This window comes from Erigeron canadensis, chromosome 3, assembly GCF_010389155.1.
Source record: "Erigeron canadensis isolate Cc75 chromosome 3, C_canadensis_v1, whole genome shotgun sequence".
In the NCBI taxonomy this organism is placed as follows: Eukaryota; Viridiplantae; Streptophyta; class Magnoliopsida; order Asterales; family Asteraceae; genus Erigeron; species Erigeron canadensis.
This window is the reverse complement of record NC_057763.1, coordinates 3690741-3762829: the sequence shown is the minus strand read 5'-3', so window position 1 is coordinate 3762829 and position 72089 is coordinate 3690741. Positions and strand designations below refer to the sequence as shown.

Genomic DNA, 72089 nt, shown 5'->3' with positions numbered 1-72089 from the left:
TGAAAATATCAAACGACACACATTATTTAAATTAAAAATGAAACGACATGCAAATCCGTACTTTCTAATACTCGTAAATAATGAAACGGGCACGTAAATCCGTACTTTTAGTTTTATCGGGGATAGAGATTATGTAGTTGTTAGAAGCATAAATTGGTATATACTAACTCTATCACATTTTAATATTTTAATCCTTAAACAAAATATCATTTATTTATTACAAAAGTAGTATGTGATGAATTTTACACCCAAACATTTAGGGCGCTTTTGATTCGCGGAATGTTTTTACAAGGAATGGAATCTGACGGAATGGAATAGAATTTGAAGGAATGGAATTTAATTCTGTGGCATGTTTGGTTGTCAGGAAACTGAATGTAATACAATTCCTTTTGTCTGTTTGGTTTGTAAATCTGTCAATGGAATTGGAATGGAATTCTAATAAAAGACCAAAATACCCTTAATCCACAAATTTTTTAAATTATTATACATTTATAGAAAAACATAATAAAAATGTCAAATGCAAAATATAAAATACATACAAGTAATATTGTGGATATTTTTTGATGATCTGACCATTGAACTAACATGGAAAAATTGTGTAGAATTTACATAATGCAAAATATCATTTCGATAGATATATATAAATTCATATAGATACAGCAGCCACAAATATTATCATAAATTCAATAGATATATATAAATTCATGGACACCATCATAATAAACCATTTTCCATCTAATTTACTACACCATCATTGGAAAGCATTTTAGTACAGTAGCCACAAGTATTATGATAACTAGTAGTGATCCAAATTTTAGTACAGCAGCTACAAGTTTCATCTTAAGTAGTAATCCAAAATAAATACAGCAGCCACAAGTTTCATCTTAAGTAGTGCAGCCACACGTATATCATTATCAAAAGCTTCACAAAAACAAGTACTGCAGCCACCACCAGATACCCATATTACTCTTCAAACATGAACTTCACAAAAGTCACTCGATCATCTCCTTCCAAATTCCAAAAGTTTAACACCGCTTCTGGCTCACGCATGATCTTTCGACTAGCCTTGAACTTGTCCATAAGAGATATTGATGGAATTTTGGAAATTTCGGCACTCACCATGGATGTTTTATCTTGCAATTCTACTTCAGCTTTCAACAAATTAGCCAATGCTTCACGGAATTCTTTACCAAGTAAAGCAGCTGCATTGCTGATTTCCTTAAAAGGATCAAGTCTACTTTTCCTTTTTCTAGTACGAGCACTTGAAACTTCTTCACTTTGCACATTTGTAGTAGTAGGTGTAGCATGGCTAACTTCAGTGGGCTCATCAAGGTTGTCTTCCGTGTGTTGCGATTGTTCTTCCAAGTTTGCATCATTTTCCATCTCAATGAAATCTCTAACTCTGTCACCTTGAGCTCTATCTTTCCCAAACACACTACACAGATCTTGATAATGAGGAAAAGGCTTATTCCTCCATTTAACAGCCCCTTTGTGTGTCTAGAAACATAAAAAAAAAAAAAAAAAAAAAAAAAAAAAAAAACAAGTAACTATTTTACTAAAACAAAATCTAATTTAGATCAGCCATGTTATTTATATTTATAAAAGCCCCTCAAAATCTAATTTTACAAACACAAGTAACTATCTTTCCCTTTGTGTGGGAATCTTTCATCCCACACTGCTGGTTCAGACAGTTCCACACTTGTTGACGTTATCATAACCAAATCCACTTGTGTTTGTACCAGTCACCATATCATAAACGACCTGCCAATCCTTTTTCATTGTTTTTATCCTTGACTATATGAGGTTTACCCGTTATACCCGCATCAGGGAGTGATACTTTTAAAGCTTGCTCTAAGTGAAGCAAATACCCAGACTTAAAACCATTGTCAGCTTTGTATAGCCCGACATTTACCATACTGACAAGTGCTTCGACAAGTTTGGCATCTTCAAATGGAGACCAGTTCCTGTAGTTTCTTCCTCTTTCTCCCATACCTGTTCAAAACAAACACAAGAAAGTAATACATCATACCTGATCACATACATATACATAATCTTTAATTAAATACAACCAATGAAACACAAAGCACAAAGTATCATTAAATATGACAAAGATACAATCAGTTTGTCGACAATACAAAATCTAGATAAAGATAACTTTTATCATCAACTTAATACAAGTTTTCAGTGTGTAGAATTCCAGGATTCAAACATAGTTTAAGCTAAATTATCTCTAAATGTTGTCCACTCATTAGATGTCCCAATAGAAGTGATATTTTCGTCATTGTCATCTCCATCTCCATTGTCACCCGTCCCCTGATCTGGTTCTTCGTTTTCAAATGGATCTACAACCATTTCTTGCCTTATAAAGTTGTGGAGAAGACAACATGCCATTATGATTCTATTCTTTAAATCAATCGGATAAAATGAATTGTCTCTTAAAATTGCCCATCTTCCCTTCAAAATACCAAAACATCTCTCAATAACATTTCTTGCAGAAGAGTGTCTCATATTGTATAATTTTTTTGGCATAGTTGGTTGGTGTCCCCAATCATTTAAATGATACCTTTGACCTCTATAAGGGGCAAGAAAACCTTCTCCATTTGTATAACCGGCATCTACCAAGTAATAACCTATAAACATCATAGTTAATACCTCACTAGATAACAAGGTCACCCAAAACCTAGATAACATTATATTTAACTTGCTTGTACATACCCGGTCTTGGAACTTTTAATCCATGTGGTCTAACAAGGGCATCTCGAAGCATTCTACCATCAGCCGCTGATCCCTCCCATCCCGGTAATACATAAATAAATTGCATATCTTGGGAGCAAACCCCTAAGACATTTATAGCAATATCATTCTTTCTTGTTCTATATCTAGGTTTCTCTTCGAGGGGTACCCTACAAGTTATGTGGGTTCCATCTAAAGCCCCTAGACAATTCTACACACGATAAAAAAAAAAAAAGAAACCGTCAATATACCATATCAAGCTAATTGCTAAAAAGCTTAAATATAACTATTATACCTTAAACCACTTCCATCTTTGATCAGTTGAATCTTCAAGAACAGGTTCTGGTTTCTTAAGTAAATGTGAATGCAATCTTATCACCGCGTTACAAACTCGAGTAAAAAGTCTACTAATTGTTTCACCCAAACGATAAAAATTGCAAATAATGACCCGATTCTTAATATTATGGGCAAGCATGTGAAGAAAGATAGCAACTTGTTCATCAACACTCATGTTTCTACTTGCTTTCAATCCACCTATACTCATGAGCATGCCACACAACTTTCTAAAACACCATCAATTCATCCTAAGGTTTGAGATACACAAAGTGTCACTCTGGTAAACATACCTCTCTAATATCGAAGATCGACTAAAACTTAATGAAATGCTTCGAATACATGATTTATTATGTCTATATTTGACCATCAACATACAGACTGTAGTAAAATACCATACAAGTATGCTCATAACTTGGTTCCAAAATGCAACAACTATTTGTTTTCTCCTTTGTCTACGTCGACGTGTTACTAAACTAAGACGTGACATCTCCTGTTCATCACCCAATACATACGAAAACTATCATTTATATATATAATAACATGAAGGAACTAAAAAACTCAAAATATATGATGCCTTGATATAATTTGAAGCATGAGCAATATTAATCAAAACTTCAATTAGTTCATCCAACAATGTCACGGCACAAATTCACAATTAGTATAAATAAATAACAACTAAAAAATTAAATCACCTAGAATATAAAAAAAATGAATAATATGAATTAATATCTATTTGTGTGTGTATACTATATATATATATATATATTATAAAAATTCTCTTTTATTTAAAGAATACCTGATGAAGAGATAAATAGAAAATGAGATGGATAGAGGATGAAGAAGATAGATATGGAATGAAGTCACAAAAAAGAGATGGAGGCATATTATGTTTAGGTGGAAGGATATTTTTTGGGGTATTTTTGTCTTTTGGACATTCAACTAAATAATGGAATCAAATTCCATCACTTATCCCGAAGGATTGTACATTTCTTCAAATGGGGTAATCTTTGCATTCCATAGTAATGACATTCCTTCAATATTTACCAACCAAACACACTATGAGATAGAATTTAATTCCAATTCCATCAAATTCCATCACATTCCGCGAACCAAACACGCCCTTAGATATTCTCAGGATCCTTTCTGTTTCACCCATTAGCCACCACTCCAACAGCACACCACCAAGCCCATTCTTTTATGTCATTGCACTGCCATTTTTTTGTTACCTGGACCGAACCGGGTAACCCAAGGCCCACTTCCATTTTATATTGTATTGTTCTTGAGGCACATGAGGCATGAAAAAAACCCTCATATCTACCGCTTCATAATTCATATCACACATCCTCACACCATTTCTACCCGATCTACCTACATTTAGAAAACCATTTTTCATCCACAATTAACCATTATCGTCCATCCTTATTTCACCATCCTCACCCAATTTCTATCATCATATCCATCATAAATCTAGAACTAAAAAATATAAAAAATTCTCTTAAAATTACTAGTAACACTTTGAAAATACTGGAAATAATTACTTCAACACAACCTGATTCAATTTTTGTTGTTTTTCAGATACTTGTTGCATGTCAGTTCATAAGCTAAATGATAGAAGTTGAAATAGTAGAAATCCAAACTATATGTTGAAATTGTGTTACGTAGATTATTGTCTAGAAGTTTGACTGTAAAAGCAAAGTATCTCACTGATAAAACTTGATTGTAAAAATAATTGCATCTGAGTTCATGTCCTAACTACTTCAAATTAACTAATATGACTGGAAAACACAGTCGATAATGGCATCTATTGTTCCTATGAATCTTTATCGGGCTACTATTGTTAGGATATGAAGTCCTTTTTTTTCCCTTTGCCTTCAAAGCTTGTAATAGTTAATTAAACTCACGACACAGAACTCTATTACAGAACTTTGTCAGATTTTTATCAATCGTTTAGTTTTCTTCACTATATGCAAGCATTGGCTAGCCTTATGTATGTGTTTTTGATTTTGACTTAAGTTTTAATGCTAATTATTGTATTTAGTTAGGGTGAACATGTGGATTGAAATAACTAAGAGTGAAATCTCTATGATCATATAATTTAGTAAGTGTTATTTTATTACAAAATATGTTGTTGTAAGTATTTCTAATGGGTATGAATGGATGTTACTTTTTGTTTATAATCTAGGTGAATGTTATCTTTATGCAAAATCATGTGTTGTAGGTTCTTTTTAATGATAGTAAGATAAGATTTAGTGTATATTGATGACAAAGATTTCAGGTTATTTTTCAATAAGTCAAATATATTGGTTTTCTTCTTGCAAAACACACCTGATTTGATAAAGGCTACAGAAGTGTCCGAGCTCGTCTAGTCAACTCAAACAGAAAGACCCGTTTAAGGTGTTGGCGTGACCACTATCATCGCTTCTGCTAAGTGATATGTTTCAATAACAAACTAAAAAGTGATGAAAGTGTTGGTTATTCACGTTTGTTAACATTTGGTGTTAAATAATGTCATTAATTATTCAATTTCAACACCAATACCAAATGTCAAAACGGACACTTTTATCACTATTTAGTTTTAGTTTGTTGTTGAAAAATGTCACTTAAGTTGAATTGCTACCCCGATGATTGTTGCACTCCATTACCATACGCGGGGCTCTTTGTCTGAGTCGATTAGACCTGCTGAGACACTTTTGTAGCCGCTATGAAGAGTTGATTAGACCGGCTGAGACACTTATGTAGTCGCTTATGTAGCCGCTATGAATACAGGCGTATTTCGTGTAAGGTACCCTATTGTTGTGTGGATCGTAATAAGACGTGATTCGTTATGTCAAGAGTGCGGAATCCTCTTGAGATAACTAGATTGCTATTGTCTTCCGTCGATTAATGAGCAATTAACCAACCCAAGGAGATGCACAAGGCTTATGGTTCGTGTAGGAGATCACACGAAGGAACAATTAACCTTAATTCGTAATTTCGTGAATATCTTCTAAGATTTACCAAACGATTCCAACGATTAATCTAATTCCATAGATTAGGTCTTGTATTTATACTAGTTATGTATTGGATCGTGTGGGCTTAGGCCTTAATCGAAGATTAGGCCCGAAACAATAAACCAATCGACTTGCCTCGTGCTGACGTCAACACGAGGTTGTTCCTTCATACTGATAACGTCAGCACGAGGGACGACCCTTTGGCTCTTTGTTTAGCTTCGTTTGGCTCGTACATAACATCCAATCATCGTTCAAGTGTTCTACGACACTTATAAACCTTGATTCTATGTTCTTGTACCTGCAAAACAATATATAACACACAAACACAATACAAAACATAAACAGATATAATATTGAAGTTCAACTGTAATCATTAAATATCAACACAAGTTCTTATTTAAATGATTACAAACATAGTTTCTAAAACATAGACGATAATCAAATCTATGTTGCGATTGTCACAACGAATCTGCATCTACATTTCGCCGGTAAAAAAGAAGTCAATATTTATTTGACTTGTTGCGAAATAACTTGACTAGAATTTTTATGATCAATATACATTAAAACTTACATCACTCTTAATACCATTATAATAGCTACAACACGTATTTGCAATTAGATAATATTCACTGGGTTATTTACTAAAAGTTACTTCATTCTTACTATCATTATAAATACCTACAACATATTTTGCAAATAAATAACATTTACTAAATTTATATCAAGTTATTGCAATCCACATGTAACGTGTTCAATCAACCTAATAAAAAACTAACAATACTAATCATTAGTAGTAAAACTTAAATCAAAAAACACATTCATAAACACATTGATATAACTTACAAGAACAATTTTTATTTTTTTTAAGAGTTAATTTCACTATATGCCCTTAGGGTATAGTATACCATATCATGTAAGCTTCATATTCACACACATGTCATTATTCATCATCATTTTGTATGAGTGGTCTATCTTTTTTAATGTTCCATTTTTAGTCACTCAATAGATTTCATGTTAACACGGTCTAGTAACAACATGTATTCTGTTTGATAACTTCATTCCATGGCTGCAAAATCCGTATGTATAGATTAGATTAAAGTGAGTGTTATTCTAATCTTTCATGGCGGTATATTTCTTTTCTTACGCTAAAGTCAAAAAATTTTGTCGTCAATTAAGCATCAAACACAACCAATACACCATGTGATGAGTGTCGTTGTATACATCTTGGTTAAAAACACTTTAAAATCATTTTAAGACTTTTGTAAGAATTGTTATTTTTCTTTTCAATTGCTTTTTAGTTATCATCTCATTTATATTAGATTAAGAGAAAATCATGACAATAGCCAAATTTCATTACAATTGTACGAAAATAGCCAAGTTTTTTTGAATTATCGCAAAATAGCCATATAAATCGCAATAATTGAAGAGAATCGCAATACGAGACACAAAATCGCAATAAGAACTTGCCAGAATCGCAAGATCGCTATGCGATTCTGCAAGATCGCTATGCGATTATTGCGATTCTGTTTTTCTTTTTTTTAACATACTAGTTTATTACATGGTCTATAAATAAAAAGCTTCAAATACATAAGAAAACATACTAGAAACATAATACTAAAAATCCCCTAAGTTAACAATCCTGAAAGGAGATGAGTGTGAAGTCGATGTTGATTTCCCTTTGGATTTTGATCTTGATAAAGAACCATACTCTCTCGATGGAGGAAAAGATTTTTGTGATGGCATGGGTGCACTACAAGTTAGTCTTGTATGACCACGTTCCTTACAACGACTGCATTGAACAATTTTCCTCTCTTCACCCTTAGACGGTATACGATCAAGGGTTTTTGTGTCGGCCAGGTAGCCTTCTGTCCATGACTGGTGGCATAACTACTTGTAAGTCATCTGGTATCTCCCATTCAGAAGGATGTGGTATGGGATAGACAATCTCGGCATAAGTCTGTCGATATACTTCTGATGTGTAGCAGTCCATAGCATATATAGTTGAATCATCTTGGTTTAGATGAAGAGCAACTTTTATAATATGGCCACATGGAAAACCAGAAATTTGCCATTTCCCACAAGTACACGTCTTTGCATCAAGATCGACAAGCCCATTCAGCTTATGATCTATAACTTGAAACAATGTATTTTATGATGTTGACTTCACAACACGTTTTGTAATTTATTTTTCAGTCCATGGTGTAACGCGATGTTCCAATGTTTTTATACATTTAAAGAATTAATTTAGTTAGAATATATCACCATTTATAAACGCTTAAAGTAAATAAATATTTTGAAAACATAATTTGATTTACTCACCACTGCACCAATGGCGATAAACAACAACTCAAAACGTCCATCTCTATCTGTTTTGATATGAGTTATTGACCCGGGGTTTTTCAGCTTTAAATTGTGACAATATGCTGGCAGTTGGGCAAACGAATCTTCTGGTGACCCCCTCAACAATTCCAAGGCATAACACTTGGCTCTCCAAGCTTGAGAATATGAGATATTAATCTTGAACCGCACATTCATGTCGGTCATAATCTCATGACCCCTATATATCCTTCTTTTCACAAACATCAACCCAGACGAAAATCCACCCAACACCTTTTTGTTTGTCAGTCTATGGTAAGGGTAAAGTTGGGTTCTTGAACAATTATGTTGATCAATGAAAGTCCTTACTTTGAACATTTCACAACCTGATACCCTCTTCGCAATCATGCACCATGTACAATTCTTATCCTGTCTACACTTTGTTTCAAAACGATCTTTGGTTGATCTATTAACAACTAACTAATAGCCATCTTCCACACACTTCGTATACAAAGCTATCTTCAAATCCTCCTTTCTATCAAAACAATCATCCTTATTTACACAAAGAAATTTTGTGTAACAATCAACATGTATCTTTACCAACTCTTCTTCTTCTGGTATTGGAAGTAATTATGGCATATTCCAGTTATACTCTCGAGGCTCTTTCTTCTTCTTCTTCTTGTCACGTACAATTCCTCTTCTCGTTCTTTTTCGTCTACTACTTCTTCTTCTTCTTCATCATTATATGAATTAAAGAATGGATGTTCAACAGTTTCTTTCACCATCTCCTCTCCTTCATCTTCCTCTCTTTCATTTTTTCCCCCTTCTTCTTCCTCTTCTTCTTCATATTCTATTTTACTTTTACCCCAAACTACATTTGAGTTATCTTCAAAATCAAGGTATTCACTAATATCAAAAGTATTAAAATGACTAGCAACCTCTTCTGTTTTACTTTCACCCTAAACTTAATTCGAGTTCTTCAAAATCAGAGTATTGTGTAACATCAAAGGTTTGATCATCTAAGGGTTATATTCGAAAACTTGCGTTTGGGTCTATATATTGGTTGACATTTGGATTATAAGGGAAATATTGTGGGTTTTGAGAGTATTGGATATATTGTGGGTTTTGATGATAATATGGTGGAATAAAACTTTGTTGATGATGAAACTGTGTTGAAACAGGGGTTGAAACATTTAATTGATTAGGTTGAACAACATACAATGCAACATTGTCTGTTGAAACACTAATATAAGTCATGAATCCATCAACATCTTCATTATCATTTAACAAATAAACTTTTTCCTCTTTCAAATAAGAAAGTTTAAACCCACTTTCGGGCTCTATACTCAATTTTTTTGCAACACGTAACACTAACCCTGTATAAGTTAACTTTTTAAATGAGAGTTTTAGTGAAACAATCATAGGTAATGGTAAATACTGTAAACAACCATTTACATTCTCCCATGATCCTCTAAAACATAAATCTACCCAAACAGTGACCACATTGGATGATGCCATAAGAAAGACTAGACTAAAAACAGTCATGATTTACTCTAAATAACAAATTAATTACTTGTACAAACTAAATAAATAAAAAGCATACCTTTAAATTGGAATTGGGAATTAAATTGGGGAGAGAAATGTGGAATATATTTAGCTAATAATGTTAGAGATAATAACAGATTCAATCAAGTCATATACTGGGTACATTTTATACCAAAATGTTCAAAAAATCTTGGAAAATCTTATCTTCTGATGGATAAAATCGCATAAAATCATATCTTTTCTATGGATAAAATCGCAATAAAACACACAAAATCGCAAAAAGAAAAATATATATATATATATATATAGAATCGCAATAATCGCATTGCGATCTTGCAATCGCATTGCGATTCTGCAAGATCGCATTGCGATTTTGCGATTCTGGCATGTTCTTATTGCGATTTTGTGCCTCGTATTGCGATTCTCTTGAACTATTGCGCTTTATATGGCTATTTTGCGATAATTCAAAAAGACTTGGCTATTTTCGTACAATCGCAATGAAATTTGACTATTGTCGCGATTTTCTCTTAGATTAAAGATCTTTAGACATGCTTAATTAACAAATAGCTACCAAATAACATAAACAAGCAGCGTGGTTTGGATCAGTGGTAAACATCATGACCTCTAAAATCAAAGGTCATAGGTTCGATCCTCATCCCATGCAAAGGTTGGAAGGTTTTTTCTACCATTTAGGTACTTAGGTAGAAGTAAGGTCCGCCTACATCATATCCTCCCCATACAGCATCGAAGTATTGGGGCTCAAAACCCGCGAAAGTCGGCACTAAGCAATTTCTTTTACTCAAGTAGTAGATTAGTTATTGGTTTGCCTTCGGCTGAGTTAAGGGAAATTTTACTTTCCAAAGTTTGGCATGGTTGGCTAGGTTTTTCTCCTCAAGGGTTTATATAGGAATCCATTTGTCGAGTAAAACTCTTAGGGTGAGCCTAATGTAAATAATGTATGTTATATTTTTTGACACATAGGGAGGATTTATGATGTGCATCTTGTAAAACTCGGAAGACATGTTGTGTTATTATATGTTAAAAATATAAATGATTACTCATTATTAGTGCCTGTAGTTTAATACTATATAAAATTTGAAACTACATTTTTATTTTATATTAATTACATTTCTGCCCTTGTATTTTTATGTTATTTATTGTTTATAAAAATTTTTATTCATATATATGTTTTGATTTATATAGTTTTTTATTTATATAGTTTCTTACCGCATGCAACATTAATTCTTATGAGCTATCATACTTATCTGATCCAATATACATTGTAACTTACTGTAGCTTTTAGATGATATTGATTTTATTGCTGAGTACGATGGCGACATTACTAAGCTATTTGATTATTTACATATACTACAACAAAATGGTTAATTATTCACATATTTTTAATGCATATATTCACATTTGTCAAAATAAAATTTTTTTCACATTTGAAATGAGTGTGAAAAAAATAAGTGTTACAAAACAAGATTAAGTCCTCACACTTGAAAGTGTGAACATATTGTTTTAATTTTTCACACTTGAAAGTGTGAATATATAGTCATAATTTTTCACATGTAAAAATGTGAACATTTTACTATAATACTTCACACTTGAAAGTGTGAACATGTTTCTCATAATTCTTCACACCTTTAAGTGTGAAATATCTAATACTATATTATAAAGGAGGACCTCTTTTTTTGAAATTCTCAAAAGATGAATTGAAATACCTATATTGCCTATCTTTTTTATTCATTAATTTAAACATCTCTACCTAATATAACTATAATACCCTTAAATCTCAACTATTCATTTTTCTCTCTTCTCAAATCTCAATCACTCATTTTTTCTCTCTTCTCCATAAATCATTTTATCCCTCTAATTTATTCAAGATCTTTTATCTCAAAAACCGTATATCGATAAACTATAAAAATTGTATAGGTGTTCTTAAAATTTCGTGTTCTTTCATTAGAAATGTCATTCGATATACCTTCAACGAATTTTCAAATTCAAAGGCGTACGGCTAAAGCATTTGGCTATCACACTCTATGCCTTATCACCTCCTATTACCTACCATCCCACCATCTCACCGCTGCAACACGCATGCGCTATCTCTCGTTATGATAAAATGCTTACCATCATACTTCACACTTGAAAATGTGAACATGTTTGTCATAATTCTTTCACACTTTTAAGTGTGAAGTATTATGATAACATGTAGCATTTTTATGTTCACGCTTTTGAAGTGTGAAGATATTTGACTCGACTTTTACAGCACATTTGCCATCAATTTGCCTTCAAGCATCAATATAACTTCCTGTAGCAGTGTAACAACACAATGGGGTTCATGTTCAAACAAGGATATATTATAATATTATTTGCAATGAAAATTTTAAAATATTGAAACAGTGAAATTCTAAATTATAAATTCCCTAGTCGATTCAATGAGAATTCATCCTAAACACCTTAATGTTTGACAACCTTTTTTTTTACAAGTACAGTCCATTTTCTACAATTTGCAGTTGCCTCAAACATTCTAGTAACTTGCTCATCAATGTCGGAATCATCATACTATACAACCTGAAATAACAAGTTTATTTTTATCAATTCCAACTGTAAAAAAGCTACTTAACTAAATCACAATAGTTGGTACAACATAGAAATAAAAATATATATAATTGAAAAGATACGAACACACCTAACGTGTCTTCGATCACCGACCATAAGCATCATTATCAGTCACAAACTCTACATTCAACTCTTCTTTAATCTGTACAAAACCACAATGAACCCTCAACATTTGATCTCCACAAAATTCCCATAATAAATATTCAAACTTTACAGTAAGAAATTAACATATACATCTACATGCCTACATATACTAAAAGATGCTCCAAAACTTGACAGATTGTCAAAATAGTAATAGTCCAGGTATGTTGTTGGTTAACAATACTAGAGTTGAATCTTCAACTTGTCAATTCGATTATGACCATGGATCCGTGATTCATTTCCCATTGATGGGACTCGCTTAGGATCATGGGCCATCTTTTGATATCATTTTTGTAAAACTCTTGATGGTTGTATGCTCCTTGTGCTTTTGTAACTTGTAAACTAAATGTTGGGTTCACGGAATCCTTTTATTTTCATATAGTCTCGTTCTACGATAATTCCATCTTGTGTCATGCTTTTCGGTGCATTTTGAGCCTAGCTCGGGGTGTTACACCTATACACACACAAATCTATACATACATACAAATATATCTGTATCCAGGGACGAAGCCAGAAACTTTACCATAAGGGGGCAAATTTAATTCATTATATAGGTAAAAAAAATTTTGAATATAACGATCAAATTCCGATAAATTTTTATACCGGAAAATAAATAACCATCTAATTACAACCAATATGCAAACCTAAAAGAAGACATAACGAACCAACTACAACTTCGTCGTATAACCAAAAGCACGAAGTATTCACTAAACTTAGACGACCCATATAATGCTATACTGTATCGACTCATCTTCATATTAAATCAATGCAAGATAACAATAATATGTTGTCTAGTGTGAGATTCCACAAAACAAAACCCCCTTTCGGCCCTTCCAATCTATCATCACACTTTCATCTTTCAATCCAAACCAAAAGAAAATAAGAAACTCTAATAATTAGGGAAAATATATATGGATATTTTTATTTAGATCAATAAAATGAAAGTATTACCCGTTGAAGAAGAAAAGATGTATGGAGAAAGAGAATGGAGATTATCTGCTCATAGCTACTATCATATAAAAATTGACATTTGAAATGTGCGATTGAAATTGTATGTCACTGATTAGCGATTGCATATGTATTTTCTTTTTTCTTTTCTTTTTTTGGTGTTGGCAAATTTCCAAATATAGTTTTAAATAAAAAATATTACATTGTGAAAAAATTAGGATGGGGACAATTGCCCCCATGTTGGAGTCGTGCCTGTCTGTATCTATATCTAAATCTATATATACACACAAGTCATAGATACACATATACACACAAATCTATGCATACATATATAAATATATATACACAAATCACAAAGACAGTCAAATTGCGCAAATGGATACACAAATCCATAGTCACAGGAAACGGGTACGAAGCTGAGTTTTTCGTACAGTACACCTCGTACCGAAACGTGGTACGAAATTGTCCCGGACGAAGGCGAAACGCGATCCAGAACGTAAGTATAAGCATACCAGATTTAACGTATCAAAGGCTGAAATTCGCGTTCCAGGAGCTTCGGTTCGCCGTACCGAGTTGATAGAAATTGCGATCCAAACATATTTGTTTGTTTTTCCCGTCAAAACAAAGAGGGGAGAGAGAAAAAGATAATATAGCGGTTGTACGCCTGTAGGTGACTTATTATTTGTCAACTGGGAAAAGTGTTTTAGGTTTGAAAAGTAAGTGGGCTTTTGTTGGGCTGTTACAAGTATTCGGAGGGAAAACCCCCAAGACTCTTCATCTTTGATAATTGAACTCAAAACCTAAGGTAACACAAAGAGTTTTTCTTGATGTCTTGAGAAAAACCTCAATACCTTGGCCGTTACAAGTATTCAGAGAAAAAATCTACAAGACACGTCATCCTTGAGAATCAAACTCAACATCTTAGGTAAACCAGGAGTTTTTCCGTATGTTTTGAGAAAACCCCAAGGCTTTGATTGTTATAATTAAGAATTCGGATGGAAAAACACCAAGATCATAGGCGTTAGCAATTTTAACTTATTTATTTTATCAAATTAACTTTTTAATTGTAGATAGATTCAATTTCCTTATTACACTTAGAATTAAACTCTAACCTTTTGCTTATTATTATAAAATACATTATAACCTTATTTGATTGATTGTTTGTCATTAATAAATTGTCTATTTTTCTTTCTCAATTCTTCAACTCATGTTACTTATAATAAATTATTAACATGAAGACTTCAAAATTTTGAGTTTTTTATCCGAAATCACAAGGTTATTTACCATCATCCACTATGTTTACAACTTCCAATTTTGATGTGATTCTAAAAATTTAAGATAAATTCAAAACTGTAACTAAACGTATATTATATTTATCATTATTGTTTATTATTATTTAGCTTCGATCATCGATTTATATTAACCGCAATTTATTTATACTCACGAATCATGTATGAGCCACATTTGAATTTCTTTATTTATATAGCTATTATACATCGTACGAGTATTAGGATTAATAATAACTATATAAGAAAATTAAATATTAATTTATTATAGTTTTATGGACATCAATCTAAATCTTAACAGACACTCGTACATTGTCTAAATATGTGTTAGGCCGAATATGCAATTGCGGATTGTTAAATTTCAATAAAAGGATAACATTAGGAAATAAATTTCAATCTCTATCTTTACTTTCTAATAAAGCAAATCCCCCTATTAAATATTTCTGTCTTTGAAATACCTTATTTGTCTTTGGACTTTTTTATATATTTTTTTTACGTAACTACCCAAAATCCTTAATAAAGCAGACCGTCTTCCCACTACTGCCACTGCATTGTGCGGGTATCATGCTCGTATAGTATAATTCATATCGTATTTTATGATTTTAAAAGAATTTTTAAACTACTCTTTAAAAAGATATACGTATCATTTCTCGGATATACAACTTTGTACGTGAAATTAAAACTAAGGTAGTCTATAAAAGCACAAATCACAATACTACAATAGAGCCCATGTTTATCATCAAAGGCTAGAATGAGTTTGTTTGTTAAGGCCAATTGCACTATTTTAAGGAAACGTTTGGCTGCATTTAGCACCTATTTCGATTGAGTGTAGTGGGTGAGGGTATTAATTAATAGATATATAGCAATAGCAATATTAAAATTTAAAATGCTTAAAAATTTTCTCGTTTCTTTGTTGGCATAATATTGATGATAGTTTAGTTGACCATCGTTCGTTAGGTACAAATTCACGAGCCATGAATCATCGTTAGCTCATAAGTGGTTAAAGTGTTTGAGTAATTGAGTTATTGCATGCCATTATATATTTATTCTGATTCGTAATTTCACCGAATAATAAATTGTTGCTATTATATATTTCACTCTTATTACTAGAAGCTTTTATACACTATCATTCTGTTAACGTTAGACCTTCCATACTCGATTACCCCAAACACAACAATACGAGAGGTATATCGAAGTAAATGAGCAGTCAAAACTATACAAAATCATCAATCACTAGAATTGAACACCTTTGGTAGAAGCTTTTTTACGGTATTGTTGACAAGTTTTCAATTCAAAAGTACCGAAACACAAATATGGTATCAACCAATACCGAGTACTATAAGTTCGGTATTTGGTATCGATACGATTGCAGCTTTGCTTTTTTTTTATTTGTTTACTTTTTAATTTTCGGTATTACCACCAAACGACAACAAAAACGCTCCTCTCTGTTAGTTTTACTGCCGTTAAAAGCCAGACCCAACCCCAACCATCATCACGCGTGGAAACTTTATGAACCAAATTTCCCCTTACTTTCCTCCATCTCATCAATTCCCATTTCCTTTTTCTTTTCTATACCCCTTCCCCCGCGGGCGCCCTTTCTATATCTATCTATTTCTATCTATACACACACACAATACTCACATCTTCTATATCTATATATCCATATAATAAAATAATTTCACAGATCTCACATTTCATCCTCTATTGGTCAACGCGCTTAAAAAACAATGTCCAGAACGGCGTCGTATTGGTGTCACCGATGCACACGTGTCGTCAGGCTAATTACCGGCCATGCCGTTATCTGTCCATATTGTGAAGGTGAATTCATCGAAGCGGTTGACTCTCACGCGCCTTCTTCACCACCGGAATCTCACCGTTCAGATCTGAGGTTACGCCGTCGTAACGACAGATCTCCGTTTAATCCGGTAATCGTTCTTCGCGGCGGAGAAGACGATATCGCCGCCGGAGATAGAGGTTTTGAGCTGTATTACGACGACGGATCTGGCTCCGGCTTACAACCGTTGCCGGAAACTATGTCGGAGTTTCTGATGGGATCAGGTTTTGATCGGTTACTCGATCAGTTATCTCAGATAAACGGATTTGGCCGGTCGGAAAATCCGCCGGCGTCTAAATCCGCCGTGGAATCGATGCCGGTGATCGAAATCACCGGCAAGGAAATTGAGAGTGAGTTACACTGTGCGGTTTGTAAAGAAGAGTTTGTTATAGGTACAGAAGGACGTGAAATGCCTTGTAAACATATATATCATTCTGAATGTATAATTCCTTGGCTAAATTTACGGAATTCTTGTCCTGTTTGCCGTTACGAATTAGAAACTGATTTAACGGATTCAACTAACAATCTAGAACGTTCCGGAGAAGTTTCTGGACTGACTATATGGCGATTACCTGGTGGCGGATTCGCCGTTGGGCGGTTTTCGCAAGACGTAAGAGGCCGAGTTGTTGGAAATGAGAGAGAGGTCCCTGTAGTATATACCGAAATGGACGGAGGGTTTAGTAACGGATTAGGGACGCCTAGAAGGGTAATGTGGGAAGGAAGAAGGGATAGAGGGAGAGGGGAAGGCGGATTCGGGAGGGCGATTCGGAATGTGGTTTCGTTTTTTGGGAGATTGAGGACGGGGTCGAGGACACGGACGAATTCGGATACGAATGGGGTGTCGATGAATAGAAGTCGGAGTGTATCGAGTTCGGTTTTTCGTAGGATGACTAGTAGAAGAAGAGATAGGACTTGGATTTTTGATGAACAACATGGTTTGTCTAGATGGTAGGATTGAATTCAATTGTATTTTTAATGATTATTGTAAGTTATAATTAACCACAAGTTTTGTACATAAGTTTTGATTAATTATTTATGTTCAACTAAATATGTTGTGAATTTGTTTTTTTTTTTTTTTCCTAATATTTATGTAAGTTCATTCCTTTTAATGTCAGAACATAATCATCTTTACACTTACTAGTCTGGTTTTTGTTGAGGTTTTTTAGCTAAATACAAATGAAATGTTGCCTTAAAGTTGAAAGTTAGATAAAGTCACAAGATTGGCTAGGGTGAGTGTAAGATAAAGTCACAAAAATGGCTACTGTAGTGTGGGGTGGTAATGACTGTGAACACGACAATAAATAAGAGGGTTCATGTTGGGTCTAAACGGATCGTGACTCGTGGACTCGTGGTGACCCTGTGATTTGTATAATCAGTTTGTTAAATGGGTGGTGTTTGTTTGGGTTTTGGCTTTGATAAATGCCTTGACACGTATGTTTAAGTATATGAGGCTTCAGAAATGCAATATACACAAACCATAACTCGCGCATAAGTTACTGGTTAGAGCACTCATAATGGGTTTTTCTTAACGTTACATTAGCGTTACATCATCGTAAAGTTAGAGCACGCTTATTTTAAAGGTTGGGTTTCGATTGGTTGATTCAAGCCGGTCAACCTATCATCGTTCCGAACCCAAACACAGCATAATTATCTTCTGATCAGTATTCAATAAAAGATGCCATAAGCCATAAATTTGGTAAACTTTGCCATTGATAGTAGGTTCTTATTCAATTTAGAATAGTAGTGACAGTTTTTAAATTTTATGCTATAATTATTGATACAAACAGGCAAATCTTTTATTGGATTTACAGTGGAAAGGTTGAAGATGATTGGCAGTTGGTAACACTTTCCAGAAAGTAGAAATGTGCAGGAAGGAATACAGGAAAAAAGCTTGTCTTTGTGTATCTGTTTCTTTCTTCTGCTTCTCAGCTTTACTTTATTTAATGTTTGTTTTTAGGTTTGGTATATAAAGTTTTTTCCCTTTGTTACTTTTGCAAGCACAAATCTATACTTTTCAAATGATATTAATTTGAAAAGATATGTAACCATAGAAAATTAAAAATGCTTTGTTATAGAAGGATTCGGGAAAGAGAAAATAGTCTAAATAACCAAAAACCATATTCAATATATGAAAATACACAATTTTTTTCTAATTCACCAAAAATACCCATAAAATCGCAAGACCGCAAGGAGGAGATGCGGATCACAAGGACACTTTGCGATTCTCAAGCAAGGCTTGCGATCCGCAAGCAGTTCTTGCGATCCGCAAGCAATGCTTGCGATTTTGACTTTTTTTGACTTATGGATAAGATTTTTTGTGAGATTTTCTTGACAATTTTACTTATGGATTAGTAAAAAAAAAAATAAAATCGCAAGCCTTCCTTGCGGATCGCAAGGAGTCCTTGCGATCCGCATCTCCTCCTTGCGGTCTTGCGATTTTATGAGTATTTTTGTATATTGAAGAATGTTTTTTGTTAGTTAGGCTATTTTCTCAAAATATATTCAAATGTGATTTTTTTTCAAAATTATATTTTTATTAAAAACAAAAAATCGTGTTTTTCAACTTAAAACTAAATGCTGAAAAACTCATTTTGCAATTTTTAAAATATTTTCAACTTTAGATTGAAACACTTGTATTTTTTTTAAAATGAAACTAAACAAGTGAACATGTTTTCAGAATTTTTAAAGGGCTTATTTACATGGAAAATGAAAACGGAAAAGTTAATTTATATATATGTATATATAATCTATATAAAACAGTAGGAATCCAAGCTATCTAAACCATCCTCTTTAACTTATAGCTATTTTTAATATATATATACCCAAAATAAAATAAAAGTCAAATTTTTTTCATATTTATCAAATCAAATCTTATCAAAAAACAGATAGTTATTTTTAAACGTTGTCACATAGGATTTATCCTATGTGGCATCTCCATGTATTTTTTCAATATATATATATACCCAAAATAAAATAAAAGTCAAATTTCTTTCATATTTATCGAATCAAATCTTATCAAAAAACAGATGGCTAATTAAATATATTAATATTTTGATCTGGACGTGTATCTCATAACAATAATAACTTTATAGATTTCATTGCATATTGGATATTTTTTCTCTCTATAAACTTTATGGTAAAATACGTATAACAAATAGTGCATCTTTCAAATAAAATTAGATCTATATAATGTTGTTGTAATTATTGAGTTATTTATTAGTCAAACACAATATTAATTCTTATAATTTATAATTTGTCAAATATAATAATATACAATCAAAAACTCACTTTCTTAAACATCTATTTGAAATAGCCGCACATGGTGCGAGTAAAAAAAACGCTCGTATATATATATATATAATCGATGACTAAACGCACCATAAAATTTTATTAAAGATTATTTTCAATTGTACTTTTGTTTTAATTCTACTTATTCAAAAACTATTGTTAATAAAACAAAAAATCTACTGGTTTAGAGCTAGCACGCTTGTTTCTTTGTTTGTTAGGTCTTGCTTTGGATACGTATATATTCTATTTTGTGGGTCTCATTATAACGACAGGATGAGGAAAATATAATTCGATAATGCATTTCTTACACTTGATGTCTAAACAATTTGAGAGGAGAATTATAAAAACGATCAAAATTTGATAAGTTTATCCTTTTTACCATATAGTTAACGATAGTGACCTTATCCGGAAATGCTTATTTTTTTCTCTTCTATGACAATATCATTAAGCCCAAGACTGACAATACTAAATCTAACGGAAACGTTATCTGGAACTGACGGGAAAAAAATAAATAAACAAAAAGAACATGTTAAACTTTATCTTGATCTTGCAATTACGATCTATATAGAAAAAATGTCAATCAAATACATTATTAAAATTTAATCAAAATAAGAATATTTAAACATTTATGCTAATTTAAATTTTATAGCAATATACTGTAAAATGGGGAAAAAAAACTTTTCATTGTTGATGACAGTCACAGCCGACTTCAACGTGTAAGTGGGTCAAGCAATTGTTTTGAGCCCCCCATAGTACAAGACCTCTATTTTTTGTATAGTGGACTTAATGTTTATAATACTTGGGCTAATGTTATACCAAATACTGTAATAAGAAATAAGCCCTAACTTTTGAAAAAAAGAAATAAGCGGGGGGCATAAAAGAAGGGAGACGAGGTAAGAATTAAATAGCCGCTAAAAAAGGAAGTGTTGACAGCAACACAATGTATAAGGCAGAAATGATCCTTCATCTATCTTGTTTAAGTTCATCAAAAAACTTGAACCGACTCTGATAACAATGCATACTTATCAAAGCTCTTAGACTTTGACGAAAATAAAGTGGTTGGTGATTGATCGAGAGAGCATAAGACGATGGGTTTCTCTTTGAAAGGACCTGGCGATTTGTGGTTATTGATTATGCTGAATGAGACTTGATGTTTGAGTGTTTGTACCCGTTGAAATTAGGGTAATTCATGTATTTGACTTTTTTTTTTTAAAAGCAAGGTAATTCATGTGTTAAGGCTTTGCCATGTATGATAGGCCTGGTCTTGTAACATGATCCATAAAGAATAATGAGTTATATACCCGTACAATACGACGATGATGATGGTGGTGACGCGGGGTGGTGGAGGTGGTGATGGTGGCAATGACGGGTGGTAGGGACGGATATGGTGATAACTGTAAGGGGGTGATCCCTACATAACACAATTTTGCCATACACAACAATACATGCATCAGACAGTTGTACTGTACAACCTTTTAATACATATATTGTTGTGTATGGTAAAATTGTGTTGTGTAGGGATTATTTCTCTAATTGTAAAGGTAATTGATCTTAAAGTATGTAGTGTAATTATTTTAAGGATTGAGATATTTTTTTGTAAATTATTTCATTAAGGATATTATAAATATATTAGGTGAAGATGTTTATATTAAAGAAGATGACTATTTTAGATAGGTTAATTCCTTATTTGAGATATTTGGGGGGTGGGTTCCTCTTTTATAAGGTATTAATATGTTATGTTATATATTATATTATAGATATAGATTATAAATTTAGAATATAAAAAGAATTAAACTTTGTCAATGCTTGAGCACCAACTTTACATGTTGGAGGTCTCGAGTTCGAGACATAGGAAAGACATTTAAAGGATTTTCACAAATAAAGTCATCCAGTAAAGCAGATTTGGGTCTTGCAGAGGGTTTTACCCCAATTAAATGTCGTGCCTTTGGGCGGTTTAGTTGAGGGTTTCTCCTTCTACTAGGTATTGAGGGTGAGGAGGCTCTCTAGTGCGGACCCGGTTAAGACAACGTAAGCTAGATTCCCTATTGCGAGCAAATGATCCACTTTCAAAAATTAAAATTTGTCAAGGTTTTGGTTTTGGGCTCTTAGCCCATGCTTCATTAATAGTCTATGACCATGGATGTATGAGGACCCGGTCCACCTGAAAATAAATCCAGACAAGGATTGAATGTCAATATATTATGTTGTTGTCCTCGAGCATGTTGAACGACATACATAGCATATAAAATTAGATCAATTAACAAATGCATTTGTAGTTTTACTTGTAGGTTATCAGTTTGAACTTTACCGTTGATATTTTTGTGAAATTTTTTCTTGGAGAGCCACTCAATAATAGTAGACCCAATTAATATAATATAGTTTACCTTACGTGACATCAGTTTTTGGACAGGCACTCTGTAATAGTTCATACCCGATTAAGATAAAATAATCTACTTAAGTGATACAATTTTTTGAAGAGTCAGTAGTCAAGCCCATATACATGTAAACAATTTTGGTTTAGAGCCGGATAACCCGGGCCCAAACCCGACCTGTTCCAAGCCCGGGGTATGCTACACCCATCCTGGTTTAGGTTTCACTTTCTACAACTTTCGGGTTTCTATTTTTTTTAGGGGGGCAGCATGTTTTGGTTTAGGCACATGTACATCCCAAATATTCACTCTAAGCTGGTTTTTATGACAAAAGTATCTATGGCGCGTTTATTTTTCTTGTATCATTTAAGCAAAATTTATATAAAACTTTAAGTTGTATTTCAAGGTCATGGACTACAGATTAAAAGCCCTTCACTCTTTTGGGCCTTTATCATGTATCATGTTGTTTGCGTAAAGGGTTCACGGGCCAACCAGCATGTCCTCTTGAAACAACTTTTCAAGTATCAAGTATCAACCAGAGGTGTAAAAAAAAAACGGTTAACCTAACCAATCCGTTCAAAAACTGGTTAACCTAACCGGTTACTAACCGATTTGTACTGTATCGGTTATAGGTTATTATTAACCGTAGTTTAGTAACCGATCATCACTTTCAAAACAATAATTGATTATTAACCGGTTAACCATTAACCGGTTTTTTTCAATAATATTAACCTATAACCAGTTAACCTATATATTATTAATAATATTTATATTATTTATATTATTAAATAAGTAAGTGGATATTTATATATTATTAAGAATCGGTATAGTTTTCTGCTTCAGTTAATAATAACCGAAAATAGATTAACCTATTTGGTTAACCATTTTTTTTAACCGTAATCGGTTACCCCGGTTAAGGTTTTTTCGTATACTAACCGGTTATTAACCGTTATAGGTTAACCGTAATTGATTATTTTTTTTTAAAAAAATTAACCAATTTCGGTTACTAAAAAAAATAACCGGAACCAGTTAACCTATTTTTGCACCTCTACTATCAACTATGTTTTACTGTTTAAGGCTCTTTTACACTAATTTCGATACTTTTATAAAAAAATGCAAAAATATACTAATTAGGAATACATCAAATGATATATAGGAAAAACAAATAGAACATAATTGTCACGTTACCAGCTACTTAACCCAAAATCCAGTTTATGTGTATGAGCTTTTGAAACAAAGATACTGAATGAGTGGATGAGAAAAGTATTTTTTTACATATTGCAGACGCTCGAGTCAAACATAAGTTTCTATAGAGAGTATAGATAGTAATAGGGTTTTACTTCTTCTCACAGTCAATCTTTGGAAAAGAATTTTTTTTTTTTTTTTACAGACATTCTCTAGGGTTTGTTTATAAGATAACTTCAAATAGAAGGTTATTTTTTACATCAAAGATCGAAAGTGAGTTTAACTAAATAAAAGGGTATACGGCCATTTAAAAGATATTAACATTAATTTTGTTAACTATTACGGAAGAGGGACTTTCTTTGTTAAGAAAATGTAAGGCCTCTTTCAACGGCTTCGACTCCATCTCTCCTTCACCTTGTCATCATGGAAGCCGTTGGCACGACTTCATCTTCATGTTTTGTCGTGGATCTTTGTCGTAAGGAGGAAGAAGTGGAGTGGGGGCTCTACTGGGGCCAAATGCATTCTTTTTTACTGTTTTTTTTTTAAAATTTTTTTAATGAAGATGAAGGAAAGTAAATGGAGGTGGGTCCATAAAATTAATCTTTTAATAGCACGGTACTCGCGTGATGCGGCGGTGGTCGTGGCGGTGACGGTGTAATGGTTGGACGACTATTGGTGGTGGAGCAGCGTTGAGTTTGTGTATATAAGGTTAATGAACATATTTTTAATGATAAAGAATTGGTAGTGTAATTTAATCATTAAATGTTAGGAGGGTAGTGTATGTGAAAGTATTTTAAGGCCTGCTAAGTGAAAAATGTTATATATTTTCAACATTTCCAAAAATAAAGAGGGTTGTTCTTTTTATAATGTAGTATAGATATAGATTATTTTAGATGCTATAAGGTAAAATTTTCACCAGATAAATATTTTTTTTTTTAATTTGCTGCGAAGTAAATTGTTTATGGAGTATGTTTCTTCATACATAGATATATGTGTTTGTACCAATAAAAAGCTTTTTTTTAGCATATGTATGTTTATGTTTTATTTTTGTGTTAAATCGATTGTTTTAATTAGTGAGAAAAAAGTGTGATAGAAGTGAAGAACATCTGTTATTAGCAGAAATGTGTCATACTGTCATGGCTAATGAAATGAGAAATTGATGACGAATAAGTGATGAATAAGTCACTATTAGGAAAATTTTAATATCTATTACCAACTAATTTTAGAGAGGTACTGCTTTTTATCTTTTGGACCAACCATTATAAAGACATAACGAATTCACCAATTAGATATATTAAAATCATGTAAATACATTATCTGTTTTTTCATAACCTCACAAATATAAATCAAACTTAACATGGTATGTTTATATTACCATTTTCTATGACCAATGCTACCAATGAGTGTGCTTATGAATAGTGAAGGAGACCAACTTGTTTTTTTCTTACATTAAACTAGATTATTACCCGCATGATATGCGGGAAACATATATAATGAATGACATGTTAAATTTATATAATATCATAAGTTGATAAATATTTATGCCGATAAATATTAAACCATTAAAAAACATGAAGTTAAATTAGTGGTCGTTAAAATCCCGGTTTAAAGTGATCACACCATTGGAAAATGGATACGTCTTCGTTAAAGATCTCGTTATGTAAGGTTTTCGTTTTGTTTGGATGTCTTTCATGTATCCGAGTATGTCTGTATTGTCATTGTGTTTGTGATTTAATGTTTTCGTTGAATAATTTAGTTATCCACTAAAATTATTAAGCAAATTTTATTATCAATCTATACTATACATCGTATATTGTGCTAATCTATTCATAATATCTTTGCGATTTTCATACAATATTCTTTTGATATATAAATATGATAGTTTACTATAAATTCCGTATATGTTTTTTAGTTTTTTAATAACATAAAATTCGTTGAATAATTATTGAAAAGTATGTCAATCTGTGCTTCGCACCGGCGTAATCTAGTGTGTGTGTGTATACATATTATATTATCCGGTTTTTTAATCCGGCTCGATTGATCCGACCGCCGAACAATGAAATGGTAAGAAGGTTGGTTTAACATCCGGTTGGTTATCAAAACTTTGAATTAAATATAATAAGATACTAATGACGTAAAACTAAATGTTTATAACTTATATTTATTTATTACGTTATATGATAAAAATTCTAGAACTTATAGATTAATAAAAACGTATTACATTAAAACATGAAATTTTGTTTTAAAAAAGACAAACTTGATTTTAAATATGAAAAATAATGTAAAACGTAAATAATATTAGTTTCCATAATTGTATCATTAAATAACAATAATTATTTTGTCTATAAATTTATATAAGGAAATAATAATTATTTAAATTTATTAAATAATAATTAAATCTAAAAAGTTAAAAAAAAGTATATGACATCAGCATTTTGATCTAATGGTTTAATTAAAAGTTAGACTTTATCCAAAGGTTCAAACTTCTCTATTTTTTATTTAAGGTTTCTCTTTTATATATATTTAGGAGAAAATTTCATTAGATCACTCTGTGGTTTGCTATTTTATCATTTTTTTACCCTGTCGTTTGAATTTATTATTACTTCACCCTGTGGTGACTTTTTGCTTCATTAGAACCCTCTCACTTTAACAGCTGTTAATTTAGATCCGTTAAGCCCCTCATGTGCATCGCACATGAGGGCATTTTAGTCTTTTTCACCAAAAACACATCTCTTTCTTCTCCATCTTCTTTTTGTGTTCTTTATCAGATCTAGGAACTCTTTCCATTACCAAAACAAACACCTCTAAACTTAAACCTAAACCCAAAATACCAAAACAAAAGATAGACACAAAACCTAAAACATACAATACATAACACCACATTCTATACACACTCGCACTCGTAGCAACAGCAGCAGCTAGAGATCAGAGAAAGAAGACCACATCAATTAATAAGAAAAGAAAGAAAGATGATTTTTACTCTTTTAGTACCTTTATGGCTTTATCTCGTAAGAAGAAACCTAGTTCTGAACCTAAATTACAACACAAATATATATCTATCTATCTATAGCTGCTGTTTTGGTATATACATATATATGATATAGATTTATATATAATCCATCCATCTATTTCTTTAATTACAAAAAGTAGTTTCACGACAACCAAAAAATCTCAGAGACATTAATTTGCGTTAATCAAAGCAACCTCATACTCACAAGCTCAAAGATCTAATGAACCAGAAGGGTTTTTCGCAACGACGTAACTAATTTTCCGGAAGCCATGAATGAAGATTAGTGGTGGTAAAGGGTTAATTGGAAGTTTATACATCGTGGGTTTCTTTGGTCAAATTAAAAGTGGTTTTTGTCTCTTTTGGCTGCTCCCCTACGTGACTATCCAACAATAACTCTAGCCTTCAATTAATTTGGCAGCGTATTAAATGTGGTGCGTCGGTGGTGCAAGTGGGGGTAGTGATGCGGAGCAGCGACTTTAAAGGTGGTACGTTAACGGCGGTTTGGCTTTTGGCGATATGGTTGCCCACTGAGATAAGGCTGTGATGGTGATGTTGATGATGATAATTGCGGCAGTTCATGGTGGTGGATGATGAAAAAATTGCCGGCGATGTCATCAAGTTAGAGAGAGAGAGAGAGTACAGAGAAAGACGGATGGATCTGAATAAAATTATAGATATATAGATATAGATAGATATATTTTTGTGTTGTTATTTAGGTTTTGATTTTGATGTTTATGAAATATTTATGGATTTTATTTTTTTGTGTTTGGATTTGGGAAAAAAGGTTGAGTTGAATCTAAAAAAAGAAGATGGAGAAGAAAGAAAGGGTGTTTTTGGTGAAAAAGACTAAAATGCCTTCATGTGTGATGCACATGAGGGGCTTAACGGATCTAAATTAACTGCTGTTAAAGTGAGGGGGTTCTAATGAAACAAAAAGTCACCACAGGGTGAAGTAATAATAAATTCAAACCACAGGGTAAAAAAATAAAATGGTGTTTTGTTCAAAGACAAATCGGATAAATGACTAACACCCCAATTTTGGTGCGTCCATATCGGGTTGTAAATCTGGCGATGCCCTAAAGGGTTTGCTCTTTCTTGTTCAATGAGTATAATATTGTTTAGACCCGCCTACAACATTTCTATGTGGCAGGATTTAAACACATGACCCCTTAAGAATAAACCACAAATGGTACGTATTTAATATAACAAACTTGTAATCAAAGTCAACATATTGCTTTTATTAGCGCTGCTTTAGATTTCATCCATCTTTATTTTTGATTTATCTTTTGGTAACACATATGTATTTTAGCATGAAACAATTTCTTATAAATTAATTAAGTATTACCTTGGAGCATTCACATCGTCTCACTCATCATCAACCTAACACTAGCCCTGTGAAATCCCCATTAAGCGATACATCAGAAAAATCCTCTATCACCTCTAATTCCATACAAGATCCCTAATAAATCACTAAAATTTGCTCTGCCATCGCTACATTTATACAACATCTTCAATACATCACTAACGAATTACTAATATAGGACTCACTTATTTTTGAGTTCATATATTGTGTGTGTGAGTAGAAAGAAATTAAAAAAAATTGCATGATTCATTCCTAATTAACCATTAGTTGATGAGTGAATAATGAATCACACTTAGGCCCCTCCCACTTATTCACTTCTTCCCTACTTTCATAGTTGTCGACTCGTAACTTTTAACTCGACTTGAAAACATGATTTTTTAACTCGTGACTCGGAATGTGACTTGATTCGTAAGAGTCAGGACATTTTTAAGTGCTACATAATATAGTATAATTATATATATGTGACGTCTTTAGAAGCAAAATATAAGTTCGTTATCTTAATAAATTTACCAAAATATTACATATTTAATAGTTTTCAGACATGACTTACAATTTATATCCAAATTCGCAATAAAATGATCAAAACTACATAAATAACCGTAAAATAATGTAGCAAATTAAGTATAATATATAATATATATCCATAATACAATAATTATAAGTTCGCGACTCGTGACTCGGTCCAAGTTCACACAGCGACTTGTAATAGTCTGAACAATAACGAATCATCTAACGAGTCGACTCGACTCGTGACTCGTAAAAGTTTAACAACTATGCCACTTTCTTCCACTCACAAAATCAAAAATGGTCCCACACGCAGCCTTAGACGCCCGTCCAAGTCTAGGAGAAACCCCCCATACGCCATGGAAGACGCAACCTGTGTTAATAGCGTCTAAGGCCAGCCCAACGTCGGACTCAGCCTTAGAGACGCTATAAGGACCGACCTTAATGGCCTGGTTTAAATGGTAATGGATGATAAGCTTATAACGAGGGCATTGAGAGTCTCTTAAAAACAACCACTACTATTTGCGATTTGGGGTGAATCACAAATGACATTTGAAACTTTCTCCAAACTAAAAAAAAAAAAATTATCGTTGTTTCACATGAAAGAGTAATATGAAGACAATAAATCAACAATTTTAAAATTTTCATTTATTAAAATCACATATACGGACGTATAATACAAATATATTGTGTTGTAATACTCTAATAAGTTCGTATGTGTAGTCTCTTTCATTTTCATCAAAGAATATTTACAATACACTAAAATTGTCAAGATCCCTTAAAAATCATGTGTGATGAATCGGAATACTTTTGGTTGGTCAACTAATAAACCATTAAACCCTCAATACCCTACTTATACAATAAACAAATATAAATACTTCAAATGTACAAAACTATAATATATAACATATTAACATTTTAAATAATCAGAAGCATATCATGTTTCCCTTATCCATATATTAAAAGATTATAATACCTTAAATTTTAATCATCAATCAAACACCTATTTATTTCACTTTCTAGTTTATTGTAACAAAATTATAGCCCAAAAACTCAACAAAATACAAATATCTTAATTCTTTTTGGAAAAGATACTATTTAAACAGAAATACTAAACTTACTGTATATAATCTTTCATTAGTATTGAGTAGTTGAAAACAAAAAACCCTAAAAGGGTTCTTTGAAAGAACCAGTTAGCCGCCAGATTGATCTCTTAACTTTTGTTTCATAGCATATCTCTATCTCTATTTTTATACATGTAATATATCTATATATATATCTATATCTCTATTCTAACACATAATTGGCAACCCTTTTGTTAAAGCTTACTGTTTTTACAATCCAATGTGAAAATAGTTGAAATTTGTTACCAAAAATTGTTCCTTTCTTTTTTCTTGATCATCAAGAAAACAAGTCTTTAGGTATAAAGGTATCAACTTTTTTGAAAATTTCTGATGATCAAAGCTTCAGTCTTTATGGGTTTTTTGAGCTGATTAATACCCTTTTTTGTGTTTAAGCTATTTATCAGAAGTTGTTAATTTTGTGTTTAATTTCAGGGTTTTTAGGGCTTTTTGATAATGGTGTTCTGAAATCTTGATGAAATTTGTTTTCTTGATATAATTTCACACAACTTTTTAGTGTTGGGATTTTGGTATGAGAGCATAATTACTTGTTGATAAAAAAAAAAAGATGTTATCTGAAATGGGTAGGAGGCATATGATTAGTAGTGGTGGTGGTGGTGGTGGTGAGGGTTCATATGGGGATGAATTAGAAAAAGAGATAGGATTGATACTTAGGCGAGAAGCCGATGACCGCGAAAAAGAGTTAAACATGTATAGAAGTGGCTCGGCGCCGCCTACGGTAGAGGGTTCATTAAGTGCAGTTGGTGGTTTGTTTAATAGTAATAGTAATGGTCTAAGCAATGGTTTAGCTTTTTCTGAATTTGCTGGTGGTAATGGATTTATGTCTGAGGAAGAACTTAGGGCTGACCCTGCTTACTTGTCTTACTATTATTCGAATGTGAATTTGAATCCTAGGTTGCCACCGCCTTTGTTGTCGAAGGAGGATTGGCGGTTTTCGCAGAGGATGCAGGGCGGTGGTGGGTCTGGGTTGGGTGGGATTGGTGATAAGAGGAAAGCGAACAAGGCTGATGGTGGCGGTGGTGGTGGAGGCGTGTCATTGTTTTCTATGCCGCCTGGCTTTAATTCAAAGAAGCAGGAGAATGAAAATTTGGAAACCGAAAAAGTTAAGGTTTCTGCAGAGTGGGCCGGTGATGGGTTGATCGGTTTGCCTGGTTTAGGATTAGGTAGTAAACAGAAGAGCCTTGCTGAAATTTTCCAGGTGATCTTCCATACGATTTTCTTTGTATAATGTATAACATGAACTTACGTTGTATATGTTGATAATATTGAAATGTCATTTTTATGTGATGATGATTATGTTGCTTGCTAGAGTTGTATGATGATAACCAGTGATGCAATTTATGTAGGATGTATCCTAGATTTTGAAGTAAAAGAATTTGAATCCCCCCCCCCCCCCCCCCCCCCCCCCCCCCCCCCCTGCATTTTATGTAGGCTTATTTTATTAAGTAAAAGGGTCATTGTGTGATATAAGAGTATATTAACTGTGCAGGACGATTTAAGCCGTTCAACTCCACCATCTGGACACCCTTCTAGACCGGCTAGCCGTACTGCTTTTGAAAACAATGATGAAACCTTAGGTCCCATTGACGCTGAGCTGACACAATCTCATGGTGCGAAGGGTCCACCCACATCATACTCTTATGCTGCAGCTTTGGGTGCTTCTCTATCAAGAAGCACCACTCCTGACCCACAACACATTGCTAGGGTCCCGAGCCCAATTCCAACCCCTATAGGAGGTGGGCGGGTCATTCCCTCAGAGAGGAAAAATGTCAATAGTCCGGGTCTGTTTGATGGAGCTCTGTCACATCCAAAAGATCCTGCTGATTTGGTGACTGCATTGTCGGGAATGACTTTGTCGAATGGTGTTGTTGGTGTAGAGTCAAACCGAGCTCAGTTTGACCAAAATGATGATGATCAGAATACTTTTCTGATGAATATGCAACGGAATCCGAAAGTTACTAAGAAGAAATTGTACCCTGATGGATCTCCCGCTAACTTGCAATCTCATTATCAGCAGTTTGATTATTTGAACAATGGGTCAGCAGGGTATTCTATCAATTCACCAACTATGATGTCCGGTCAACATGGCGGCAATTTGAATCTGCCCCCGTTATTTGAAACCGCAGCCGCAGCTTCTGCCATGGCTTATCCTGGGATGGATTCAAGATTCGGCTTGGAATCAACACATATGACCAGATTGGGGAATCAAATTGGGGGAAATGCACTTCAATCATCTTTTATGGATCCTATGTATCTCCAATACTTGAAAGCAACCGAATACGCAGCTGCTGCTCAACTTGCTGCTTTAAGTGACCCGAGTATTGACCGGAACAACTATCTTGGAAACTCATACAATGATTTGATGCAAAAAGCGTATCTTGGAACTTTACTATCACCACAGAAGTCTCTATATGGCGGCGTTCAATATGTAGGAGCATCTACGAGTCCTCACCACCATGGTTATTATGGAAATCCTGCATTTGGAGCTGGTTTGTCATATCCTGGAAGCCCATTAGCAAGCCCACTTTCTCCTGGTGGGCCTGGAAGCCCAATCAGGCTCAGTGAACTGAACACACGTTTTTCTCCTCAAATGAGAAATCTAGGTGGAGGGAGTGGTGTCATGGGACATTGGCATCTTGATGGTGGTGATGCTAGCTTTGCATCTTCCTTGCTTGAAGAGTTCAAAAGCAATAAAACTAAGTGCTTCGAGCTATCTGAAATTTCTACTCACGTCGTCGAGTTTAGGTTTGTGGATACAAGATACCAAATGTCGTATTGTTGTTCCTATTTTTTGATCATATAGTTTTATTTTAATTTCATGTTACTTATGATTATCAGTGCGGACCAGTATGGTAGCCGTTTTATTCAACAGAAACTTGAAACAGCAACAACAGAGGACAAAAATATGGTTTTTCAGGAGATTTTCCCTCAGGCTCTTACTTTGATGACTGACGTCTTTGGAAATTATGTGATCCAGAAGGTGTTGTAAATTACTTATTTATTTTTATTGCAATATGACATAATATGTTTTTTTTAAAATCTATAACTGTTTTTCGATTGATTTTTTTTTTCTCAGTTTTTTGAGCATGGGATGCCAGATCAGAGAAGAGAGTTGGCTGGGAAGCTGTTGGGCCATGTTTTGACACTTAGTCTTCAAATGTATGGCTGCCGAGTTATCCAGAAGGTAATTTTAATAGGTTTTTCGCTCTTGTTTATCATTATTAGTTGATAGTTATGATGTGTTTTAAGTTCTTTGTTACTAGCGTGAAGTTTTTACCAGTTTCTATCATTTATATTTGTTATCTTTAGGCTATTGAAGTTGTTGACTTGGATCAAAAGATTAAGATGGTGGAAGAGCTTGATGGTCATATCATGCGTTGTGTGCGTGATCAAAATGGGAACCATGTTATTCAGAAGTGTATTGAATGTGTCCCCGAAGAACACATACAGTTTATTATCACAACTTTCTATGATCAAGTTGTGACCCTTTCCACCCACCCATATGGGTGTCGTGTCGTACAGGTTGGTAATGATTTGCTTGTGTCCTTTCTTTCTTACTTGTATTGATAAAATAAACAATTCAACGAGACAAGTATGTTTTTTTTCTTGAAATTGAAATTCCCACTCTTACATTTTGGTCATCTTTCAGAGGGTTCTCGAGCATTGCGAGGATCCAAGAACTCAAAGTAAAGTGATGGATGAAATCCTTGCTTGTGTAAGCCTGCTAGCACAAGATCAGTATGGAAACTATGTTATTCAGGTTTGTTCATCTATTTTAATATGCTTATTTCGTAAAGTTTATCTTTTTGGCTGATGTTTATTTTTGGTCAATAAACTTGGACCAGCATGTGTTGGAACATGGAAAGCCAAATGAACGTTCAATAATAATCCAAGAGTTGGCTGGAAAGATTGTTCAGATGAGTCAACAGAAGTTTGCATCGAATGTGGTAGAAAAATGTTTGACATTTGGTGATGTTAGTGAACGCAAACTCCTTGTGAACGAGATGCTTGGTACTACTGACGAAAATGAGCCTCTTCAGGTTTCTCTTCTGGTCTTTTTTATTGCCATAATTCATGAAAAGAGAAAAAGTGTTCTCTGATGGTTTTAGGTTTTTTAGTTTATGATATATTGATACGTCTGATGCCATTAAACTCATGTAAACGTAGATTTATTAACAGGCTACTGTTCATATGTGTATAAAACATATATAATAGTTTATGTTATGAATTTAAATTGGTACTTTTAGTCTTGCAAATTTAATAGAGTTGAAGTAGTCACGTTCTTTAACAATTACTGGTTGGTTAGTGGTCTAATTATTTACTATATGTATCTGTTGTTCATGGAGATGAGAGCAAGACGATAAAGTTGTTTCATAAGTGTTGCAGTTTCTCTTTATTTCTTGGGAGATTGAACATTTCGAATCGGTCTCTGATACATATGTTTGCATTCTCTTTTAGGCGATGATGAAAGATCAGTTTGCAAATTATGTAGTGCAAAAAGTACTTGAAACTTGTAGTGATCAAGAACGTGAGCACATATTGTCCCGAATTAAGGTTCATTTGAATGCACTTAAAAAATACACCTATGGAAAACATATCGTTGCACGTGTAGAGAAACTTGTTGCTGCTGGAGGTACGTATTCACTTTTTTTTTTCTCTTCTCTTTTTCACTGCATCTATACAGTGCCTGGTCTAGTTTTCAAAGTCAAGCATGTTACTCTTCGCTCTCGAGTATACAGTTAGCGTAGGCTCTTTTGTGTTATCGACAGTACCTTTTCTTTAGTTGTTCCACTTCTACCCTAGAAAAACAGACATTTTATTCAATTTCAGATGTCCTTTAATGCTGCCCAGTCCATTGTAATCACCTTTAAACCTGTTAATTGCTTTTCTTGGTAATCATTTTCATTGACAACAGGTAATGAGACAGCCTTGATCTATGTGATACGTTTAACATATCCCTTGTTATCTTGTACAAGAAAAGGGTCTTCTCAACCCACACTACATCGTTACTCTTTTAATGTAGATAATGGGCAGATAGGTACATGTAACATCATAAGTATCAATTTTTTTCCGAATAGCTTGTCCAGTGAAGTCACTGTATTTGTGGGTAGTTTTAGGATATGTTTCCGGTCAAGTCTTTGTTACTCTCTAAAGTAGTCTTCCATGAATAACAAAGGTAAGGGGATTTAATGGACCTAAATCGCTGAAAGTCTTTGGTAAGAAGGCATAATGTAATTGTAACTTAAAACTTTACCAAATTGTAAATGTTACTTTATATGACATTCTAAAATCAGAATTGTTGCCTATGGTGCGGGTAGTTGAATCTTTGGTTGCATTGGTAATTTTTTCCATCTTTGTATTTAATATTATTGTCGGTTATAACGCTTCGATTTCGTTGACTGCAGAAAGGAGAATTGCTGCGCAGTCGGCACATGCTGCCTAGGAGGCATAGGAAATTAAGCTGTACAGCTAACGGAGGCTAGTTTGAGCTACCCTTTTTCCTCTCTCTCTTTCTGTCATGTTCTCTCTAGTGGCTCCCTATTTGCAAATAAAGTAAGTTTGTACTTGAAAAACTGTACATTCTGTAGCGTTTAAGGTCTATACATAGAGTTATTTTGTTACAAGAATCTGAGAGGCTTGGGTGTTCCACTCCTGATGCTGGTCCAGAGGCAGTATAAAGATGACGGTGTAAAAAAGATGACCGGAAAGGAAAGACGAGGTAGTTTTGTTTATGTACAAAAATGTTGCTCATATCGGAGAGCTATTGATGTTTCTAGGCTGAGTTGGATTATCGTTTGCACGTATTATGCTATGCTATCTAATGACTTTTATGCAGTTGATAATGTCTTCCTGATAATTTTCTTACCTGGAATATAATATCAATTGCTCTGATGTTTATTTTGTGGGATCTTTGCCATCTCTTTCAATTTTTAGGGTTGAGCGGGCATTGTTAGAGATATTCAAATATATACCATGTCAACAATATATATGGTTGTTGATATATTATGTTAGTCAATAACGTTTTTTTGATATTTGTATACTTTCTTGAGGATCACACGATTCCTGACCATGGTTTGAATCCAAAGTTGATTCCACTGACGAGTTGAAGGCCGGGATCCCTTTGTTTTTGTTTATTCTTTGAACACTAAATTATTAGGCCAAATTGATACATTTTGGTTATTTAAGCATCAATATGAACTGTTATGCCACCATATCGGCGTAGTTTTAGTTTTGTAAAAGCGTATTACAAAATATCGACATACCTTGAATCCAATCTATGGTTTAGTACATCAAATTGTTTATGCTTTTCATTCCTTTGTGGCCAGGATTAGCCAATTGGGTCGAGTAACTTGACTGATGTTATTATAAATATAAATAAATAAATAAATGTGACTTGTAAGAACATTGCTATATTTATAAGCAACGACGAAAGAGGTTAAACCTAATATATTTGTGTTACTGTCAAAGTGTACAAATACTCTTATGAAAATGACATCCAATCTAATATGTTAACATAAGCTTTGATGTACTGCTGGATATATTGTCTGGTCCAGTCGGTGGGGGCCGATAATGGGTTGGTCATACATTGAATTGCCGAACATGTTTGGTGGTTCATTTCTTGGTTTGCCAAATGGCTAAAAAAAGATACAAGAGATGACCTTTTAGTCTCTTCTAGAAAACTGCTGATTAAAGCACACATTGGATATAAGGTTTAAGCCATTGGGTTATCGTAGCATTTCGTATTCCATATTTGTTCGATTACCATCACATACAATCTAAATTTGCGTAACGTCACCCATATGGTAGATGCAACAGAGGGACTCTTGCGAGAAATGTGTAATGATGCTGCTACTTGATCATCAAAATGGCTTATCACATTACCATATATTTTTACAAACATAAAAGCGTGACAAAATTTTTAATTTGTTCACATTAACTAAAAGTGTGGATAAATGCAATATTATTTGTAGTGCATATTACATCTTTGTGGCGAAGTTATGGGGTGACCAAGAGTGGTCATAACAACCTCACAATGTGTATAGAACACTATATTTGTAGCACATGTATTTTTTTTTATTTAATTCCAAAGTCTTTGACAGTCTCAGACTTGTGTAATTTAATTTTATGCTTGTTAGTATCATAATTTTTTTTTTTACGACTCAAAATCTTGGCTTCGCCCAGTAAATAGGCTGTAAATTATATCGATTAATTAAAACTTGGGTCTTGATCATATCATTATCTTTCATTAAAATACAATCATTTCACTTAAAAACTATCGCCGATTCTCAAATAATGGAAAGAAATAATTATATGTTAATTCCTCAATCTTTCGTCATTTCACACATCATCCTATTCTCTTCAACCGTGTGAGTTTGATGCGGGTTATAGATACAGTATTTTTTTTAGGAAACACATACTAATATTTATCTTCAAAATCTGTCATTATAGAAGTTTATCCAAGTTGACATCAAATATGTGACAACTAATTGTGCAGTACAACATTTGCCAAGTCAACTTTGTACTAAGTACTAACAACATGTTTTCTGTAAATCATCAGTACCACATATATAACTAACTTGATAACAGAATTCATAACTGTAAAACAAAAACATTACAACATGGCTACCTCCCTCAATGTTTTCTGGTCAAAGTCAACCATTCATCTGTTCATGTGTATCGTCTGTCTGCACCTGTCGCTGACCTACGGACACGGCGGTGCAGACCACGACGACGACGAAGAGGAAGGCGTCACGCACGATTTGCACGCAAAAGGCTTGGTTTTGGTTAAAGTATATTGTCTGATCATTATGTTCTTCAGCACTTTTGCAGGTGGCGTGTCGCCTTATTTTTTCAGATGGAATGAGAGTTTTTTGCTATTGGGTACTCAATTCGCAGGAGGCGTGTTTTTAGGAACTTCTCTTATGCATTTTTTGAGTGATTCCAATGAAACATTTGGTGATCTTACTACAAAAACATACCCTTTTGCTTTCATGTTGGCGTGTTTTGGGTACCTTATTACAATGCTTGGTGATTGTGTGATTGTATATGTGGTCGGACGAGGTGGTCGTGGTGGTGGAGGAGATAGTTATAAAGTGGCGGAAGAGGCGGAGGAAGGGAGGTCGAATGGTGTCGATAGGGAGGAGCATAGTACTCATCACCCTATCCTTGTTAAGACGTCGTCGTTGAGTGATACTATTCTACTTATCCTCGCCTTGTGTTTCCATTCGATTTTCGAGGGCATTGCTGTTGGCGTATCATGTACGTTTTTCTTTTTTTTTTTTCCTTCTCTTAATTTGTTTTCTTGTTTTTTAAGATATATTTTATTAACACATACGATAATAGGATAGTTAAGTGTGTAGATTTTAGGATTTAACTATTTGCTAATTAACTAAGCTAGGTACTTAGCAGGTTCCAACGGGTCATACACAGTAACGTTATGATGCCAAAATCCATGAATTTAATATTTAAATGTCTTAGGTCTGCTATGCAAAAAAATTAACGGTATAGCTTGTTAGCCATTTGGCTTCTGTTTCCATGAAAAATCTATCTAGTCACCGTTGGAATTTCCAATGTGAACAATGTATATGTGTATATATATACAATGCATATCAGTTGTTCGATAAAATGCCTAAGTGATATGTTGTCCTAGGCTCCTGACTTGAACTTCGACAGTCAGCTTCTTACGAAACTTAAATTTATATATCTATTGTTGTTTCTAGCTTTCTAAACCATCATCCTGATTATCTTATTGTCACCGTTTCTTTTTTATGTTGTATACATATTTTGGGGTCCAAATCGGATTCCACATTCAACGGTTGCACATGGAATAAGAACTTTTGTTCTGATGTTGTTACAGCTACAAAAGCAGAAGCATGGAGGAATCTATGGACGATCTCTCTGCACAAGATTTTTGCAGCCGTTGCAATGGGAATAGCTCTCCTTAGATTAATACCGAAGAGGCCATTCTTGTTAACCATAGCCTACTCTTTTGCCTTTGGGATCTCGAGCCCTATTGGGGTTGGAATCGGAATAGCCATTGACGCCACAACTGAAGGGAAAACTGCAGACTGGATCTATGCCATATCTATGGGCATTGCTTGTGGGGTTTTTGTGTATGTAGCCATTCACCATCTTATTTCCAAAGGGTTTAAACCACAAAAAGAATCTTACTTTGACACACCATTTTTCAAGTTTCTTGCTGTGCTTCTTGGAGTAGGTGTCATTGCAGTTGTGATGATTTGGGATTAAGTATATTGTGAAACGGTTTTACATTATATCGAACTTGTATGTGGATTTTGTAATTTGCTAATGTGTTCAAAATTCATTGTGATTGTTCCTACTTCCTACAAAAGCTTCATATTTGTTGTTGGTGGTGTGTAATATGAAAGAAATCAAAGAAATAATATCAATTGTTTGTATCAGTCATCAGGTATAGAAAAATGATGTCGAATGTTTGCTATCAATCCTTGAACCGGCCTACCTATTAATTAAGTCTGTAAGAACTTCATCTAACAAGAACATGAACTAGTTGATCTTCTCCCGCCCCCGTTGAGGTCCTCTAATAGCTTATAAAGCCGTTCTAACGAGTTCGCCCGGCCATGACGTTAGTCCCTTCTATTTTTGTCAATTAAGTTTTTGTTGTTGTGATAACAAACCAAAAAAAGGTAATGATTATGTTTTGGAAATCTTAAAAAGTTATAAAAAATATATTTTAACTATATTGATGGTTATCTTTGTGTTTCAATTCAGTACATTAACAAAATATCTCTTTTTTTTATTTACTATTTTAAAAATCTCTATTTGAAAAACCTATAATATTACTTGAAATATCTATAATACCTTTAATAAATATAATTTATAACATCTACCCTTAACTTAACTACATTACCCATTTTACATCAAGTACTTCTATATTAATAACAATACCCGTACCGCCATTGCCACCACTGCACCGCCACACATTGCACGGACATATGACTAGTATGATATTAATAACAATACCCGTACCGCCATTGCCACCACTGCACCGCAACACATTGCACAGACATATGACTAGTATGATATTAATAACAATACCCATATCGCCATTGCCACCACTGTACCGCCACACATTGCACGGACATATGACTAGTATGATATGAATCCACTAACAAGTTACAAGAAGAACTGTTAGAGAAATCATGGCGAAGGAAGAAGACCAGTTGAAGTGAAGTGACAAGGAGTCATATGGAGTATGGAAGGAGAAAGTCTTACTTGAACACTCATCATAATCCTTCACCCTTCCAAACTCAGGTACAACCATGCCCAAAGACTTCTAGTCTCACAAGACACGGTCGGTGGTAAATTTCTTAGAATGTACGAGTGTTTGAATACCATGTATGTTCAAATATAGGACTGTGCATAACTTAGAGCGTGTGAATCTAAGTAGTAGACAACCATTGCAACGAAAACACTAAAAATTGGAAAAACTTTGACGATTTGTTTAAATGTGGTAAAAGGGTTAATCCGAATAATCATAATACTTTTTACGCTTATATTTTTGTAAAAAAACATTGACACTTGTAAGAAAAATTTATCCACACATATATATTAAATTAATCTAAAAAAGGCTTAATTCCTTTATAGTATTGTAGACGCAAAATTAACACATATGACGTTAATTTAGTCTTTTCGAAAATGCGTAACATTAACTTTTGCGTTAATAACATGGTTCGGGTGTAATGTCGTAATCTTTGTCTCTTAAAGTATGTTTGAGATATTGTAAGATGTTAATTAAAGGGACATAAAATTAGTTGAGTGACTTGCCATCACAACCTAATCATGCAACCCTACAGCTTCCACAGTCCACACATAAACATTATTATTGTTATATTAAATGATCCAATATAGATATTACTGGTATATATATACATGATATGACTTAGGAATTACTAAAAACATCATTGTGTTATATTAACATCACTAAAAAAGTTTTAGCACATAATTGATTATCTTAATTAACAAGATTAGCGGTTGAAATTTAAACATCTTGCAATCAACCCTATTTTATCGATATCCCATTCAAAGTACCTTCGAAACAAATTAATTAAATCAGGTAGAAAAATTCAAGTAAGTATTCTATGGAGACACGCATGTACGGATGTATTTGAAGCAATGCAAATAACTAAATAGTTTCGTTGCAAAAGGTAAATTAGATGGTTTTTTGCAACTTTGTAAGTACAAAGAGAATACGACATTAGACGCACCCGAGTTATAACATGTGATTTATTTTTATATTTTGAACATTAGCATGTGTTTTTCTTTTAGATTCACTAACCGCATGCAGGGGGAGATATTGGTAAGTATGCATCTAATGACTTAAATTTTTCAAATATAAAAATATACATTCATATACAAAATGTTAATTATTAGATAGATATATAAGCATACATTATTTAATCATTTAAAATTTCTATAATGTGCCCATAATCTTCGCATTTAATGAGCAATTGTATTTCCCAATGCATCTTTTGCTTTTTTTTCTTTTTTTTTTTTTATAAATTTTTTTAGTGACAGTTTTATATTAAATAAATAACTAGCAAGATGCTAGAAATCAAAAATATAAATACATATGAATAAAGAGTAACAATACGACGGTACTCCTACGCGTGAAAACAAAAGAGGGTTATCCAACCATTCTTCCTATGAAATCTTATGTTTCTTAACTCTATTAGAAAACCACAAATAAGTGAAGGTAACAATAGAATTGAACAAAACTATGCCACGTTTATTTGGATGGATATTAAAAATGACATCATTCTGAAATCTCCACAATTCACACCAAGTAACATAAATGATAACATAAATGATCAGCTTGGAATACTTATCATTGTAGTTGTTGTCCACGAACTGAATAATTCTCATGAAGTTGAAGTCCAGATGGACAAGAATTTGAATATCAAGCCATTTATTAGTGGAACTCTAAACTGAATAATCTTTTTGCCTTTTATTTGATATTCTTTTATTTTTTGTATTTTTTTTATACATATGTGATATGCTTTTTTCAACGCTTATATTTCCAATTCTATATCATTCAATTTTATGGAGTACATAATTCCAACTCACAAAATCTTGCATCTAACTTCCATTTGATTTTTATGTATCAATCTTTATATAGTATTGTTATGACAAATACTAATTGAACATTTTATAGTATCTTAAATTTAGTATTATATAATCTCTAACACATATAAAATGATAGATATTATCTAAATGTTCAAAAAAAAAAAAAAATTAATACACTTTTAATTTAAATTGTTATTTATCAAGTATCAGGTGAAAAAGTCTCATGTGAGTCAATTGGAAAAAAATTTCCCTTAGTGTAATGTATATCTTATAGATTACTGTATATATGTTGTATTGGAGATTATATATATATATATATATATTAGCCATTCGGGAAAAAAAAACTAATGCCCCTCAAGTACGAGTAATTAAGTAGTAAACCTTTTTTTTGCAACATTGTCAAATTGAAAGTTCCTCCACCAACCAAGGGTGACGGCTAGGGATGAGCAAAAGACCCGAAAAACCAAGTCAGACTCGGAACCGACCCACCCTAACGGGCCGGGTCACGGGTCATCTTTTTGGTGCATTCCCGGGTCTCAGGTTGGACCGGGCCGGGTCGGGTGAAGCCTAAAACCAAGAAACTGTTGAGCAAAACCGTGACCCGCTAGAACTTGACCCGATCCGAACCTTGACTGGCCGAGTCACGGTTTCATTTTTCATGCTCTCGCGGGTCACGGGTCATCTCGGTTCGGGCTAGGTTTCGACCCGTGCACATCCCTAGTGACGACTTATTATATGACGTAAAATTGAGAGAATGATCCTTGAACTTACAAGTTTCTAACACTGAGATTGTAAAATTGCTGATATTATTATATGACGTACAAATTACAATACAACAATTTAAAAATTTACAAACTTTATTCACTCCCATTGACATTCTTGCTTGGCTTTAATGAAGGCCATGTCCTTTTGCCTTTCTGGCTTCATCAACTCCTGATCAATTAACTTGATGAATTCTTGATCATTGGAGTGTTTGATGCAATACTTCCTTAATTTCACGAGGAAGCCAGAGGGAGCAATGGTCAGTTCACTGGTCCTAAAAAAGAGCTGACTGTCATGGATATTCAAAAAGCAGAATCCTCCCAGCTTTTGATCATACATTCCTTCCATGAAAAGCACCCTGGAAGGCATTCTGAGATTCAGAGAAGGTACGTCCTCAATATCAGAATGAGGCACATTTCTGAGAATGGTGGGAAGCTGAGAGATGGCCTGGCCAGAAGCTGTCCTCTTGACTCCGCTTCTTGGCTGCTGAGGTGGAGGAGGAGGATATGGATATCTTGCTTTGCTGAGCAACGAATCCTCAACATTGTACTTTTTCTCCATCCTCCTTGTATTCTTGATTGAGTCACCAGCCATCTTCAGGAGTGGATCAAAGACCGGTGTTTTGTTGTCTTTGATGAGCTTGTAGATCTCGATCCACTCGGTGGGCCCAAGAGTGTCAGATTTGACATTCTTAAGAGTGAACATCCTGGGCACACCCTTCCTTTGAACTTGAAGGTTCATTCCTTGCTGAGTAAGAGAAGGCTTGACCCACATAATCTCTTCTTTTCTCTGCCTTACATCTCTTGAAGTAAGATATGCTTGGCGTGCTTCTTCAAGCTTCTTCTCTTTATTTGCAAAGAATTCAAGTTCTTTCTTTTTCAAAGCTTCCAAGCCACCAGACTGCTCAGCCAACCTCTTGGTCTCATCATCAGCATCCTCAAGTTCCTCATTTACTATTAACTCACTAATAAGTTTCTGAGACAGTTCTTCTTGAATTTGCTTTTTCTTCAACTCTTCTTGAATGACTATCTCAGTGGGAGTGAGTTCAGCAGATGCTTTTGAAGAGGACTTGGGAAAAGCACCAGACATGAGCTTGTCTTGTTGTGCTGTTGCTGAGATGGGAACCTTTGGGGGTTTGCTTTGAATCACTGTTGCTGCTTTTCCCTTATCAGCATATTTCTTTTCAAGGGCAGCATGAAACTCAGCAGTTGGCTTGAAAGTGGACACATTTATTGGCCTTGCTGGCACATCCTCAGCAGGCTTCACTATTTCTTTTTCAGCTGCCGGTTTAACAACCTTCTCAGCTTGTCCCCCCTCAACATTTGCTGCCGGTTCAATAACCTTATCAGCATTGACAGTTTGTTCTTGAGGAGCATCCGCATTAGAAATATGCTCCCCCTCAGCAGGTGCTGCCGGTTCATTGACCTTCTCAGCGAGGGGGACACTTTCAGCAATTGGGGTCTCCTCATTGACAACAGTTTTCTCCCCCTTGGAAGTAGTTGAAGTACTTGCTACTTCCACCTTTTCTTCATCATTTCTTTGAGGTCATGGACCTCTTGTTCAAGCTTGCGTTGGCTGCTGATGGATTCATCTATCCTTAGCTTATCAGCAGCCGATGAGGAGAAGTTAAAAGAAGATTTAAGAGAATCTATCTCTTTGGTGAGAGTGGAGAGGAAATTGTTCTGATTTCGAGAGAAGGAGTTTATAGAATTTTGGAGTTGGTTGAGATGGGCAGTGAAGAGAATGTTTGATTGGGAGAGTTGTTGAAGAGAAGAGAGAAGGGCAGTGTTTTCAGTGACCGCCGCTAACTTGGCCATTTGTTCTTTGAGTTTGTCCAGCGAGGCAGAGATAGAGAAGTTTGAGACACCAACCCGATACATGCTCGCATTAAGAAGAGTTTGATTTTGCTTGAAGAGTCTTTCATTTGAGGCAGTGTGCTGCTGCTGAGCTTTAATCATCCTGATAATGACATCTTTTTGCTCAGCCAGCCCATCATTAAGGTTGTCACTGCTATGCACCAAGTATTGAAAGTTTGAATGAGCTTCTAAGTGTACTTGGGCAACCTGATCAACCAACCATGCAAATAAGTACCCATGCTTATTCCCTTGACTTTGACACACCTGTATTCTTCTCAACAGTTCTTGCAATTGATATGTTTCAACGTAGTCAAGCCCAGGCAAGTCAACTGCGGTGTACATTCTTTCAGCATCTTCAGGCTCAGGCACCCTTAAAGTTCTTAATGAAACTGGATACTTGGAGCAGGGAGTGCCAAAGAAATCTGGATGATGCATAGGGGGCACTTCCATTATCATTTCATCATCCAGTTCTTCGTTTTCAACAAACACTCCTGGCCTGATGTGTTGATTATCACAAAGCTCCTTCCTTCTTTGCAATTCTTCTTCAGTGAGCTCAGTTTGAAATTATCCAAAGTGTCCCATAGGTTCAAAAATTGCTGTGGGCCTTGGAGAATAAGAAGGAGGAGGGGGCATATCAGCTAACATTTCAGGCATTTCTTCATCATCTTGTGGTTCAACAACCATGATGTAGCCCATGTCACCTTCCAAAAACTCACCAACAACAACTTCTTCTTCACTTTCTTCTGCGGCAGCGAGTGTTACCTCATCATTTATATCATTATTTACACCTTGTACGTCTATCTCGCTGCCGTTATCATCCATTTCTAAATCTGCAAAAAATGTTAGTCTCGGTCCCTGCACAAACAGTTTCCGAGACATTTAAAAATTTTTTGGGGAAAGAGTACCTGGTGCCTCAACCTCAGTGTGTTGTTGCACTAAGGTATCATCGGCCGTAAAGGGTGTTTACTCTAGCATCACCTGTGATCTGGCTGCTGTCAATGACTCAGGTGGTATGGAAGATGAAGGGGGATCATCTGGGGTGGAGTTGGACTTTGACCTCTAATGGGTTGGGGTGACCCAGTATCTTCACCAACCTCGCCTAAAGAAGTTTGAGGTGGCTGCTCGCTGTTCCCTTTTGTCTCGTTAGCAAACTGTTTGGAGGTTGCGGATGGGGTGGCTTGGGTACTAATGTCCATAGGCGTACTGGACGTGCTAACCTTAGGTTGGCCCTTTGATTTACTTCGCTTACGTTTTGGGACGTCAGCGGAGGGTGAAGATTGTAGAATTTGTGTTGGGGATGCTGCCTTAGATTTTCTTTTGGCTTTTGAAGAGGCTTTGGAGGTCGCTGGGGGGTTTTCCAGCGAGCCAGCCTCTGAAGGCACTTCATTAGATAGAAGTGCTGCCTCCCAGTCGCTGTCTTTAGGGTATAAAGAAGGATTAAGAGAGAAGAGTACCTCTTTCATGTGTGTTGTGAGGCGTGCAACCAAGTGCTCAGCAGGCTGCCTGTAGATGTTGTTGCCCACTCTTGCTATAGGTATTGTGGCAGCATGTGGCAACTCATACTCAGCGCCTAATGCCTCTTTGAAGATAAGTGAGAAGATTCTCACAAACGGCACAGTGTGAGATCTGTGATTCATACTTATCTTATTCTTCATATCATTGAAGATAAGCAGCACAAAGTCCACAAATCTTCCTTCAGCAAGAGCATGGATAATCGGCATGGAGGTAGAAGATGCCTGATTATAAGATCCCGAATATACATTGAATGACATGGGTGAAAAGAACTCTCCATATCCCTGGAAGATTGTTTTTGGAGGGGTTGCTGGGGGCAACTGGTGGATTAATCAGGTTGTGATTATATCCCATGGATGGTAACCATGCCTTCCATTCATCATCACCGACTGCCTCCACAAATTTATTCTCATCGGTTTCTTGAGGAAACCGAAGAGTTTGTCGAAGTGAGGCAGGAGAGATGGTGATGATCTTTGACCCCTGACGAACAGTGCCAGTAATCACCTTGGTGGACTTATCATAGTCGCACGTCCACCAAAATTCTCGAAGAAGATGAACAAAAATCTTCTCCGAATCTGCCATGATGCAATAACTGGCAGGAGATGCGTGGATGAAATCCAACATTGGCTTATATCCTTTTGTGCCTTTTGGCACGTCAGACGAGCCGATATGGTTGTTAGGCTTAACAACTATATCTGAAGCAGGGAAGGAGACTTTAGAGGATTTGGTAATATTTTCGGGGGAGAAAGTGAGAGAATTTAGGTAGGAGATGGGAATCTGTTCTTGAACAGTTTGTTCAATCACAGGAGGAGTTTGTTCGGTGGTGGTGGAAGAAGGTGGAATTTCTGATGTGGAAGCCATTTTAATTTGAAGATTGCTTAAGAAGAATGAAAAAGAAGATGAACAGTTGAGATGAAAGGAAATTGATTTGAGAGAAAATTGATTGAGTATATGGAAGCGTGAAAATGGGAAAGAGGGTATCGGTTTGTATTTATAGGGTATGGTGGTGGACCATGATTGGTTGAACGAAAAGACAAAAAATCATTTTCTCTCTCATCCTTGTGAGTAACGTTTGAATAAAATAGATATTATATACATAAAAATATATATAAAACTTTTTTTTTTGTGAGTAACGTTTAAATAAAAGGAAAAGAAATTTTGACCAAGAATACTTGAGTATACGCCGTAAAACTGTCAATCAACAGTTGAGCGCAGACAGGTGACGTGATCAAAAGGGACAAGTGGGTGACCTTTTTCAGTTTAAACTTTTAAAAGATATGGTTAAAAAGTGTGCCACGTCACCAACATAGTTACATCCGAAATAGTTAGTTTCAGAGATAGTCCTATGTTTTATTTAATATGTTAAAATCAGACAAATATTATTTTAATAGATCATGCCTCAGCAAACACATTGATAAGGACACGTTTTCTATTTAATGTCAGCGAGCATATGACACACATATGGTTGGTGAGATACAATTTTTGGCAAATTGTCAGCCATCAACGGATTTAATAAGTCTTTACCATTAGCCGTTTGCTGATGGACTAGATGAAGACTTTTAGCTCTTCATTGCTTTTATTTTGCTTTTTCCTAAAGCAACAAGGATTAACGGATTTTAGAAGTCTTTACCAATAACCGTTTGCTATTGGACTAGATGGAAACTTTTGGCTTTCCATTGCCTTTATTTTGCTTTTTCCCAAAGCAACTTAACGGATTTTAGAAGTCTTTACTAATAACTGTTTGCTATTGGACTAGATGGAAACTTTTGGCTTTCCATTGCCTTTATTTTGCTTTTTCCCAAAGCAACAGGGATTAACGGATTTTAGAAGTCTTTACCAATAACCGTTTGCTATTGGACTAGATGAAGACTTTTAGCTCTTCATTGCTTTTATTTTGTTTAGCAAGTAAGACATACTTAAGCTTGCTGATAAAATCTTAGCTTACAAATGATATGTAAGTTAAGTAGCTGAATCACCATTCAACATTCCCAACCTACTGACAAGATCTTTAAATCTCTTTTCATCTAAGGGTTTTGTGAAAATGTCAGCGAGTTGATCATAAGTGAGAATGAAATAAATTTCAACATCCCCTTTCAGGACATGGTCACGAATAAAATGATACCTAATATCTATGTGTTTGGTCTTGGAATATTGAACAGGATTATGTGTGATAGCAATTGCACTTGTATTGTCACACATAATGGGGACCTTAGAGTAGTCTAAGTCATAGTCAGCGAGTTGGTGTTTCATCCAAAGGACTTGTGCACAACAACTCGCTGCCGATACATATTCTACTTCAGTAGTGGAGATGGACACTGTATGCTGTTTCTTACTAGACCAACTAGTTAACCTCCCCCCCAACATTTGACATCCTCCACTAGTACTCTTTCGATCTAACATGCAGCCAGCATAGTCAGAATCGGAGTAAGCAATAAGATCAAAATTGGACTCCTTGGGATACCAAAGACCTAAGGTCATAGTACCTTTCAGATATTTGAAGATTCGCTTAACAGCGAGAAGATGAGATTCTCTTGGAGATGCTTGATATCTTGCACATAAGCAAGTACAAACATGATATCAGGACGACTCGCTGTGAGATACATCAGCGAGCCAATCATCCCACGATAGTGAGTGGGGTTCACATGCTTACCGTCAGGATCAGCATGGAGATTATTGGGAGGAGACATGGGAGTTGGCTTGGGAGAAATATTGGACATATCAAACTTAACCAACATGTCTCGAATATACTTTTCTTGATTGATAAAAATACCATCAGCGAGCTGACGTATTTACAAACCAAGAAAGAAGGTTAATTCTCCCATCATACTCATTTCAAAGTGAGATGACATAAGGGAGCTAAACTTTTTGCATAGTTTAGTGCTTGAGGATCCAAAGATAATGTCATCAACATAAATTTGGACATACAGTATATGAGCGCCTTTTCGAAAGATGAAAAGAGTGTGTCAATAGATCCTCGCTGAAAGTTGTTAGAGAGGAGAAATTCAGAAAGAGTGTCGTACCAAGCTCTAGGAGCTTGCTTAAGACCATATAAAGCCTTATAAAGACGATAGACATGATGTGGCTTTGCTGGATCTTCAAAACCAGGTGGCTGTTCGACATAGACTTCTTCATCAAGTTTTCCATTTAAGAAGGCACTCTTGACATCCATTTGATAGACTTTGAAGTCTTGAGAAGCAGCATGTGCCAAGAATAAGCGTATAGCTTCTAATCTGGCCACTGGAGCAAAGGTTTCATCGAAGTCGACTCCTTCTTCTTGAAGGTAACCTTGTGCAACCAGCCTAGCCTTATTACGTATAACAACACCATCCTTATCCATTTTGTTTCTATACACCCATTTGGTACCAATAGGTTCCTTACCAGGTGGTAAAGGAACCAAAAACCAGACATGTTGTCGTTGAAATTGGGTTAATTCCTCTTGCATGGCAGCAACCCAAGATGGATCAACCATTGCCTCACCAATATTTTTGGGAGTGATCATTGACAAGAAGTTTACATAAAGACATGTGTTTCTTGTCGCTGATCGAGTGACTATACCCTGCTGAGGATCACCAATGACTTGGTGAGCGGGGTGACTTGCTGTCCACCTAAGTGCAGGAATACTTGAAGAACCTAGTTGAGTGTCAGCGGAAGATTGAGTGATGGGGACAGCAGGGAGAGGATTATATGATGAGAAGTCAATGGTGATGGTGGGTTCAGCAACTGGATGATCAGTTGAGTCATTTGACTGAGCTGAGTTATCATTGATGTTGGAGTCATCAGCAGACTCCATATCCTCAGCATTTGCTGAGGCATCATGAAACTCATCCTCAGCGAGATCATCAGCATGTACATCCTCAGTCAACGATCTAGTGTTGGCTGAGGCAGCCTGGATTGATCTCAAAATAGGCTCAATAGAATAAATATGAGCAACAACTTGTTCCTCATCAGTACTCACTGATGTATCCTGAGATGTTTGCTGATGACATTCAGGTAAGGTACAAGGTGCATCAGAAAATGAGTCAGCTTCCTCATTGGAAGGATTAGTGAACTCACTAAATACTTTTTCATAAGAAGAGGATTGAATGTCCTTTAAAGCAGATGAACTTTCATTAAAAGTGACATGAATGGATTCATCTATTTTTTGAAGGCGAATATTAAATACTCTAAATGCCTTGCTGATAGATGAATATCCTACAAAGTAACCATCATCAGCTTTGGGATCAAATTTGCCTAGGTGATCCCTATTGTTCAGAATGAATACAGGGCATCCAAACATATGAAAGTATTTAATTTGAGGTTTCTTACCTCTTAGAATTTCAAATGCTGTCTTATCATGTCTCTTGACAATTAGACAGCGATTCTGGGTGTGACAAGCTGTGTTGACAGCTTCAGCCCAAAATGTGTTTAGAAGAGAGGACTCACTGAGCATTGTTCTCGCTGCCTCGATAAGTGTTCTATTTCTTCTTTCAGCGACACCATTTTGCTCAGGAGTTCTAACAGATGAGAAATTTTGTGAGATCCCTTGATCATCACAAAAGGATTTAAGAGTGTGGTTTCTGAACTCAGTACCATGATCGCTTCTGAGTTCTTTAACCCTTATGCCATTGAGATTTTCCATTTTCTAAATAAAATTAATAATCTCATCAACAGCATCACTCTTGGAATGAAGAAATATAGTCCAAGTGTATCGTGAACATTCATCCAAGAAAGATAGACTTTGGACATTCACAGGACCAAAGAGGTCCATGTGAAGAAGATGAAAACATCCTTTAACAGAGTTGGCTTGCTTAGTTTTAAAGGTAGCTCTATGGCCTTTACCTTTTTCACAGGCGCTGCAAAGCCTATCTTTTTCAAAGGATAGATGAGGAAGATCACGAACCAAGTTTTTCTTAGCTAGTGAATTAATGGTTTTGAAGTTCACATGCGACATACGCTTGTGCCATAACCAATTTAGTTCAGCTGCTGACTTGGCAAAGAAACAAGTCTCGCTATCAGTTTTGATAGGAGTGAAGTCAACAAGATATACATCTCGTTTTCTTGGAGCTACCAATATGACTTCCTTGTTAATGTTTACAATAGTCCCTTGATGTTTATCAAGAATAACTTTGTAGTCAGCATCACAAAGTTGACTAATGCTTATAAGATTGTGTTTTAATCCATTTACATAGGCAACTTTGGAGAATTTAATTAATCCATTTGAGAGGAGACCATAACCTTCCGTTTGTCTGGTGGAATTATCACCAAACACTACAGTAGGGCCAGCAGTCAGTAGGGCCAGCAGTCTCTACGTAGTTATCCAACAAGGTCTTTGAGCCAGTCATGTGTTTTGAACATCCACTGTCCAAATACCACACTCCTTTTCCCAGCGAACCCTGCATGGATAAAATAGAAGGTTTTAGATAGGTTCACTTTCAAATTCGCTGACAACCATGTCAGCAGGATTAAAGATGGGAGCATCAGAGGTAGAGGTTGGCTCAGTTGAAAGAGCTTCCTCGAGAGTGGGATAGTTTCCCAAGTCAGCAAACCCATGAGTTCTGTCATTCTCATCAGTGGGCATTGTGTTACTCCCATTTTCTTGGAGAAAAAAAAAATTTGCTGACAACATTGGGAGCACTAAATTCAACCAGCATAGTTGGTTGTCCCCAAGCATTGGAGATAACACTTTGAGAATGAGGAATCTCAATACGTTGAACGACAACATAATCAGCTAAGTCAGTTTGATAAGTGCCATATGGGCCAGTAACAGAGCCAGTGTCAATGGTGATAGGTTCAGGAGGAGGGTTCTCGCTGATCCTAGTAGATGAGATGGTTTCGCTGACAGGGTCAGGTGATGGGACACATGCTGAAGTGGAAGCACTTGTTTGCACAACCACTTCAGGAGCATCTCTTGAGCCACTGCAGTTAGTTGCAACATGTCCTCTAATGCCACAAAGATAGCATTTTCTATTTGAGGAGTTGTTTTGCTGATTGCTAAGAAGGAATTCCTTGAGTTGAGAAGACAAATCATTGACTTGCTGTGCATGTTCAACAATTTTAGGGTCTGAAGAGGTTGAAGCCTTGGTCTTTGCTTTGGACTTAGGCTTTGATTTTTGCTTGCGAGAATTCCTTGAGCGTGGTAGAGGACCCAAGAGAGATTGTCCAGTTGGGTCATCTAGACGAGGAGTGGAAGAGGAGGCACCTTGTGATCCTCTTAGAATACTCCAAGCTTGTTTGAGATTTGTTTGAGAGGAGGAAGTCCTAGGTTGATGCACTCTGCTGGGAGTGGTGGACCTAGGTTGACGATTTGGAGTTACAGACCTCACTTGCCTGTGAGGGAGGTATTCTCCAATAGGAACAGAAGATTGTACCTGCTGAGAGGGCAGTTGTCCTCTGTTAGGAGTGGAGGATCTCACTTGCTGATGTGGCAAGTGTCCTCTTTGGGGAGCCACACTCCTCATTTGTTGCTAAGGAACATTTCCTCGCTGAGGAGTTACATTCCTCATTTGTTGCTGAGGAATGTACCCTCGCTGAGAAGTGGTTGGTCTATTAACAGACTGAGGCATCTTACCTCTTTGAGGAGTTGAGTGTCTCATAATTGATCGAGGTGGAGATGACTGAGTAGCCTGCTGATGGACAACATGTTTAGCTTGAGATGAGCTTTCATGTTGAAACCTAGCATCTCCAAACTTTACACGTCTTACCATAAGACGTTCATGCTGAGGTTCCTCAGCATTATAGACTTTAGAAGGAAAAGAATCAGACAAGATGGACTGAGGTTGCTGTTTAGGATGATCAGCTCGCTGAGGCGTGCTATAATCATAAGGCACAACAACGGTACTTCTTTTGAAAGTCTCAGCCGTTTTCAAGGTGAGTTGCTGAGGAGCAATGGGTTTGTACCCATCACTTGAGATGTCTCCATGAAATGTTCCTTCAGGAGAGTATTGAATTTTACCTTCATGTGGCAGCATGCCAACAATAGGTAGATGGGAAAACATATTGCTAGAGGATGAAGTTGAGCTAGCAATTTTAGCTTCAGAGGAATTTGAAGGGTCGCTGGAGAGAGATGAGGAGGATCCAACGTCCATTTCAGTGTGATAATCATTTCCTTTAATGAAATACCGCTTTTTCATTTCCTCAGGAGAAATAATACCAGATGGAGGGATAGAGATTTCAGGTTTCACATCATCATTAAACATGTCAGCGAGACAGGCAGCAGATTCAAAATCTCCACCTATCACTGCCTGAACTTGTGCAGGGACTTGTTCACTAAGGCATTGATGATGAAACTTAGAAGCTTTTGACCAAGAGGTCACAATCTTCTTGAGACTGAGGACTTCAAGCTTAAGTTTTTCATTTTCAAGCTGAAGCTTTTGTGTCAGCAACTCATGTGACTGAAGTTCTACATGAACATTCTTTAGTCTGTTGAGTTTTTCAGATTTTTCACTCAATTCTGAACTTACAGAAATGAGTTTTGAGTGAGCTTCAGCATGCAGAGTTTCTACGAACTAAAGATCACATGACAAGGATTCAAGAATTTTGGTCTTGTCCTCGTCAGCAGATGAGAGAAGAGTATGTACCTTTTTGACAATGACGTTGACCCACTGACTTGCTGAGACTTGGTCTTTTGTCAGTGCATCACTATCAACAAGAGCCATGAGACACATGGTGTCAACATACTCCTCGTCATCAGAGTCATCTGAATCAGCCCAATCATGCTCTTCAGCAACCAGACCTTTGACTGGTGTTTTGGCTTCTTCAGTTTCAGCCATTTTGGCTTTGAGCTGATAATACTTGTTCCTGTATTCATCAGCAGACGTGGATGAGTTAGTTTTAGGAGCAGCAGGGGTTGGAATGGAAACCCTACACTCCTTTTGATAATGGCCTTTTCTACCACATTTCCAGCATTCTTCCTGTGATTTATCAATAGGAGGCTTATATGGAGCAACCGACTTACGGTTGTTCCACTTTCTGGAATATTTCTTTCCAGCGATTAAGGCAAATCCCATGAAATCGCTGAACATTTCTTGTTTCTCTTCAGCATCAAGCTCATCAACAAGAGCTTGAATGGGTGCTGGAAGAGTAGAGGTGCTGGCATCATTATTGAGGTAGATGGGCTCAGCAGAGATGAGAGCAAGAGGGTCAGTTAGAGGGTTTGCAGAAGTGCTAGCTGAGGAAGAGGAGCCAGCATGTCTCCTAGATTCAGCAGAGGCTCTAATATTTTGGGCCAAGGCTTTCTCTTCAAATTGAAGAGTGCCAAACAATTCCTCAAGATCGAGTTCTTGAATCTTTTTAGTGGTACGGAGGATTTGTCTTAAATTCTGCCATTTAAGAGGAAGAGAGTCGATGAACTTGTGGCATACCTCAAAATTATCATGGGTAATGCCAACATTAGTCATGTCATTGAGCAACCCTTTGAAACGGGTATATGTGCCCTCGAGACTTTCATCAGGAAGAGAAAAGAAATTTTCATAGGCACGTTTTAGGTCAATTTTCTTGGTTTTAATCAAGTCAGCTGACCCTTCATACGTGCTCACTAGTCTTTCCCAAACTTCTTTTGAAGTGGGGAATTTAATGACTAGTTTCATCACCTCAATGGGAAGAGTGGTGACGATCATATTTTTCAATCTTGAATCAAGATTGACGAGCTTTCGCTCTTCTTCTGTCCATTGGACTTCTGGCTTTACCAGGTCAGTCACAATTTCAGGAGCATCAGGTGTAGCACTTGGTGTCCTTTAGACATACATGGGTATGTAAGGACCTTCATTTAAGATGGTCATTAGATGTGGTTCTACACCCACTATGTGTGGTAACATTCGTTCCTTCCATGAGCCAAAGTCTTTTGGCTCAAATTTTGGAGGAATAGAGACGTAACCAAAATCACGCGTGTTAACAAGAGTGGGTACAGAAGACATCTTTAAGAAAGAAGAGAAAAAAGATTTTTCAATTTAAACAGTAAAGAAAATAATGTAAACACAAGAGGCAAACAGATCTTGTTCCAATGATTTAGGAACGGTGGCTCTGATACCAATTGACAGTCCACGAATACACTACTTGTGTTTGATTAACTAAACAGTAATGTAAATATGAAATAACAAGAATAGAGACGAGAAGTAAAGAATCAGTTTAGTTGTATGTATTACAATCTAAACGGTGAAATCATGGGTGGTTGTTTTACAACAATAGTAAACAAAAAGAAAAGATTTGTTAAGTTTTTGAACACACAAAAACTTAACAAATATGCAGAGAGAATAAAGTAAAGAATGTGGAACACACCAACAAGATGGTGGCTAGGTCAAGTGATTCCTTTTATAGGCAGATAAGGAATCACATGACAACTCTAGTAGATGTTGACACATGAAGGTTGTCAACTATCTATTGGTGGATCATTCAGATCTGCAGAGGTCTCTTTCCTTCATCTTGTTTGTTTCCAAAAACGGTATGAAAGAGAAACTCCATTGCACAGAAATAGTACAAGGTCACATGGCTTCATCTTGATTTTGCAACACGTGTCCTTGGGACCATCCTTCTTATCTTCAATTTCCCGCTCATATTTGACTTACAAATACTGGACGGTGAGTCATCGAACATATCCTTTAGACTTGAAGATAGATCGTGCTTGCAGATGCAGACGCTCGCTGATAAACAAGCTCGCTGAGTCTCTCAGCGAATTCTTGACTCAACAAATTGATCTATCTTTGTCTCATAAGTAAAACCCGATGTTTACAGTTGAGCTATAGATCATTGACCAATTGAAACATGTGTTTTATACTATATGGAATTTTGAATTATAAAAGAAATTGATGCATGAAAAGTACATGTCATTGTACCTAATTGCATACATTTTAAGAATGATATAAAATGAGGTTAAAAAAACATCGTAGTTACTTAATTTTAGCATAAAAGATTCGATCAATAAGACCATAACTCATATAAATCGCTTGAATTGACGCCGTACGTATTCTATATATTAATATATGAATTGAGTTGCCAACCTGCAAACTTGAATGAAATGAAAAGCATATTTTGTCAAACACAAAAGTTCATTGTATGGTTGCTGTCAAAATAAAGGAAACCAAACCCATATATGATTCCAACATACAACCACAATATTAAGGGGACCAGAGCATGTTAAGTTGTTGTGAAATTAAAGAAGCACACTTGGGGAAATATGAACGATAGCTGCATGATATCAATATATCATGAGATCGAATATATGTAACTTTAACTTGTATCTAGATAATTTGGATTCTTTACGACTAAGGCGGTTAAAAAATGTGTGGGTATATATATATACATAGGGTAAAGTTCATGTAATCATATGGAACAAAAATGTGGGTAAAGGTGTTCATTTTAGCTACTCAGAATAACAGAACTGTTATAGTTTTTCTTGTTATTCCTTGTACATGAAAAATCTTCCTTTTAGATTAAGCTTCAAAACCAAGTTAAAGATCTTCCATTACTATCTCCACTTTCTATTGATAGTTATATATACTTAATTCGAGTCTTTGACTACAAAATGTGATACTTGTCTAGTTGTCTTTGCTGAAAAACGAGCTGTTATTTGTGATTCAAGGTTTATCTATCATGATAATAATTTTGCCTAAAATACAAATTCAATTCATATCACCTTAAGAGGTACAAGTACACCTTTTTGCTTTGAAGTGTAGTCCTATCTCTAGTTCGTTTGAAAAATTGTTTTTCTGCTTAATTGGTTTTATTTCTGGGTTGCATGACTTTCGACTCCCCTTACTAAATGGGTCAAGCTCCCCCACCGATAACTACAAGGATAGATTGTCTAAGGATTAATGGAACAATCCATTTAACGGAACCATCCATCTCCATCAAGAAGTTTGTGGGTTAACATAAATGTTCGTAGCTAGCGCTTCAGGCTCATAATGTGAATTCTTCAGATAGTTAAAAGAGTTTAAGACCTATAAATTACTCGTATGTTTTAAGTACTTATAACATAAATGGCTTAATATTTTTTTGATCAAGGAATTGAAAAGAAAAGGGTACCTGTAGAAATATTTTTTTGATCAAGGAATTGAAAAGAAAAGGGTACCTGTAGAATGAAGTTATGGCTCTTAGTAGATACTAAAACATGCGTTGTGGCAAAAGCTAATGCACATATATTTGAAGGATCAGCTAGTCGAAATCATATATTATAATGACTTTGACAACACTCTACAAAAGTTTGCTCCACCATACAGTAGGTAAATATGCATTTTCTGTTTCTCAGAAATTTGGACCAAACCCCACATAACCTTAATTTCATGCCTATAAAAAAAAAACCTTTGACAAATTGCTTGTATCATCTTCAAACTTTTACCCCGAATAAGTCATGGCAGCGTCTTTTCTTCCTTCGTCTTTCTTGGGCGTGTTCCTCTTTCTGACATGCTTTGTCTACTTGAATGGCAGCACTAGCACTACTAGACATTATAAGTTTAATGTGAGTGATTTTTGACTTGTGGTATTATATATGTTTCGTTTAGATACATATGTACTAATGTAACTCTGATTTTAGATTCGGATGCAAAATGTGACAAGATTGTGTGAAACAAAGAGTATAATAACCGTAAATGGAAAATTCCCTGGGCCTCGGGTTGTTGCTAGGGAAGGAGACCGTGTGGTTATAAAAGTGGTTAATCATGTTTCTAAAAATATTACAATCCACTGGTATAAGTACTTTCATATGTCTTTTTGGTTCCTATATAGATGATTTGGGATTTTTGGATATGAATTTATGGATTTTGTTTTTGATAGGCATGGAATCCGACAACTTCAGAGTGCATGGGCCGACGGGCCAGCATACATTACCCAATGTCCCATTCAACCGGGTCAATCATACGTTTACAACTTCACTATTACGGGTCAAAGAGGAACATTGTGGTACCATGCTCATATTTCATGGATTAGGGCAACTCTTTATGGCCCGATCATCATCCTCCCTAAACGTCACGAATCGTATCCATTTGTCAAGCCTTACAAGGAAATTCCAATCATATTCGGTAAACTTCACAATGAAAGTCTTTTAAATTGATGTATATTGTGTTTGGTTATGCAGATTATTACTAATTTTGACATTGGTAACAGGAGAATGGTGGAAAGCTGATCCAGAGGCTGTTATTAACCAGGCCATTCAAACTGGGGCCGGGCCAAATAACTCAGACACTTATACAATAAATGGGTTCCCTGGCCCATCCAAAAATTGTTCAGCAAATGGTACACTTTACACTTGATCAAGTAGAGTTGAGTTCAAGTAGCATATATATGTTCAGATTAATACGTTAACTTACTAACAATTTGAATATATTTCATGTAGAAACATATCGGCTTAAGGTGAAGCCAGGGAAGACATATCTCCTTAGAATGATCAATGCTGCACTTAACGACGAGCTTTTCTTTAGAATTGCTAATCACACGTTTATAGTCGTCGATACAGATGCAAGTTATGTGAAGCCATTTAAAACGGATACTATATACATTGCACCAGGGCAAACTAGTAATGTTCTGTTAAAGACTAAAAACTTTAAACCCAATGCCAAATACTTGATGGCCGCCCGACCTTATTCCACGGCGGCCTCAGGAACATTTGATAATACTACTGTTATCAGTGTTCTTGAATATGATGTAGGTAAAACTACAGTCGCCAACTCTTCCATTAAAGCCCTTCCGGTTCCACCACTCCCACAAATCAATGCCACAACATTTGTCGCCAACTGGACAAACGGGCTTCGTAGTTTGGCTAACGCACGTTTCCCAGCGAACGTTCCACAAACCACCCAACGACGTTTTTTCTTTGCACTCGGCCTTGGAACCACCCCATGCCCAAAAAACCAAACATGCCAAGGACCAACAAACCAAACCAAATTCGCGGCCGGGATAAACAATGTTTCCTTCACAATGCCAACCACTTCACTACTAAATGCACATTTTCTTCGACAATCAAATGGGGTTTATACTACAGATTTCCCGACCACGCCGTTGAATCCATACAATTACACCGGCACCACACCAAACAACACAATGATGACTAATGGCACAAAAGTTGTGGTTCTGCCGTATAACACCACCGTGGAGCTAGTAATGCAAGGAACTAGCACTCTTGGAGCTGAAAACCATCCTCTTCATCTTCATGGATATAATTTCTTTGTTGTTGGACAAGGATCCGGCAACTTTAACTCGACTACGGATCCACCCAACTTCAACCTCGTTGATCCTGTCGAAAGGAACACCGTTGGTGTTCCCTCTGGTGGATGGGTCGCAATCCGGTTTCGTGCTGATAATCCAGGTTTTTTTATTTATTGTTCTCCTTTTTTTTTTTTTAATAAATTGTTCTCTTTATCAAATATTTCAACTTATCAGTTATTAGTTGATGAATTACCAAGCATTAGTAATGCTTTATGCACAAAAGTTCACAAAAAATTAATAAAAATGTTATATGTGTTTAACTAATTAATTAACTAGTATATTACAGTATATATTATGGATAATATAATATTATAATGTACGTGTGTTTGATAGGTGTGTGGTTCATGCATTGCCATATTGAGATACATATTACGTGGGGATTAAGGATGGCATGGGTGGTTAACGACGGGAAACTCTCCAATCAGAAGCTGCCACCACCACCGGCCGATCTTCCGACATGTTGACTTTGACTCCGACAGTTCAAAATAAAGAAATTTGAGTTTCGATTTAATTTATACATGTATGATCATTGTAGGCCTAAAATGTATTCTTTTATACTCTTTTGTCTTTGCGGTTTCAAGAGTTTTGATTAAATTTTTCTTTTATAATTATTATATGGATAAGGAAATAATTATAAGGATAAGGATATACTTGTATGTTTTAAGTTTGAGAAATTGACAATGATAATCAAATTTTTACAAACACACATGGATCAATAAAAATCAATAGAATTATCTTCTTTCTTTTTCTTTTTTTTTTATTCTCTTTCATGATATGATTGGTCCACATAAGTTGTTTGTCATTATAAAATTTCTTGTGTAATTTTCATACTTCATTTGTTGAGTTTTTAACTAAAATGGTATAACTGAAAAAATATTTACCGAAATGTTGTAGTTTGAATAATATTTAATTTTTAAGTGTTTTTCTTATTAATTTTTATCGATCTATTTCAACTTTTTCACAAACCAACATATATACAAACTCAGATTATTACCAAATCACAACACATATACATATGTGTTAGAAAATGATCACGTAAAATGAACGTGTATGTTCGAAAAGTATTTAAGCCTACGGGGTCACACATCAACGTGAATATAACTATATATTGATTAATATATTAAACGTAATTTATTAATTAGTTTGATCACGAAAATCTAACGGAGGTTCGTTAAAAGAGTTAAAAGTTAACGGTACTTAATTAACGAACTTAACGGAAAAGAGTTGGAATTAGGAAACAATTAGGAGACCCCTCTAGAATGTTCTAAGGGGGGACGGTCGACTAAGGGTTCCAAAACCCTTAAACTTGGCCATTAAGTTTCCTAAACACTATAAATAGAGGCCTAGGTTAATTGTTTTTCACACACAATTAATTAGGTTTTCTAAAACCCTAAAAATCTCTTCTCTCTCCCTCCTTCTTGGTTCGTTCTACCTCCACAAGAAAAAGGGGTTTTTAGTTTTTGGTTGGGTCGAAAATTATAGCTAGAAACAAAGGGTTGCTCGGTTCGTGATCAAGTACTAGCATACATACGTTCCAACGTTGAGTGTGTAATCATAGAGAGGTTAATTTAAACCTTGTTCTTGTTTTAATCTCTCCATTATAAGGTACATATTCTATACTTTGGTTAATTAATTAAAGTGCATAGATCTTGTCTTCCGTTGCATGCTTTGTGATTTAATATGATAAATAGTTATATAACCCAATAATATGTGGGGCAAGCATAAACTAATAAAATTAAATAAAAACTAATAAAAAAGACACTTAAAAAGTAAATAGTTTTCAAACTACATCTTTTTGGTAAAATTTTTTTCTCAATTACACCATATTGGTTAAGAGAATTGTTATGTATACAAACTAAATGCAAACAAATCTTTACAAGATGATTTGGTAATTATTTGGACCAATTATATGTTAAGTTATTTTTTACTTCTTCATTCTCTTACTTGATTTGATTGGTTAGACATGAATTTGTAAAAGTTTGTTTGTAATTACGTACTTTATGACTCTAGTATTGCTCATTGGTTAATAACTCTCATTTGTTTGGTTTCTTTTACATTTTTTTAACATTATTTTCTTATTGTTCATATGTTTCAACAAACTTGTTCATTTTTGATATTTTTATTAAAAGTCTTTCTTTTTCCACTTTCACTTTAAATTTTTTTTTTTATTTTTCTTATAGTATTTAGTGAAAGTTATATAAACATTATATATTTAATACTTAACTTACTCATATATTTTCATCAAATATTATATTATATAACAAGATTAAAAAATAATGAATAATTTTTTTAAACAGAAATCATCTCTTATCTTTATATATAATAAAAAAAAATTGTCTTCTAAAACTATTTTTAAAAAAGTATTATGTGGCAAGTCTATATTTTTTCTTCAAAAAGGTTTGATTTTATTTATGATGTCATATGTCATATTTAATATTGTAATATTTCTAAAGATAAATAGCTAGCTTAGTAAATGTTTATATTAAATTCTTACTTTTTGATTGTAAATTTCTTTTTTATGTTTTGTTAATGCAATAAATGCTCATACATACATATTATATTATGTTAGCCAACTTAATATCTCCAAACCAAGTTATAATATATCAATTACAAAAACTACATATATTCTTTTAACTTTTTCTATTTTAAAATTTTAGACAGTGCCCGGGTTAAACCCGGGATTATTAGCTAGTATATAAATAGTACAAAGTTATTTCTAAAACTGTTTTTCATATGTGGCATGCCAACATTTTCTCTTAAGCTATATATATTCTACAAATTTATGATGTCATAATTAATTTTTCTTTATTTTCAAAAAACAATTTTTTTATATTAGGCCCTATGTTAACTCTATTTTTACATATTATTTTTGTAACCATATTAATACGAAAAATGATCGATTATATTATAACTCTTTGTTTTTAATTCTATATCTACCATTAATTTATGGTAGTTAGTTTTTTTTTTTTATCACGTAATCGGTTTTGTATATAAATGTTCATCTTTACAAATATGTTGATATCACCATATCAAAAGTTATAATGTATCGACAACTAATTACATACAACAACAATAATAACAACAACGTTACCCAATCCGGCAAAAGCCAGGTTTGGGGGAGTTAAAATGTAAACAACCTTACCCTACACGAAGGTAGAAAGGTTGCTTCCAAAAGGTTCTCCGGCCAAAAAGAGGCAAAAGATAAAGAGTGTAAAAAGTTTAGTAACCATACATGTCGGTCAAGTATCATCCGACTACATTACAATTAGAGAAGAATAGCAGACACTACATAACACACTTAAGTGTAAAATGGACAATACATAGTAAAAACGGCATTAAACCTATTAAACATCAACCTACGTGCATACAACCAAGCAAGCAGGGATACAACCAAGCAGGGATCAAATAATTATGAGCGGTATATGCAAGATCTCCCTTAAATCTCATCCCAGCAAGCCAAAGAAGCAAATAAGGTTGAACCAGATATACATAGAACCCTCCTAAATTACATACATAATTCTATATATTTTTTGGTTTTAACTTTTTAACTATGCGGCCCAGGTTGAACCCGGATTGATTAGCCAGTTTAGTCGCAATTTAAAATTCTCTATAAACACCGAATATACAAATGTACACCTTGACATAAAATAAAATCTCCCAATAATAATAAACCAACCCCCTAAATTCAATCTTAAAAAAGTAATAATCCTTAGATGAGAAGCAAGTTTGAATTTTAGCCGTTGGATTAGTTTGCTTGCATCATCTACCTTTTTTAAATTTATTCCCTAAATTACTAAATACTACATTATTAATATTAAGTAATTCATGTTATAAAAAAAACACAACTAATAAACCACTCGTATCAAATTAATAACTTTCAACAATTATGAATAATATGACATCAAAGTTTTACGTTTAGATATACCTATAATATTATCATTATGAGTATTCTATATGTTATAGTTTTACGAATTTAGAGTTTTTGGTAGATATAGAATATAAGTTACCAATTAACTTTTGTAATTAAACGAGATAGATACCCACGTAATACGGCAACGGTGGTGGCAACGGTGTAACAACCGTACTTTTAATATTATATATGTGCTAGTTAGGTTGTTTACGTTCCCGCAAGCCCTAGTTATACTTGAAGCTAGTAGGTAATGCCCCAAATTAGAAATCTAAAGCTAATAATATGTAAAAGAATTTCCTAATGAAAGTACCTCGGAACAAAAATTTTTAGAGGTGATCAATCGATGCGATAATAATAACTTAAGGCTCGCAAATTGAGATACCAATCAAAATTCCTATGGATTGCCCAACAAATCAAAAATAAAAACCAAATCAAGAGGATATGATCATGATAAATAAAATTTTCAACTAAAAATATAATTGGACGTATTATGTACGTAAAAGCGTCGAAAACTTAATAAGTAAGCATATAAGCTTAAAAATTAATACAAATTTACAACCAATGACCTATGTAACCAACTAAAAATACAAAAATATATCCACACACATAAATATACATGACTTATACACACATATACATATTCCTAACTAAAACAACCAATTACTTATATTTTACTAACAAAACACTTACAAATTAAATCCACACTTAACATATACCTACACTTATACTTATACAACAAAATTTTATATAAAAAAAAAAAAAAAAAAACCCCTCCAAATCCCCCCCCCCCCCCATGAGGCCGCCCCCCCCCCCCCCCTTCACACACATACATCCCTCCATTTCAAATTTTGCATACCTTAAGTCTTGGAACTCACCACTCCAACACACACTACACTCCTATTTCACACACACTAATCAATTCTCTCTCAAAAACACTCTTCTTCTCTCCCTTTTCTCTCTCTTTTTCGGCAGCCAAGAAACAAGAAGAAAACCAACAACAATCAACCTTAATACTTGATAATAATAAGGGTTGTAGGTTAGATAAACAAAGGGTTGATTCAAGAATAGTTTAAGGGTTGTTTCAAGTGTTGAATAAGAGTATTCTTGGAGATATAGGCCACGAAAATCTGCCATTTTTCATCATCTAGAAGTGATCTTCAAGGGTATATATCTTCATCTCTTTATTAGATTAATCTTGTTCTTGTTTATATTAAAAAGGTTTTATCAAAAGATTGTGTTTTCTTCATGTTTTCTTTTGAAAATACACTTGATGAGGGCAAAGTTGATAGGATCTTTCTTTCCATGCTCATGCATGTTGAATCCATGAAGAAAGATCCAAGGATTCAACTAGTTTAAGACCCAAAAGTGTGGATATAAGTTTAATAGTCTTTGATGTGATTTTTCCTTTGAAAGATGGCTATATTCATACATATTATGAAAGTAATATTTCTGGAAATATTTATAAAAATATAGATTTTATTGATAAAGTGTTGGATCTATAAAAGCTAGCATCAAAAAGGTGGATTTGTGTTGATAGATTGTAAAGTAAGTTTTTATATAAAAAGATGAACATGATATATAAATATTTGTATATATATTTCTGGAATATTTCATGAAAAATATATTTTTATGATGATGGATTTTTGATAGTTAAAGCTTTATGTTAAAAAGTATTGATTTAAGTGCATATATGCTAGATTTAGGAAGGTTGGATTATTGTTTGGATTATGAGATGAAGCTAGGCTTCTCATAAGTGAAAAATGTGTTAAAATCAAAGTTAATATTCTGGAAAAATTATAGTAATAACAAAAATATGATTATTGAACCAAACAAGGCAAAATAGGCTTGAAATCGAAAACCAAAAACTTGTTAAAATGCATTTTGAGCACACACATGCACCATAACTATATGACCATGAAAATGTGATGAACATACTGGAAATATGACATATTAAAAGTATAAAACTCAAGTCATTTGATGCATGGCAAGAATAAGCTCAAAAATAGTCTTTTCGGGTCAAATAATCACCAACCGAAAGTACAAAATTGCACATAGCACACCACCACCACAATCACGACTTAGGTCATCAAAATATGATGGACATTCTGGACAAAATGAAATAAGAACAAAAATCCCTTTTGAAGCATTTAAATTGGTTGAGAAATGAGGCAAAAATCACTATTTCGGTAAACGATTTTATATTTAAAAGCCCTCAAATTATAAGAACACAAGAGAGATTGAATGGTTACAAATTTTTATTGATAAAAGTTGCCTAAAAAGGGCCTGGGATTTTAGACAAAAACTCTTGTGATGATTTCTAAGTGTTTTTATAATTTAGTGAATTTAAAAGGGATTTTAAGGAATAAATAAATCAATAATAAATTATATAAATCATGAACTTGGACAAAATCACATAAATAGGATTAAAATAACTTAAACCTACTGGAGAAAAGTAATTTCAAGGAAAGAACCAAGTTTTACATAATTTAAGAATAACTAACTAAGTTAAAAATCACTAATTAATCACTATTATTAAATAAATAAGTAATAAAGCTTAAATAAATAAATAATATTACAAGTTTAAAAGCATAATACTCAGTAGATAATCAAAATATAATTATCTATAAATTTAAAGGTAATTTAAGAACCTAAGAATAATTATAAGGAATTATTTAATTAATTAATGAATAAATGGAATAAATAATTAATTAAATAATAATAAATCAAGGAAATTAATATAAATTAGAAAATATATTTTAAAATCCAAAATACTACTGTACCAATATCAAATAGTAGTACAAAGCAAAGTGTGCAAAAGAAATCTCGCGAATCAAAGCCGAATTACCGAAATTCCAACAAACGCGCAAAAACGCTTAACGCAAAAACTACTCTTACCATCAATTCAAATTTAACCAAACATCTTGAACATCATAATACACTTCGATTCCATAATGAAGTAACAACCAAAGATAGGCAAGCCTACGAGCATAAATCTCATGATCTAGTTCACTAGTTCATGTAACACGCACTTACGTTGTGTATATTTGAATACCATGGTTTAGGCTTGCTTGGGGAACGACATCACTAGGCACACATCTCGTATTTGATCAGCCCCCATTACTCTCAAATCAAGTGAGTCATAGCCCCCTTTCAAACTCTTTTATGTGTTTTACTTTCGGGGTGAAAAACATGATAAATGAAACTACTTTCTATATATGCAATGTTTCTTGAAAGAGAGTTTGTTATATGAAATGATTCTTGATATATGAGTATGAAATGATAATAAAGGATTTATGTGATGAGCTTGAATTCTGTCAAACCGCGGCGTTCGGTACACTACTATTTACTCCGAAAGTGGAGGCCTGTAGTTAGTTAGTTGCGCAACTAGGTTTCGTCCGCCCACCCAAAGCGTACCGTTGGAAGGTTGGTTGCCTTCGTGACAACCTCCACTTCTAGTCTGGCCCCCGGGTGTTCTAACTACCTTAAGATAATCGGGCGTCTCCATGGCACGACCCATTATCATCATTGTTATTAATGTTACGGCACTTGATTGACAGCTTGTGCTATGAATTGAATTATTGAATTGTAATCGGACTTGAATAAAATGGTAGTAGTAGTGGCTCAAGCATATACTCATCTAAGATAATGGAATTAGACCCTTGTGGTCATATGACAAGGATTTATTTACATGGGTTAAAAGTGAGTTGAACAAACGTTTATCAAAGGATGAATTGGAAATGTTCATGGAAATTGGTGATTCCTAATTTATTTCGTAATGATATGTATATATGCTTATTGTATTAGTTAAAAACCTATGAACTCACTCAACTCTCGTAGTTGACACTTTTTCTTCATGCTTTTCAGGTTTAGAGCAGTAGGTTTGCCTATGGACCGCTTTTGGACATTGTGTTTGCATGGTGAACGAAGACTTGTAATGCAAACAAGTTTATCTTTTATTTCGGATTTGGACTTATGTTATGATTTTTAATAATTTACTTTGAACTATGTAATCGTTTAATTTGGAATGGTTTTAAGACTTTAATTAAGACGTTTTCCATTTAATCTTTTGTACCATGTCGTTCTGTGGCATCTCGTGTTTCCGCCGTAGTCGGGGTGTTACAAACGGGTGACGTTGGTAACGATGTGGTTATTAATCTAAGAGTAATTGATGTAAATGTTAGTGTAGTTATTAATTATATGGTTAGCGAATGTATCTTTTGTTTGGTAAAAAAAAGACATTGAAGACATGGAGATATAGAATCCTTGGGAAATAGATTACCTCATGTTTTGATCTTGATCCTATTTTGGAAAAAATGAGTTTCATTTAAATAATTTCTCCGTGTTTACTTATCGAAAAACAATATAAATTCAAGCAAAAAAAGGCATGAATATGAAAGTCGTGTGTTTTGCAAATTACCATCCAAAAATGAAAAAATCATCTCATCTTCTATCCCTTTTTCATATGTGGTTTTTGAGAAACATCTTTTTCTTTCAAATTCTACTTCTCCATTATATTAGAAAAAGGGTATAAATACGAAGGCTACAGACTCACATTCCATTCTTTGATTAAATTACTACAACCTTATTTTTGGATTAATCTTTATTATTTTTGTTTTGATTTAAAAAAAACGAGAAAGAACGACTCATAGTGATATGGTCCATATCCAATTATAAATTAAATAGATGTGGGTTTTAATTAACTTAATGTTGTATAGTCTTCAAAATGTCATCATCTTATTTATAGTTAGACATGTATAATCTCTTATATAAATAAAACAAAATTGTTTCTAGAAATTTTTTTCCTATGTGGCATGTCCATATTTTCTCTTAAGCTATTTCTACAAATTTATAATGTCATAATTATTTTTCTTTATTTTCAAAAATCTATTTTTTTTTTATATTAGGCCCTATATTATTTATTTTTTTACATATTATTTTGTAACCTTAAAAACTTTTTTTTTTTAATATTAGGCCCTATGTTATTTATTTTTCTACATTTTTTTTTGTAACATTATAAAATTAATATGAAAAATGATCGATTGTATTCTAGCTCTTTTGATTTTTAATTCTATATCTACCACTGATTTATGGTAGTTAGTTTTACTATTTTTATCACCTAATCGGGTTTATATACTAATGTTTATCTTTATAAATATGTTGCTATCTCCATATCAAAAATTATAATGTGTCGACAACAAATACATACTAACAACAACGGTACTTAATCCGGCAAAAGCCGTGTTTGGGAGAGTTAGAATGTAGACAACCTTGAACCTACACGAAGATAGATAGACTACTTTCAAAAACATCTCCGACCAAAAAGAGGAAAAAGATAGAGAGTATAAAAAGTTTAGTAACCATACATGTTGGTCGAGTATTGTCTGACTACATTACAATTAGAGAAGAATAACAGACACCACATAACACACTTTAACGTAAAATGGACAATATATAGTAAAGAGACATTTAAACCTATTAAACATCAACCTACAAATGTAATAAACATGTCTATGTACATACAACCAAGCATGGTTCCAACAATTACAAGCGGTATGTGTAAGAATTCCCCAAATTTCCTCCCAGCAAGCCAAAGAAGCAAATACGGTTGAAGACATACACAATTTTCCTAAATTATATACATAAGTGTATATATTTTTTGATTTTAACTTTTTAATTATGTAGTCCGGGTTCAACCCGGGCTAATTAGCTAGTATTATAAAACATCAAAATGTAATTAGTAATATATGTTAACCCCGCGTATTACGCGGGTTAATAATCTAGTTATTAATATAGTGAATGGACTAATATGTCCTAAAATCAACATTAATTGATTTATTTTATTTTAGTTTTTGTTTTTTTAACATTTAATTGATTTATTAGTAACGAATATACAATATTCTACTTCAATAGTTACACCATCATTAACCATGTACTATGTCGACTGGCGTCAACCCGGCCTAGCTGTGTTTTTACATCAAACAATCCAACGACGAAACCAGATTTATTTGTTAAGGGGATTAAGTTTTATTGGATATGTTTGATGCTGAATTTATTTAAGTGTTTCAGCTGGGCCATTGTCATGGTTAAGTGTTTGTTGGGCCGTGAACTGCAACCCATCTACGTACCACCTACCTTTTTAGAACGTTGGAAACTTGGAATAAAACATCATCATAAGGTTAAAATGTGTATAGTGAAATGAGAAATAATTTATCTCTTAACAAACTAGCCTAAAAATCCTCATAACTATTGGATGATAACATTTGAAAAAATTAGGGGCAAAATTAGAAAAGAGAATAAGTGGATAACACATATCACCTTCTTAAAGTTTTAAGAAGATTTTTAGACTGATCTTTTGGGAGGATTTATCATTTTCCTAGTAGAATTGTTGTCTCAAAATTATTAATCTTTTTTGTTTTAATTAGATTGTACCCTGTTTCCAGTTTAAATTTAGTTAAACAAAGTCATACAAAATTACAACGCATCTAATATGGATCAGAATTTATGAAAATTGATGGGTTGTCATAAATCTATACTTCCTGATAAAGCAAATGTCATTTATTTCGTTTTAAATTTTCCCGTCTTTAAATGGTCAAATATGTCATTACTGTAATAACTATCGCTATCTATTAATCCATACTTTATCCCCTAACTTGGTGCTATCTTACACACACAACAAAAAAACATAAAGATCCTCTATAGTTTTTACCATCACACACTCACCTATACAATCGGCTTCTTTACTCAACTGGTAACAAATAATTTAACTCTCGCTTTTAAGAGATCTCATCCTAACGCGTGGGTACGTTTCTAGTATAATATAAAAACTAAGACTAATTAAGGTCCAAGTGTTTTTTTTGGCATCTAATCTTCTATAATTTACAGCCTATCTACTTAAATTATTTTATTGTAATGAAAACATAGTGTTTTCTTTCGATATCTTTTACTTAAACTAATTATATGTATAAATATGGAGTTAGTAATTTTCCTTCCCTAATAGTTTGGTAGCCCATTAGTAAGTTTTTAGGGCATACGGACTACGGAGTGGAGTACCAGGTTGCGCCGGGTTGGCCTCATACCGGCGGCTAAACTGCTGTCGGTAACACCGGGTTCCTTGGACGGGTTGCTCGAAGGTTTGTGAACCCGGCTTAACTTCCAACCTGCCGAAACTGTGGGTCTCTCCTTGCTTTTTGACTGTTGAATTCATCCCCCCTTTAATTTTTCTTCTTGTCTTGTATATATATATGGGGGAAGGGAATAGAGGCTGTAAGGCACCTAAGTTGGGTGAAAAACCCCTCATATACCTTTTTAAACCATAAAAATCATGAAAATATTGGTATGTGAGGGGTTTTTTACCCAAGTTGGGTGCATAACAACCCAATACTTACTTCTCTCTCTCTCTCTCTATATATATATATATATATAAACTTTCCTTATTTTGAGAATCAATTTTTTATAATAACTATGAGAACTGTTAACTTATATGTTTCACATGTTTTTTTTGTTTATTCACATGTGAAATGATATAAAAATGTATGTTGTAGAAGAAAATTTTTGAAGAAACCTTTAAAGTAGCCTTTTGTGGACTTGTGAATGAATTTGTTCACGTTTTCTGTTCACATGTGACAAATAGCTATATATAAGGTTTTGAAAATAAATTTCTTCTGCAACATATATTTTTATAACGTTTCACATGTGAATGAACAAAAAAAACATTTGATCCAATATAAAATTTAAGAGTTCTCACGGTTCTTACACAAAAATGGGTTCTCAAAATAAGGGTCATATATATATATATATATATATATAGTGAAGGGATCAAGTGAGAATCAACAAATATGGTGAGAACCATTGAAAAATCATCTCTAAGGGCTTAGGGCTTTGCCCTTAGAATTAAGGGCTACGCCCGTACCGTAACAACCGTCACCATATCTTGGATCGTCGCACATCAAATCCATACGACCATACCATTTCCATATGCGTCCAGTAACAACCCTTATAGAATGGATGTAGGGCAACGCCCGTACCGTATCCATACGTTTTCTTAACACATAACACATATGATTTTTTACAAAAAGTTTTTTTTTTTTTGGAATGGGTTTTTGTTAAAAGAAAATAAAAAAAAAAGTTTCAAAAAATGAAAAATTAAAAAAATAAAAATTAAAAACCACACAAAAAATAAGAAAGAAATAAGAAAGAGGGAGAGAAACTAATGATTCTCACGGTTCTCTCCATATTTGTGATTCTCACATTAACCCTACCCGACATACATATATACATATATATATATATACATATATATAGGGGTGGGTTATTTTGAGAACCATCAAAAAAAAAAGAACGCGAGAACCAATTCTGGTCATTGATTTTGATCTTGATGATATTTAATTTTCTCTCTCCTCATTTTCACCCAATTCATTCAAATGGTTTTATCTCACAAACCGTACATCGTTAAACGAAAAAAAAAGCATGGGTAGTTTTAAAATTTCGTGCTCTTTCATTAGAGATGCGACTTGATATACTTTTGACAAACTTTTAAATTTCGATTTTTTTTTTAATTTTTTTTTTTAGCGATAATCCTACACATGTGTGTAGGACGTCCTACACATGTGCAGGACATGTGTAGGGTATACATCATATACATCCTACACATGTGTAGGTTATACATCCTACACATGTGTAGGTATGTCCTACACATGTGCAGGTAAAAAAAAAAATCGAAAAAAAAAAAAATTTTGAAATTTAAAAGTTTGTCAAAAGTATATCAAGTCGCATCTCTAATGAAAGAGGACGAAATTTTAAAACTACCCATGCTTTTTTTTCCGTCTAACGATGCACGGTTTGTAAGATAAAACGTTTTGAAAAATTTAGATGAAAGTGATGAGAGAGAAAAAAAGAGATGAGATGTGTGACCCAGATTGGTTCTCGCGTTCTTTTTTTTTATGGTTCTCAAAATAACTTTCCTCTATATATATATATATATATATATATGTATAGATACTATAGATCTGATGGTGTTAAAAAATATATATAATAACCTACCCGAAATCCATGAAAACTGACGAGAAGATAAGGAAGACCGACAGATTTTTTTGGAACGAAGATTTTTCCGTTCTTATTTTAATGGATAAATATATATATATATATGAACACATACGCAACAAA

General features: G+C 34.3%; 5 protein-coding genes across 5 annotated transcripts; 4 read left to right on the top strand and 1 right to left on the bottom strand.

The window, feature by feature from the left end:
- Positions 1–2214: 2214 nt before the first annotated feature.
- Positions 2215–2767, bottom strand: LOC122591378 (protein ALP1-like). Its single transcript, XM_043763649.1, has 2 exons — positions 2716–2767; positions 2215–2630 (listed from the first exon to the last, which is right to left on the bottom strand). The coding sequence occupies exons 1-2, from the start codon at positions 2765–2767 to the stop codon at positions 2215–2217; spliced, it is 468 nt and encodes a 155-aa protein (XP_043619584.1).
- A 13666-nt stretch (positions 2768–16433) lies between these two features.
- Positions 16434–17799, top strand: LOC122593204 (E3 ubiquitin-protein ligase RDUF1-like). The gene has a single exon (XM_043765580.1). The coding sequence runs from the start codon at positions 16645–16647 to the stop codon at positions 17701–17703; it is 1059 nt and encodes a 352-aa protein (XP_043621515.1). The 5' UTR covers positions 16434–16644; the 3' UTR covers positions 17704–17799.
- Positions 17800–29982: 12183 nt separating this feature from the next.
- Positions 29983–35447, top strand: LOC122590981 (pumilio homolog 2-like). The gene is made up of 9 exons (XM_043763159.1): positions 29983–30810; positions 31102–32357; positions 32451–32592; positions 32689–32796; positions 32922–33134; positions 33262–33372; positions 33458–33652; positions 34071–34245; positions 35018–35447. Exons 1-9 carry the CDS (start codon positions 30160–30162, stop codon positions 35053–35055), a joined length of 2889 nt encoding a protein of 962 aa, XP_043619094.1. The 5' UTR covers positions 29983–30159; the 3' UTR covers positions 35056–35447.
- Positions 35448–37198: 1751 nt separating this feature from the next.
- Positions 37199–39034, top strand: LOC122592318 (zinc transporter 2). The gene is made up of 2 exons (XM_043764522.1): positions 37199–37871; positions 38470–39034. Exons 1-2 carry the CDS (start codon positions 37232–37234, stop codon positions 38859–38861), a joined length of 1032 nt encoding a protein of 343 aa, XP_043620457.1. The 5' UTR covers positions 37199–37231; the 3' UTR covers positions 38862–39034.
- Positions 39035–57167: 18133 nt separating this feature from the next.
- LOC122593097 (laccase-2-like) lies at positions 57168–59656 on the top strand. Its single transcript, XM_043765449.1, has 6 exons — positions 57168–57275; positions 57351–57502; positions 57590–57834; positions 57920–58048; positions 58149–59117; positions 59351–59656. Exons 1-6 carry the CDS (start codon positions 57168–57170, stop codon positions 59479–59481), a joined length of 1734 nt encoding a protein of 577 aa, XP_043621384.1. The 3' UTR covers positions 59482–59656.
- The last annotated feature ends 12433 nt before the right edge of the window (positions 59657–72089 follow it).

Excerpts from the sequence above, each read along its gene's own strand:
- LOC122591378 (XM_043763649.1), bottom strand. The coding sequence starts at position 2,767 with ATGCTTCGAGATGCCCTTGTTAGACCACATGGATTAAAAGTTCCAAGA. Across the intron at positions 2,631-2,715 it reads ATTAAAAGTTCCAAGACCGG|GTTATTACTTGGTAGATGCC; the intron begins GTATGTACAAGC and ends TGATGTTTATAG.
- LOC122593204 (XM_043765580.1), top strand. The coding sequence starts at position 16,645 with ATGTCCAGAACGGCGTCGTATTGGTGTCACCGATGCACACGTGTCGTC.
- LOC122590981 (XM_043763159.1), top strand. The coding sequence starts at position 30,160 with ATGTTATCTGAAATGGGTAGGAGGCATATGATTAGTAGTGGTGGTGGT. Across the intron at positions 32,593-32,688 it reads GAAATTATGTGATCCAGAAG|TTTTTTGAGCATGGGATGCC; the intron begins GTGTTGTAAATT and ends TTTTTTTCTCAG. Across the intron at positions 33,653-34,070 it reads ACGAAAATGAGCCTCTTCAG|GCGATGATGAAAGATCAGTT; the intron begins GTTTCTCTTCTG and ends ATTCTCTTTTAG.
- LOC122592318 (XM_043764522.1), top strand. The coding sequence starts at position 37,232 with ATGGCTACCTCCCTCAATGTTTTCTGGTCAAAGTCAACCATTCATCTG. Across the intron at positions 37,872-38,469 it reads CATTGCTGTTGGCGTATCAT|CTACAAAAGCAGAAGCATGG; the intron begins GTACGTTTTTCT and ends ATGTTGTTACAG.
- LOC122593097 (XM_043765449.1), top strand. The coding sequence starts at position 57,168 with ATGGCAGCGTCTTTTCTTCCTTCGTCTTTCTTGGGCGTGTTCCTCTTT. Across the intron at positions 57,503-57,589 it reads AAAAATATTACAATCCACTG|GCATGGAATCCGACAACTTC; the intron begins GTATAAGTACTT and ends TGTTTTTGATAG. Across the intron at positions 58,049-58,148 it reads CAAAAATTGTTCAGCAAATG|AAACATATCGGCTTAAGGTG; the intron begins GTACACTTTACA and ends TATTTCATGTAG.